We start from the raw sequence: 72,089 nt of genomic DNA on the forward strand, positions 1-72,089 counted from the left end.
TTTCTGGCAAGTTATCTGATGGTCCAGACTCCCATTGTAAGTTAATTGCCTTTTTGACTCTTTCGGAATTTGGATTTCGAGGCAAATATCTATTTTCGACCGGGGCGGACATCTATTGTAGACCACACTTGGTTTCTTACCAGAAATTTTCATTCCATCCTCGTCTTTTGTCATGGATTTCTTTTCTTTCGAAGTCTTTACTTCTTCAAATGTCTTCAAACTCTCAACAATTGGATAGATCCTGTCAACAACAAAAGTAGAACATGAGTAACTTTCTAATAAATTGTTTGACTCTCTCAGTTTCTATTCTTTGTGTTGCCAGCTTCAATTCCAGATCAGCACACTTCTTTGTGTAAAAATTGACATCATCAAGCTGTCTTATGTAAGCTCCTTTGAGTGTATTCATTGCAACAGCTTGTTCACAATTTGACTCAGTGTACTTGTTGATCTCTCTGTTCATTGTATCATATGATTCTTTCAATCTGTTAATGTTATGCAACAGTTCATTGTTTTGCTTGATTAAAGAATCACAATTCAAGCACTTTTCAGAACTTTGACTGCTTCAGTATCAACTTTGATCTCAAACTCTGGAACGTCTTTGACTGTTCTGTTTAATTGGAAAAACTCATTTCTTTTCTTTCTCTCGGCTTCAGCTTCAGCTTTTAACCTTTCTTCATCTTCTTCCTCTTCTTCAATCTTTCTCCGCTTTTCTTCTGCAACTTCCCTGACTTTTCTGCATTTTTCTGCCCATTTCAGATCATAAGCATTAGCAATAAAGGCTTTAACATTTGACGTGTCTTTGGACATTTCTTTGGCCATGAATTCTTGATCTGGGCAAAAATTGTCCCAACAGAAACCTTCAGCCAACTTTTCATCATCTTGATCTGCCAAACACACTTTGCTGTTTGTTGGAAGATATCTATCGCAGCTGAAACCACCATCCTTCCCTGATTGACTAGACATGCTCTTTTTGAATCTTCAATCACACTTCTCCCATGTGCAGTTTGTGCCTGATGCGGTGCTTGTTGTTTTGTTGATACGGCTGTGGTGTAACTTGATGATAAATCGCCTTTTTGTGGTAGTCGTTGTTTCCAAAAGGGTTTTGAGCTCCACTCACTTCTCGATTTGTGCACTCCCTCTTGAAATGCCCCTTTTCCCTGCAACGAAAACACGTAACCTTAGACTTATCAAAACCTAATGTTGACACATGAGCCTCGCGAAAAATCATCTCTGCCTGTAATTGTTTGAACTTTTCAGCCCGTCTAACACACTAGCCATGCACCATTTAATATCCATCAATTCCATTTCTTCGGCATCGATTTGATCGTAATCCTCTTTCGTGAGCATTGGATCACCGATCCTCCCTGCAACTAATCCTCCATAGGATTCAAGCACGGTCACCAACAAAGACATGTGGCTTTTAGCAACTTCCTTAGTATAGTTCTGACCATTTTCCAGCTTTAAGGCAATATTGCATTGAAGAACTTTGCCACTCTTTGAAATACAGACTGATGTCTTGTTCTCCATCGTAAGTTCTTCATCCTGGCAATCTTTCGCTACTCCATCTCTTGAGCTTCCAGGTGTTTGATGAACTCTCCCAGTGTTAGCTTTTTATATTCTTTTCTGTTGTTTCTTAACATCATCAGAAAAGTTCCCCAGATTTCGTTGTGGTAGCGCATCTGCAAGTTTTCCAATTAATTCATTAGTATCCTTTTTAATACCAAGTTTCGACATATTTCTCACCAAGTTACAATATCTTTCTATAATTTGCTTGGTGTTTTCAGATTTCAAACCACGGAATAAATCAAATTCTTTCTTCATGAGCGACATTTTGTTTTTCAGCATATCATCACTTCCTACAAATTTTGCTTCCAATTCAGTCCAGATCGAATAAGCAGTTCCATCATGTTGTAGCAATATCAAATTCCGTCCTTTAATTGCTTGGTGAAGCAGACTCACCATCAACTTCTCATCTCTATACTTATTTTTCTCATCAGCACTCATTTCTCTGATTGTTTGCTGAATACCATTCCTAGTGGGCCTAACAATGGTTCTTCAGTGTGTTCCCATGCATCCAAATGATATGCCTCAACCCAATTTCCAAAACGTTCGGACCATGCATTGTAATCGTCAATATCCAAGAGCTTAGGCGGTTTCTGTGAAGTCCCGGTTTCATTTTCAAGTAAAGCACTCTGAGTAATGTTCATTGGTCCAGCAAAGGCATTATAAAATTCGTTGTCCATTGTTCAATTGTCCAAAAGTTCACAAATTCCAAGTTTCAGGCGAAATCAGGTTTGGAGCGGAATCCCAAAGTTCAACTGGAGCGGAATTACAATTTAGACTTTACGAGCGAAATCACGCTGTATCTTGGAGCGGAATTAGATGTGATGAAGAACTGGAGCGGAATCAAGTTTTTGCTTGGAGCGGAATTAGATGATGGTCAGCTGGAGCGGAATTAGAGTGAATCTTTGGAGCGGAATCTGATTTTGGAGCGAAATCAGCGATATACTTTGGAGCGGAATTAACGGAAATGTGACTTTAGAGCGGAATTAGCTTCAAATTGGAGCGAAATCAGAAAATGATTTCGAGCGAAATCAACATGATGTCATCATCTCGAACATGATTTCGAGCGGAATCAAGTAAAAACAAGTTTTAGTTCGATTTTAGCTCTGAAACTTTCAAGGATTTATCAAAACATGATTGCAAGTGTTGTGTGTGAAATTGAGCCGATTTTACGAGAAAAATTTTCAAATTTTAAGAAAGAAGGTGTAGAAAATCAGAAAACACAGCTGAAATGGCAAGAACTCATCCTCCTGAGCTCTGATACCACTTGTAGGATCGTTTTCAGCCCTGGATGAGTCGATCAGAAGAATTCTTGTCAAAACAAGAGGCGAAAACTAATGTTTTGGTGCCAATCTCAGCCGTATTCACTTTTAACTGTGTTTTATTGGTCAATAACGCGTTTACAATCCTGACAACACTTCGGCAGCACTTCGTGGCAAACCGGAATGACAATGACCCTAGAAACTATATCTGATTTCGCTCCTAAGACATCACTATATATAGTGGTTCTAATTCCGCTCGAACGTGACACATTCAATACAAGCGGAATCACCACAACAACTATGAGTGAAATCAGCAACATAAGAAACTCTCGGGCGGAATCAGAACAATAGGGGTTTCGCTCCAAATGACATGATGTCTTTGGAGCGGAATCACATCTTAATACAGTTTTCTGGATTTCCGTGCCCTGTTCTATCTTATTCTACGCTAGACTCGATACAAGACGTAGGCGACAGACAGATGCACCAACATAACTTGGACAAGTTATGAACTTAAAATGTATTTTTGGACAAAAATACATAAATCGGGTGAAAAATACAAGATACTTATATTTATTTTGAAAAATAATATAAGTAAGATACATAGTTAAAAATATAAATTATTTTTAACACACAAAGAATACATACATAAAAGATGGTGACTTGTACTTGTGCGATACAAGTCTAGTGACTAACGTTAACAAAACACGTATAGGTCACGACGCTATATAAGCAAACCCGGTGAAGTTTACGGCGCAAGAAACGCAAAGTTGTGAGTTCATGTCCCCACTTTTAAACTTTTACTTGTTTTCTAACTTGGGGAAAATACATGTGTTATGGTATGTTGAATACAAAAACTAAGGAATGATACTTTAGATCATGTCCCGAATAGGGTACCATAACCACCATTAATCAACGTATATTTAGACCGCAGAACAAAAGGTTAGATCTAATGGGTTTCAGGCAACCCCACTCTTGGCCTTCTTCTATGTGACAACTATGCTCTAATCTCTGTACGATTTAAAACAATGTTGATTATTAATAAAACAATGTGCTTTGGTGTTATTATATGTGTTTTGGTATTATTTTTGTGTGTATTTGGTGATTTAATTCGATTCGATTCCAATTTCAAGCTCTAAATCGCTTTCTAGAAGGTTATACGCGCACTAATGCGTAAATATAACCAGTTTAATGCAACAAACACTCCGGAACAGTGAAATAGGCTTAACATACCTCAAATAACCTCCACATAACTTTGAAATAAGTTTTGGATGGTTCGGTGTGTTAAAATCAACCTTGTTCGATCACAGGGACTATTTATGTCAAATTGCGTATACCGATTTGTATAGTAACGAACACTCCGGAACTTGATCATAAGTTAAACATACCCTAAATAACCTTTACATAGCTTAGAAATATTTGAGGGGTTCGGTATACTAAAATAAACTTTATTGATCAATAGGGACTAAAAGCGTCAAAAAGTGCACAGGTTTGCATTTTCGCGCATATCTTACGTTCTGAATATATCCGAACATCCAAAAATTTATGTATGCATTAAAATATTTTATTTTAGTGTTTGGCATGATAAAATTCCATTCGTCGCTTAATTTGGATCATTTTTGCGTTCGTTACGACTTCCGTCGTAATTAACCGAACAACGCAACCGTACGACCAAACGAACCAACATCCGAGATGTTTTTGAGCATGTTTTGAGTTCCCAATACTTTAACATCATTTTAGAGCCTTGAAATGAGGTTAACGGGGCTTAAACGTGTCAAAAATGGGCCGAAATGCATGTTTTGCAAGTTCAGGGACTAAAACTGCCATTTATGAAAGTTGTGCAGATCAGACAAAGCCAGGCGGCCCGCCTGAGTTTTGTCTATATGCTGACGCGGGCCGCGTGAGTTGCCCAGTAACAGAAAACCAGTTTTTGAAATAGCAGCTGGTTTGCAGGGTTTTTGGACATGGTTTTGATCATTTTATGGGCCAATTTTGATGGTTTTTGAGAGCCCATGGTATCCTAATACCATGTGCCCACTTGTACGGATGAGATCAAAGCTCAATCTTCGAGAAATGATCCTAACGGCTCTTGAAAATCTATAAATACCCCTTGCTTTCACTTGGTTTCCTCACATTTGATCTGATTCTTGCTCTCTAAGTGGAAGTAATTGCTTCCTACCTGAGAGTGAATCGGGTCAAAGCTTGCAGGCACCTTTTGTAAGTATTCCTTCGTTCTTTTCGTTCATTTCTATCGTTAAAGTCAAACTGTGTTTGACTTTCTGCTTTGACCAGTTTATGGTCAACGCGAAGTTCGTTTGAACTTCATAACGTGAGCGTAATCACGATGGTTATAGTCCCTAGTGACTATACCTACTGATTACCACGTTATCTAGGCTCAGTGACGAGTCGTAGTTTCGGCCAAAATGCGTTTTCTCGCGTATTTTGTAACCAAACTACTCTAGGATATCAAAACCGTTTGTTTTGATATCAAAACTTGTTTTCTAACTTAACTAAACATGTTTCGACATGTTTAGCTCGTCACTTGTTAGTTTAGTGCTTGTGTAGAGTCATAAGTCAAGCGGACTAAACACCCGCTTAGACTTTCGAACACGACCCGTTTGGTCGATCATTAGGATCCGACCAAACATGTTTAGTGACCATAGTAGCATAGGGAATAACCTTTCGAGGTTATACCTTATGGTCACTTAGGTTTAATTAGTCGCATGATAGGTAGTTATATGCCTTTGGTAAATTACCAAAATACCCTTTTCATACATAATTAGTAATTAAGCATATGTAACCTAAACTTTTGACACGTAACTAATTATGTAACATAATTAAACATGTATGGGCATATAATACTTGTCATAGGGCTAGTTAGACGTCTCGAACGCGCTTTTGCGTGCACGACGCGTTAAAGTAGCGTAAGCTACCTTAATGGGTCGCGATGGTTCGAAAGCACTTAGGTTAGGTTCCGATTTAGGATGTAGGCTTTGTTAAACCATATCACATGAGTTCCAACACTCACTTGGTTTACAAGACCTCATTCTGTCCGATCTTCCGATTTAGGCGTCTATTGTTTGACTAGTGGTTCGATTACTAGGAGCTACTTGATTTCTCTGGTTTGCTCGAGTTTGTTGAAGTTCTATTTGATCGAGGATACTTTGCACTACATGTGAGTACATAGTTCCCCTATTTTACTGTTTTTAAATGTTTTGGGGTGATTCATATGTACGAAATGTTTTCAAAGTTTAAACGATGATTTCAAAAACGATTAAAACGATTTTTACTAAACTAAGAACGATTTCGATAAAGTGAACGAACTTGTTGGTTGTAGTTACATAACGAATGACATTCATTAGCATTGATCAAGCCGACCAGTATTAGGTTATGGTACCATAGGATCTGACAAATCCCGTTACTTTAACACCCATGGTTATGTGTGGGGGTTTGTGGGTAGCGACTGAATCTGATGTTTGTTAACTTACCCTTTGGTGGTTTGTTAATACGAGAACGAGTTGAACGATGGACGAGTCACAAAGGTTTGAATGTTGTTAACGAGACGGCCATGTATAAGTTTTCACAATTAAAACGATGACGATTTATACGATTTGGAAACGAGTAAACGATTGGGAACGATTGGAAACGATTTGGGAACGAGTAAACGATTTGGGAACGATTTGGAAACGATGTTAAACGATTTCGATAAACGATTGGTTTTTGGTTAAGTGTTTAGAAAACGAGACGGGGGTAATGTGGTGAAAACATGGTAGATACGCCGTTGGTACTTCTTATATATAAGTGTTTTCATCATATTACATATCGTGGCGTTACTTAGTTCACTTGGGTAAACGATTTTGAAACGATGTCACACAACGATGTTTTACTAAGAGATATAAACTATACGAGTTTTTAACGAGTTTTTACAAGATGTTTTACAAGTTGGTTTTCTAAAGCAAATGTTTTTGGGTTAAGAATCATGGCTACAAGGTTTTATAAACTATAACCCGCTTGATTTGAGTTGGTTAATTAAGTTGCAATATTATACTCTTTCAAAACAAAGTTTTTAATAAAGTATTGCAACACTTAAACTAGCCATGAATTCGACACTCTTATAAAACCTGTGTACTCGCCAGCATTTCTTTGCTGACTAAGTTTTTACATATGTTTCAGGTGTTGATGCTTGAATGACTACTAGGATGCATGCGTCACATAGGATCTGGACGAGGCCTTAGTGACATAATAATAGTGATAGACGATGTAAAACTTGTTTATTCTATGTTAAGACAATGCAATGTTTAATATTATCAATAAAACGAAACACTTTTTGTATCCATGGTTGTGAAATAATAGCTTCTGTTGCAACACTCCCCGACATTTCCGCCACGGTTTGTTGTCCTACGTGGTCGGGGTGTGACAGAAGAAAGTTGGTATCAGAGCCAATGGTTATAGGGAATTAGGTTATTAGTAATGCTTTGACCTAGACTATAACTTTAGGACCCTAACACAAGTTTACTTGTGTTTAGATTTTAAAACAATACCGTCACCTATCCTTAGGTGATAACCACAACGAGAACTCAAATCCGAATCTGCTTCGAAAATTAATCATCCGTTCTAGGATGATTGATTACTAGGTTTTGAACCCTCTGTTATATGGTTTTGAACCCTTCCAGTTGATTCATATTTGGCTTAGTGCCTTTTGAATTTTCAAAATCTCGTCAAAGTTTGGGTTTAAATAATGTGAACATGTGCAAACTGGAAGAGTGAATGCCTGTACTCTGAGTTTTCTGTCTAAGGCTAGAGTGTTCTTACAAATCCACATAATCGGACCAGTCACTCTTACCTGGGAACTCTTGGGGTGAGTGTTCACTTATAGGCGAGCATGTCTTCGCGATGCATTATTTTGATTCATTTACTTTGATTAGTCACTGCGTGTCTTTTGTTTGTTCGAGGTAACGAACAAATGATCGCCTTTCTTGTGTTTTGTCGATACATCTTTTGCTTTTCCTAATTATCAACCTTACTCGTTTCTCATATTTCCTTGTTAGACAATGCCTCCACGACGTGAAGCACAGTCTTTCACCATTGAAGAAATCGCAGCCCTGGTCTCTCATCAAGTGGCTGTTGTGCTTCCTGGTGTTGTAACTCAAGTTCACGAGATATACAACAATAACAACAATAACAACAATAACAACAACAATGCGCAGTGTAATTTCAAGAACTTTAATTCTGCTAAACCTCTAAAGTTTTCTGGGTCACAAGGAGCAACTGCGCTCCTACAGTGGTTCGAGAGTATTGAGAACACATTCAGGCATGTGCAGTGTCCGAATGCACGTAAGGTTGAATTTGCTTCAAGCGTGTTTGAGAAGCGAGCGCTTACCTGGTGGAATGGTATTATGCACGATAGGGGTGCTGAAGTGGTGTTGGCACAAACATGGGATGAGCTTTGGGCTCTCATGATGAGAGAGTTCTGTCCCCATCACGAGATTTGAACTTTGGAGCGAGAGTTTGATGATTTAAAACAAGATGGGGCTGAGCACCATGCGTACACGGATCGCTTTGAGGAACTCAGTCTATTGTGTCCCACCATGGTTACCCCACCAGACAAAGCAATCGAAAGATATATCGATGGTCTACCCGATTCTATGCTGGATATTGTGACCGCTGTTAAACCCACTACCCTTCGTCAAGCGATCGAGTTATCTGCTACCCTAACTGAATCCCAAGTCAGGAAGGGTAAACTCACCCGCAAGGGTGACAAGAAGAAATCGTTTGATTCTGCGAAAGACAAGAAGAAGGGTAAAGGTAAAGAAGGTGAGTCGTCGAAGAAATCAAGGAAGCGAAAGGGTGCACAGAACTTTGCTGTTACGACACAGACTGAACAGAACACACCAGCTCAACCTCCTGCGAAAAAGGCGTATGCCGGTACCGCACCTCATTGTGCTCGCTGCAACGGTCATCATGTTGCATAACAAGCTTGTAAGCAATGCACGACGTGTGGTAGACTTGGGCATTTAGCCAATGTTTGTCGTTCAGGACAAAATCAGGTTGCCCAGGTTCAAGCTCCGGCACAAGGGAATGCTGCTAGATTCCCACCAGGTTCATGTTTTAATTGTGGAGAGTTTGGCCACTTCCGCAACAACTGTCCGAGGCTGGCAAATGCTAATGCGAATCCGAATGCGAACGTCAACGCAAACGTGAATCCTGCTCGAGGGCGAGCATACAATTTGAATGCAAACGAAGCGAGGGCTGACAACGAGGTTGTCAATGGTACGTCTCTTGTTAACAATCGACCCGCATCTATTCTTTTTGATTCTGGTGCCGATAAAAGTTTTGTTTCGTTATCTTTTGAGCCTTTGCTTGCGATACCTAGAAATAAATTGAGGAAACCCTTGTCTGTCGAAGTTGCTACTGGTAAACCTCTTGTTCTCGATTCTGTTATCCGTGATTGTCAGTTGAACCTTGATAACCATCTTTTTCCTATTGACCTCACATCGATGCAACTTGGGAGTTTCGACATTATCGTTGGAATGGATTGGTTAACCAAACATCACGCTGAGGTGGTTTGTTTCGATAAGATTGTCTATATCCCTTTGTCTTCTGGCGATATTTTGGAAGTTCATGGCGAGAAGCCATCTGGCGGTTTGAAGCTTATGTCGTGTACAAAGGCCCAGAGTTATTTGAGAAAAGGATATGTTGCTTTTCTAGCACATGTCACCGAGGAGAAAGACAAGAGTAAGAGTATTCAGGATATTCCGATTGTTCGGGATTATCCAGAGGTGTTTCCTGATGAACTGCCTGGTTTACCTCCGGTTCGTCAAGTTGAGTTTCATATCGACCTTGTACCCAATGCCAACCCGATTGCGAAAGCACCTTATCGTCTTGCACCTTCAGAGATGCAAGAGTTATCGAAACAACTTCAAGATTTATCTGATAAAGGATTCATTCGTCCGAGCTTTTCACCTTGGGGAGCTCCAGTCCTCTTCGTGAAAAAGAAAGATGGGTCTTTCTGAATGTGGATTATCGTGAGCTTAACAAGCTTACCATCAAGAATCGATATCCCCTACCTCGAATTGATGATCTCTTTGACCAGCTGCAAGGTGCTTCATGTTTTTCTAAGATCGATTTGCGTTCTGGGTATCATCAACTTCGTGTTTTCGAAGAAGATATTCCCAAAACTGCTTTCCGCACGAGATATGGGCATTACGAGTTCACAGTCATGCCTTTTGGCTTGACAAATGCTCCAGCTATCTTTATGGACTTAATGAATAGGGTCTGTAAACCTTATTTAGACAAGTTCATTATTGTGTTCATCGACGATATTCTCATTTATTCGAAGACTCGAGCCGATCACGAGTAACACCTTCGCTTAACGTTGGAACTCCTTAAGAAAGAACAACTTTTCGCTAAATTCTCCAAGTGTGAATTCTGGCTTAAAGAAGTTCAGTTTCTGGGTCATATAGTCAACGAGCAGGGTATTCATGTGGATCCATCCAAGATTGTTGCTATTAAGGATTGGAGTACGCCAACGACGCCTACAGAGATTCGATCTTTTCTTGGTCTTGCTGGTTATTATCGTCGATTCATTTCAAACTTCTCAAAGATTGCGGTTCCACTCACCACTTTGACTCAGAAGAATAAGCCTTTTGAGTGGGGACCCAAACAAGAAGAAGCATTCCAAACACTGAAGCGGAAGTTATGTAATGCTCCTGTTCTATCTCTGCCCGAGGGAAACGATGATTTCGTTGTCTATTGCGATGCATCCAACTTAGGCCTTGGTTGCATCCTCATGCAACGAGGTAAGGTTATTGCATATGCATCTAGACAGCTGAAAATCCACGAGAAGAACTATACAACTCATGATCTTGAGTTAGGAGCTGTGGTTTTCGCACTTAAAATCTGGAGACATTACCTCTATGGCACGAAGTGTGTGGTTTTCACAGACCACAAAAGTCTCCAGCATATTCTTAATCAGAAAGAGCTGAACATGAGGCAACGACGTTGGGTTGAACTCTTGAACGATTACGATTGCGAGATTCGCTACCATCCTGGTAAGGCGAATGTCGTGGCCGATGCGCTTAGTCGAAAAGAGCGAGTCAAGCTTCATTCTGTTCAAACACTATCTGATATTCAAACTCGTGTTCTTCAAGCTCAGCAATCTTGTGTCTCACAAAATTTGATGGGTATGGAATTACCACATCAGCTTGAGCTTAAACTCGAAGCAAAAGGCGATGGTTTGCTTTATTTCAAGGATCGTTTGTGGGTCCCGAAACAAGATGATCTTCGCGCCCTAGTGATGGATGAATCTCACAAGTCTCGATATTCTATCCATCCTGGTGCTGATAAGATGTACAAGGATCTTCGTACTAAGTTCTGGTGGCCTGGTATGAAGAAAGATGTTGCCTTGTATGTAGCGAAATGCCTAACTTGTCTTAAAGTCAAGGCTGAACATCAACGACCTTCTGGTTTGCTTGTACAACCAGAGATACCGGTTTAGAAGTGGGAGAGCCTTGCGATGGATCTCATCACTAAGTTACCGCGTACATCTAAAGGTCACGATGCTATTTGGGTTGTTATCGATCGATTAACGAAGTCAGCTCATTTTCTTCCGATTCGCGAGGATCTATCTGCTGATAAACTTGCAAAGATTTATGTTGATGAGATTATATCACGACATGGTGTTCCTTTGGATATCATTTCCGATCGTGATGCTCGATTTTCATGTCATTTCTGGAAGACGATGCAATCTGCTATGGGAACCCAACTAAATCTAAGCACTGCTTATCATCCCCAAACAGATGGACAATCCGAGAGGACAATTCAAACTTTGGAGGATATGCTTAGAGCATGCGTGATAGACTTTGGTGGTAATTGGGATTCTCATCTGCCAATGATCGAGTTCTCTTACAACAATAGTTATCATGCTAGCATCAATATGGCACCATTCGAAGCTCTCTACGGTCGAAAATGTCGTTCACCTGTCTGTTGGAACGAGACCGGTGAAGCTCAGCTTACTGGACCTGAGCTCGTTCTGGAAACAACAGATAAAATCAAGAAAATCCGCGATAATCTTGTGACAGCTCGAAGCCGTCAAAAGAGTTATGCGGATATGCGACGCAAGCCCTTGGAATTTCAAGTCGGAGACCGTGTCCTACTCAAGGTTTCACCTTGGAAAGGAGTCGTGAGATTTGGAAAAAAAACTTGCACCTCGATATGTGGGACCATTTAAGATTGTGGAAAGAGTTGGGAAGGTTGCCTATCGACTAGAGCTACCTCCAGAGCTTGGAAATATTCATCCGACTTTTCACGTGTCCAATCTGCGAAAGTGTTTAGCTGACGCTGATCTTCACATACCTCTCGACGAGATCCAAATCGATGAAACAATGCACTTTGTCGAGAAACCCGTGGAGATAGTGGACCGTACATTCAAGCAGTTGAAGAACAAACGAATTCATTTGGTAAAAATTCGTTGGGAGTCCAAACGTGGCCCAGAATTTACTTGGGAACGTAAGGATCAAATGATGACCAAATATCCGCAATTGTTTTCACAAGCTTCCTCTAATTAAAATTTCAGGACGAAATTTCCTGAAGTAGGGGAGACTGTGACAACTATGCTCTGTAATCTCTGTACGGTTTAAAACAATGTTTATTATTAATAAAACAATGTGCTTTGGTGTTATTATATGTGTTTTGGTATTATTTTGTGTGTATTTGTGTTTGGTGATTTTACAATTCGATTCGATTCCAATTTCAAGCTCTAAATCGCTTTCTGGTTAATATACGCGCACTAATGCGTAAATATAACCAGTTTAATGCAACAAACACTCCGGAATAGTGAAATAGTGTAGGATCGTTCGTTGACCTGTTTGAGTCGTTCAGAGAAGTTCGTATCCGAATTAAGAGGCGGAAACTAATAATTCGGTGCAACTGAAGCTGTATTCACTCTAATAATGCTGTTGTATTGATTTTCAACTCGATTACAAGGTTTGACAGCACTTCGGCAGCACTTCGTGGCTCAACCGGAAGAATACCCTGTTACTATGTGTGTTGAATCGCTCAGCTATATATAGATATGTCTGGGTCGCTTATATGACAACCAAATAAGCGATCCTGAACTTGCCATATAAGCGATCCATCAATCATGACCTAAAAGCGATCCACACTACTACTTGACACATAAGCGATCCTAGAACTATGTACAATAAGCGATCCATATACAAACAAGCTATTCTAGGATTCCGTGCCATGTCTGATCTCCTAAATCTTCAAGACTTGATGAAAGACGTAGTCAGCAGACGTAGGTGCACTAACAAACTCCCCTCGGATGTTGACGGAGTCTTCATAGATCTTTCCAAACTGCCTTCGCACACGTCTATCTACAATCTTTATCAGTCGACAATTTGCCTCTGAAATATCTGTCATTCCAAGAATCCTCGTTCTCTATCTTCATCATCATCAAACTCTTCTTTCTTGAATGTTGACACGGTGTCTTCAGACTCCCCCTCTCACACAGCTGGGATCGTAGTCTGGAATTCAAACTTTCACTGATTCTGAGATCGCAAACAGGCTCCCATCAGGTTCTAGATCGAAACTTGGCTCTTTTACATCTGCACAATCTCTACTCAACCATAAGTTTCTACAAAGATAAAAACTTTTCAACAATTTAGAAACTATATTGAATCAAAACAATAATGATTTTGCATTCAAGAATTTATAACTGGTTCTTATCAAAATAACTTTACCATCTACACACAAACATTTCCCAAACCAGTTCTTTAAGTTTAGCACTTTGAATTTCGAAAATCAGCATCTCAACACCAGTTGTCGAAAATCTTTTTAATTTTCAAAATTTATGCTAAAACACACCAAAACTCTTTTTGGATTTTTGAATAAAAATAAATGCAGAAATGAAATATTTACAAACAATATTTTTGTGAGTTCGTGCAAGAGGATCATATCAGTTATAAAACATATCATCAACACCGTTAAGCTTGATTACATATTATGTTCTAAACAATTTACCAAGATTGTCAGTATGTTTCTCCACTTAAATTTTCACATAGATTTCAACTGATTCGAGATACGATATTAGTGTTTTAAAGACTTAAACTTAATTGTGTATCACTCCACTTGAATATACTCCCATATCCAGATCCCAAATATTCAGTCTTACAGGTGAGTATACCACAGATGATATCTGTAAAGGGGTAGATGCGAAACCGTGAGAGCTCAGGTCAGAACTTCCGTTCAGCAGAGAGATGACGGCTCGACTTTTGGTGGGTCCCCTTTAGAGGATCTTTTTTACAACAGCAAAGATTATCAATTTTATTGTTTAATCAGATTGCTGAGGGCGAGCTTATGTTTCAAAGATTTTAGCAGAAAGTATTATTCGGGGACTAGGTCAGTATTTCCATACAGCAGAAGTCCCGGAATAATACCCCAGATATCACTGAGTATGAAGACCTAGTATCTCAGAATACGGGACCTTTCAAACAAGATTTCGGGGGTTACCCATATATCCAAGAATAGTTACCCACGAATTAAGCATGTTTGATTTAGGTTTATATCTCGTTTCAAATTTACTAAATGTGCAAAAATCTACTGACATATCCGCAGTAAGATTGTTTATCACATTTTGACTTTACAATTCTTTAGCGTGTCGTGATAGTCCACTGATGTACTATCATTTCCTCTTTTATGCAACAAAAACTCATTTTTCAATTTTTTCATGTTTTTGGCTTTTTCAAATTTTCTGATGTTTTTGGATTTTCTAAAAATTCTTACTCCCCCTAAAATTAAAATACATCTAAAGAAAAATTGAAAACAAACTGTACAGAACATGACAACTGATATCGAAACACTTCAATTCTCCATCTGTTTGGCTTAAACAATCAGAACTCCCCCTCACAACAAACTATTTTCCCATAATGATTTCAAAACACTTAAGTTTGTTTTAATCAAAATGGTTTTTCCGGAAAATAAGTTTCGTTGTTTTTACCTTTTGTAAAAATTGGGGCAAAATCGTTACATTTTTTACCAGTTTCTTGAATGATAATTAAATCAAGTCCAATTCAATGACCTTGATTTAACCACTTGTAAGATCAACTCCATTCCACAACTAAAAACTTTCAAACATGTTTTTCAACCAATTACCATCGTTTGGTTGAATTTTCAAAGTGCCGATTCCTACTCCTCGCTTAGAAACCTGGGAGTTCCGGCAAGTCCTGCAACTTCTCAAAAATAGATTTAGAAAGATGCCGATTCATGATCCACAATACCATCTTGGGATCTCCGGCAAGTCAGGTTTTTATTCTTGGAAAAATATATCCACCCAAGCCTGACCTTCCTTGGGTGTAACCTCATCGTTTTCATCTTTCCTTTCAACCGACTTGTAAACCCATCCTTTGGAAGCATAAAAATCCTTAATGCTTTGGGCCTTACCACTGACCATTTTTCCAAAGATGCGTTTTACATTTCCGTTAAAAGTTTTTTCAACATCAATTTCTTCTTGTCAGAATAAAACTGATTTGATATTTCAACTTTTCCGATTTTAGATTTGTAATTTTTAGCATTTAGTGGCGGAAAATTCACATCGTCCACTTTCTGAACTTTCTTTTCAATCTTTTTCTCAACACGTGGCTCCTCTGATTTTATGGAATCAGATTCATCACCAGACTTGTTACCTGAACCTTTTACAACCCATTTCTGATTTGTGGCATTGTCTATTCTTTTGGAAGCACTCTTTGAACATTCTCCTTTTTCATAAGTTGAATTCTCAAAGCCTGTGAACTTCCGGGTTGACAGTTCAGTCTTTTCAACCACTTTTTCTTTCATTTTTCTTGAAACTTCTTGTTTTGGTCGAAATGTCTTTGGACAATCTTTCGCAACATGACCCACAACTTTACACTGAAAACAAGATCTCTTTTCAACCTTCTTTGGGTCTTCCTTCTTCTTCATGTCATCTTGCGTCTTAGCAAGGAATTCTTGATTAGTCTGATTTCTGAATGATTTTTCTTTTTCAGCTTCTGTTATTTTTCCTGCAACAAACATTTTTTTGGTTTATAAACTTTTTCATTTTTATATTTTTCTGTGGAACAAAACCAAGACCTTTCTTTTTGTAATTACGATTATGGTTTGGTTTCTTTTGGAAACTATAACCACAATTGTAACCCATTTTCTTGTTGATTCTTTGTTGATCTCTTGAAGCGTATTGTTTAGGTTTTCCATTAAGATTGAAATCTTTTATTTCAGAAATATTAATTTCTGTGATTTTGAAAACCTTTTGAATCTTTTCAATTCTGAAACTTCTTATTGGAAAACTTTCATCTGAATATAATTTGTCAGAACCTTTCAAAGTATATGCCACTTTGACTAATTCATCATTCAAATTAGATTTCGAAAGTAAAAACTCTTTATCATAAACCCGTTTGTCCTTTTTAACTGTTGGCTTTGACGCACTGGACCCAGACTTTGACTCGGGTTTTGACTTCGGTTTTGATTCCTCATTGTCATCTGTGTCTAACACCTGATCAATCATACTTTTTATCAACTTTGACTCATGATCAGTGTCGGATGACGTATATGTGACATCGATATTTTCTGGCAAGTTATCCGATGGCCCAGACTCCCATTTCAAATTGATTGCTTTATTGACTCTTTCTGAATTTGGATTTCGAGGTGAATATCCATTTTCGACCAGGGGCGGACATCTATTGTAGGATACACTCGGTTTCTTACCAGAAGTCTTCAATATTTCTTCATCTTTTGTCACGGATTTTTCTTCTTCAAATATCTTCACTTCTTCAAATGTCTTCAAATCTTTCACAACTGGATAAATCCTGTCAACAACAAAAGTAGAACATGAGTAACTGTCTAATAATTTCTTTACCTTTTCAGTTTCTATCTTTTGTGTTGCCAACTCAAGCTCGAAATCTGCACATTTCTTTATGTTATAGTTCGCCGTATCAAGCTGTCTTAGGTAAGCTATCTTCAAAGTATTCATAGCTTCAGCTTGTTCACCATCAGAATCTGTATATTTGTTGATTTCTCTGTTCATTGTATCATACGATTCCTTCAACTTGTGAATATTGTGCAACAGCTCATTGTTCTGCTTAATCAGCGAATCACAGTTCATGCATTTTTCTTGGACCATGACTGGTTCAGCATCCACTTTAATCTCAAATTCAGGAACTTCTTTCACTGTCCTGCTTGAATTTAAAAATTGAGCTCTTCTTAATTTCTCAGCTTTCGCTTCTTCCTTCAATCTCTCTTCCTCTTCTGCCTCCTCTCTGTTCTTTCTTTGTCTCTCTTCAGCAGCTTCTATGACTTTTCTGCACCTTTCTACACATTTCAAATCATAAGCATTAGCAAAGAAAGCATGAGAAGTGTTTTTAGACATCTCTTTGGCCATAAGATTTTGATCTGGACAAAAATCATCCCAGGTAAAACCTTCAGCCATTTTTTCATCATCTTGTTCAGCTAGACACACTTTGCTATCTTTTGGAAGATACTTTTCCCAGGTAAAATTATCATATTTTCCCTGACTAACAACACATGCTCTATTATCAGCCACATCTCTTCCATGAGCCGTTTGTGCCTGATGCTGCTGTGCTGGTTGAGTGATTTGATGATAAATGGCCTTCTTGTGATAATCATTGTTTCCGAAAGGATTCTGGGCACCAGTAGCTTCACGGTTTTTGCATTCCCTCTTGAAATGCCCCTTCTCCCTGCAACGAAAACATGTAACTTTAGATTTATCAAAACCTAAAGTTGAAACGTTTGCATCACGAAAATCATCACGGCCGGTAATTTGTTTAAACTTCTCAGCGCGTCTCATCACACTCGCCATACACCATTTTATATCCATCAATTCCATTTCTTCAGCATCAATTTGATCGTAATCCTCTTTCGTGAGCATTGGATTTCCGATCTTTCCTGCAACAAAACAACTATAAGACTCTAAAATCATCCCTAACAAAGACATTTGATTTTTTGCAATATCTTCAGTGTAGTCTTGATCATTTTTAAGGCTTAACACAATGTTACACTGAAGTTTTCTACCATTCTTTGTTACAGATATACTAGGATCAAAAGATGAAAATCTTGTGCTGTTGCTTGATCCCTGAGATGTCTTCTTTTCAGTAGAATCTTTAACACTGTAAGCAGTTTCAATCTTAGGAGAAAACTTTGTTGAATCAGTAGCACCATGCTTGTAGTACAGACTGATATCCTGCTCTCCATCGTAGTTCTTCATCCTAGCGATCTTTCTCTGCTCCATCTCTTGAGCTTCCAAATGCTTTATGAAGTCTCCTAGTTTCATCTTTTTATATTCCACTTTGTTGGACTTCAGCATCATCAAAAATGTTCCCCAGATTTCGTATGGAAGCGCATCTGCAAGTTTTTCAATTAATTCATCAGTATCTTTCTTAACACCTAACTTTGTCATATTTCTCACCAAGTTACAATATCTATCAATAATTTGTTTGGTGGTTTCATTTTTCAATCCCCGAAACAAGTCAAATTCTTTCTTCATGAGAGACATTTTGTTCTTTAACATATCATCACTTCCCGTAAACTTTGCTTCTAATTCTGTCCAAATCGAATATGCAGTTCCATCATGTTGAAGCAGTATCAAAATATCTTCTTTTATCGCTTGCTGAAGTAGACTCACCATCAATTTCTCATCTCGATATTTCTTTTTATCTGCAGTACTCATCTCTCTAAGCATTAGCGGAATACCATTCTCAATATTGTCCTTTGTGGGTTTAACATATGGTTCCTCAGTGTGTTCCCACGCATCAAGATGATAGGCTTCAACCCAATTTCCGAATCGTTCCGACCACACATTGTAATCATCAATATCCATGAGTTTCGGTGGTTTCTGAGACATTCCGGTTTCATTTTCGATCAAAGCACTTTGAGTAATCGAGGCCGGGGTAGCAAAAGCGTTATATAATTCAGTATCCATTTTTCAAATTGTTCACAAATTCACAATGTTTTTCAAATTTTAGCTATCTGTTCACAAAAACGGACTATTCTATACACGGTCCAATAAGATTGTCAAATAAGCGGTCCAAACACAATGTCCACTCGGGCGATCCGATCAAATAAGCGATTCAAAAACTTGACCTGATGAGCGATCCAAATACTGTCCGTTCGGGCGAACCAAAAAATGTTTGTATAAGCGGTCCAAAATAATCCCGATGAGCGATCCAGAAATCAAAATTGATACTTAGAGCGGTCCAGACAAGCAATTTGGAGCGATCCAGATGCTGACATCACCTTTTGCGCGATTCTGAAAAAGCAAATCACCTAAAAAACAACTTTCTAGGTCGATTTTAGTTCTAAAAACTTCAAGGATTTGTTAATTCATGATTCCGAGTGCACTATGTGATTTTGAGCTTGTTTTACCGTAAAAAATTTTGAAAAAGTGAAGAAAGAGTAGAAAATCAGAAGAATTGCAGCTAAAATGGCAAGAACTCCTCCTGAGCTCTGATACCACTTGTAGGATCGTTCGTTGACCTGTGAGTTGTTCAGAGAAGTTCGTATCCGAATTAGGAGGCGGAAACTAATAATTCGGTGCAACTGAAGCTGTATTCACTCTAATATTGCTGTTGTATTGATTTTCAACTCGATTACAAGGTTTGACAGCACTTCGGCAGCACTTCGTGGCTCAACCGGAAGAATACCCTGTTACTATGTGTTGTGAATCGCTCAGCTATATATAGATATGTCTGGGCCGCTTATATGACAACCAAATAAGCGATCCTGAACTTGCCATATAAGCGATCCATCAATCATGACCTAAAAGCGATCCACACTACTACTTGACACATAAGCGATCCAAGAACTATGTACAAATAAGCGATCCATATACAAACAAGCTATTCTAGGATTCCGTGCCATGTCTGATCTCCTAAATCTTCAAGACTTGATGAAAGACGTAGTCAGCAAACGTAGGTGCACTAACAAATAGGCTTAACATACCTCAAGTAACCTCCACATAACTTTGAAATAAGTTTTGGATGGTTCGGTGTGTAAAAATCAACCTTGTTCGATCACAGGGACTATTTATGTCAAATTGCGAAACTATACCGATTTGTATAGTAATGAACACTCCGGAACTTGATCATAAGTTAAACATACCCTAAATAACCTTTACATAGCTTAGAAATAGGCTTTGAGGGGTTCGGTATACTAAAATAAACTTTATTGATCAATAGGGACTAAAAGCGTCAAAAAGTGCACAAGTTTGCATTTTCGCGCATATCTTACGTTCTGAATATATCCGGACATCCAAAAATTTATGTAAGCATTAAAATATTTTATTTTAGTGTTTGGCATGATAAAATTCCATTCGTCGCTTAATTTGGATCATTTTTGTGTTCGTTACGACTTCCGTCGTAATTAACCGAACAACGCAACCGTACGACCAAACGAACCGACATCCGAGATGTTTTTGAGCATGTTTTGAGTTCCCAATACTTTAACATCATTTTAGAGCCTTGAAATGAGGTTAACGGGGCTTAAACATGTCAAAAATGGGCCAAAATGCATGTTTTGCAAGTTCAGGGACTAAAACTGCCATTTCTGAAAGTTGTGCAGATCAGACAAAGCCAGGCGGCCCGCCTGAGTTTTGTCTATATGCTGACGCGGGCCGCGTGAGTTGCCCAGTAACAGAAAACCAGTTTTTGAAATAGCAGCTGGTTTGCAGGGTTTTTGGACATGGTTTTGATCATTCTATGGGCCAATTTTGATGGTTTTTGAGAGCCCATGGTATCCTAATACCACGTGCCCACTTGTACGGATGAGATCAAAGCTCAATCTTCGAGAAACGATCCTAATGGCTCTTGAAAATCTATAAATACCCACTTGCTTTCACTTGGTTTCCTCACATTTGATCTGATTCTTGCTCTCTAAGTGGAAGTAATTGCTTCCTACCTGAGAGTGAATCGGATCAAAGCTTGCGGGGACCTTTTGTAAGTATTCCTTCGTTCTTTTCGTTCATTTCTATCGTTAAAGTCAAACTGTGTTTGACTTTCTGCTTTGACCAGTTTATGGTCAACGCGAAGTTCGTTTGAACGCTTAACTTCATACGCGAGCTAATCACGATGGTTATAGTCCCTAGTGACTATACCTACTGATTACGTGTTATCTACTCGACGAGTCGTAGTTTTCCCAAAATGCGTTTTCTCGCGTATTTTGTAACCAAACTACTCTAGGATATCAAAACCGTTTGTTTTGATATCAAAACTTGTTTTCTAACTTAACTAAACATGTTTCGACATGTTTAGTGTCACACCCTGTCTTTTGCGGAAGCGTATGATGTGTGACTAGCTTGTTATCATTGCATTCGATCATAATAAACAACTACATGATTTAAAACTATGTTCATCCATTCGGAAAATTTTGAGGATCACAAACACTTGTCATTTAAGTTTTAAAACACAACCCTTCATCTAGGTTACAATTCAAAAAAAAGTGGATGACATCTAAACTTGTAGTCTACTTCTAGTTATAACACTTGCCGCCCAAGATCCATCCTGTCACCTGAAATTACATGTAATTTTGGAAAACATCAACATAAAGTTGAGCGAGTTCTTGCGTTTTGCATACCGAGTATGAAAACATGGTATGTATCTTGTATAAATAAAGTATTTCTTGCAAAAATCAAGTTTTCTTGTGTACACCACGTACTAATTGAATGTTTGTACAAAGACATTTCGGCATGTGAGGACATATGGAGCATTAGTGTTGGCTCCTATAAGGCATGTGAGGACTTATGGAGCATTAGTATTTGGCTCCTTTAACTATGTCGATTACCCTCGACTGTGTCGATTAACCTCGACTGTGTCAATTTCCCTTGACTGTGTCGATTAACCCTCGACTGTGTCGATTTACCTCGACTGTGTCGATTTACCTCGACTGGGACACCGAAGCACTCAAGAGGTCACATAAGGACCATGAGTGGGGCTCGGCCGTACCCGTTAGATCTAACCTCGTCCCTAATTACTGAATGTTTTTAATGGCTTGGTACTAGTTTTCACCAAGACTTTATTTGGCATTTTTAGTATTAAGTCTATGCTCACATGATCTAGTAATTTCTAGGCATTTCTTAAAGCACATCATACTTGGTTCTCGTTCTCACCAAGTGTGCTTCTCGTATTTTTTGTATTCTCGATTCGTATTGCACTCGGTACTCGTTCTCACCAAGAGTGCTTCTTGTATTTTTTACTACTTGTAAAAAAATTATAATATTTGTAACATGTATTTCACCCCCGAAGTTATAAAACTGAAAACAGTTTAAGAGAAAAGGGGGAGCATGAACTCACAACTTTGCGTTCCTGCGTCGTAAACTTCACCGGAGTTGCTTATCTAGCGTCGTGACCTAAACGCGTTTTTATTAACGTTAGTCACTAGACTTGTATCGCACAAGTGCAAGTCACTATCTTTTGTATTTGTGTTCTTGTGTTAAAAATATTTATATTTTTAACTATTTGTCTTATATCATTTTCTCAAAAATAAATATACGTATCTTGTATTTTGCACCCGAATTATGTATTTTGTCCAAGTAATATATTTTCATAAATATATCCTCTTGTATGTGTCTAAGCATGTTGTATGTGTATTTTCAGGTTTATACTCCTCATGAGTATTTAGTGTATCTTTACGTCTCAATACGCTAGCACGTATAACACATACTATATACACTTAGCACAAAAGTTGGTGATAAAATAATATATATTTTTCTCTCAAAAATATACATATTTATATCCACTTTTATTTTTGAAGAAATCCTCATTTCTTATCACCAAAAATTAGGGAAACCTTGGTAATACCTTTAAATACATTTTTAGGGAATAAGTTCTTCAAAAACTTATATTTTTCTAAGTGTCAAAATTTATAAAAATTTTGACAGAGTTTCCCCTAAAAATGGAGGTTTCCCATGTTTTCAAAACATGTGTTTATTTTCTTTTAAATCGTCAACAATCATCAACAACAATTATCAACAATAATCATCAACAACAATTATCAACAATAATCATCAACAACAATTATCAACAATAATCATCAACAACAATCACTAATTTTCCCCATTTCATGAACTTGCATATTTACAAAAATGTGTAGTAATTTACTAGCACATTTAGTAAGTCTTGTTATCTTTAAAATAAGTTTAATTTCTTAAAAAAAAAAACTTTATTTTAAAGAATATGAAGTTCCACAACTTCTAGTCGGTTTTTACGAAAATTATTTCTTTGTTAAAACTTTTGTTACACTAGTGTTCGCACACTTGTTTGATCACAAAAAATCACTTTTGTTTGTGTAAGATCCGGATTAGAACATGTGATTTCTTTTGACGCTTGGTCTTTTGAAAATACCACTTGTGGACACATAGATCGGCTAGTTTTAGACACTATCTCATAAGTAAAAATACTTTTACACAAGTTCATGTTTCTTGTGTGGTAGAGTTTCACCTTTTAACCCTTGCACCATTTCAAACAAGCTTATGTCAAGATCCATGATCTTAACCAACAGGGTTATATGATGATCCGAGCTACCACAACGTAGATCGGGCCTAAATAATCACAAATTTCAATTACTACAACATTTACACAACTAGTGAGCTTTTAACCATCATTTTTCATGTTTTTAGTAGACTTTAATGCACCATTTTGTAAGATTTCGAGTTTTAATCATTACACATCACATTAACCACTTCAAAATAGCTCAAGAATGTGTTTTAAGCAACATACCACTAGCTCGAGGCTAGGGAAGTATCTAGACGCGAATGTGGTGGATAAAAGCTAGAGAAAGAGGTCCTTCGAGCTCCGAGTGCACCAAGCCTTCTTATGCGTGACACTTGACACTTGTATGATGTTGGAATGTGAAGAACAAAATCGAAAAATATGATGGATGATCAAGGGGTGTTCGGCCGAAAGTATTTGAGGGAGAGGAGAGAGTAGTTTTGTGGTGTTGGGTGGTGAATTGTCTAGTGTGTCATCTCAAGGTATTTATAGACATTCCATATGGCATATTCCTAGCATATTCCTGGCATATTCCTGGAATATTCCTAGCATATTCCTGGCATATTCCTGGAATATTCCTAGCATATTCTTGGCATATTCCTGGCATATTCCTGGAATATTCCTAGCATATTCCTAGCATATTCTTTGGAATATTCCTAGCATATTCCTAGCATATTCTTAGCATATTCCTAGCATATTCCTAGCATATTCCTGGAATATTCTTAGCATATTCCTAGCATATTCCTGGAATATTCCTAGGTTTTCTGCGTTGTCTGCGTTTTGCAGTGTAAGCACTGTGTCGCGTAGGAACACACGGTACGTGCTTAAACTTGAAAAATAACGTTTTTAAGCGTTTTAATTTATTTTTCAACACGAACCTGATTAAAATAAAATTTTAATCATAACAGAATATTTGTGGGATTAAATATTATCCGGGCGGCCATCAACGTTCGTTTCGCAGTTTTGTCGCAATTAGTTCTGCTCTTAAAGTGTGTTTCGGGTGCTTTTTAGTGCTTATTTTTGCTTTCATATAGCATATATATTAAACCCTTGTATGTACTCTTGGGTTTTAATGTATTCTTGTTATTGGACCTACACCTAGGCTCCAATTTTATTGTCTGACTGCTTTCTGCAGTTCCGTTGACACAGTGTGTCTTACCGGTGAGTTTACTAATATTTTTGACGCAACGCTCTCGTTTTTGCATAAAGCAATATTTTGTAGTATAAAACGTACATGAATTCACTTGTATGGAATTCAGAAACTTATTTCTCTTGTAAACTAGATCATGTATGTTCATTAAGGCACAGATCACTGTTCATTTAGTGTACGGAATGTACGGAAAAGTGACGGCTGTCACAGTCTCCCCCCGTTAAAAGAATTTCGTCCCGAAATTCAAGCGATGCCATCGGTCGCAGGGGAGTTGTGAAACCAATATGGTCACTTATATTTGAAACACGTCTTTGTGTTCTCATGTCATGTATTTTATCATGCTCAAGTAAATCAATCATGTCTTTTCTGCATTTTGTGGACTCTTGGTCCGAAACCTCAACAGGTTGTATAGTATATCATTGACGTGAATCTTATTTGTGGGAACTATGAATGTTCCTTGCGTCAGACTCCTCTAAAGACTAGACACATGAATGTGTCGCGATCACTACTGATCTTTTTCTGGAAGCTTCATCTTGTGAACAATGGTTCTGATCCCTACACCGGGGATTCAATCTTTTCGTTTTCCAATTCACACTACGCCCTTTCTAGGCGCGGCTCTCAATTTAGTCGTGCTTCTTGTCTCAAATTCTTACGATTTCTGCCTCTCATCGGCGTAATCTTTCTGTGTTCTGCGGGCTGTCTTGATATAATCGCATATATGAACGACCTTGCCTCTAGATTTTTCCTGGACCATCTCGGCCAGTTGATCCATTATTCCCGGTCTCCGTTCAACACAACGGGAATTGACTCATTACGTTCCATCTAAAGCTTTACACAAAGCGGTTTAGACAGCGGCGTGATAAATACTGTTGTAGGAAGACTCTACTAAGGGTAAGTGAGTGTTCCAACTTTTTATCAAAGTTTATCACACAAGCACGCATCTTGTTCATACAGTCTGCATCGTTCAACAGCTCAGTTCATATTCGAGTTCTTATGATCATCGGTGTGCTGCAATCCCTTGCGATCAGTAAAGATCGTGCAACGTTTTCTTTCAGGTAATAACGCCCAGTTTGCTGCGCGCAATGACTGTACCTATCTCAAGGGTTCTTCTCATGATTCCTTAATCAATGTGCCACGTATGTAATGTCGTGGTCTTGTTGCATCGGCATACAATCGAGACTTTGTCGAGAGGCGTCACATAATTGCAACTCTAGCTCCTTAGCTCTTGGTTGCAGGGTTGGCATGAATCTCGTTCTTATCCATCATGGATCTGAAAGTTCTCACTTCGCGAATTCGAAATCCGCTTTTCGTCATCATAGCGCTTAACTGTTCTTTCTCTAAGAGTTGCAAGGTAAATTGCAGTTGTTGCTCACGACCTTCCTTGGTCATTGGCCATATGAGAATGTAGTCAATAAGTATATGGCTTATCTAGGTATGGCTTACACGTTCGATTTCATGAGGTCCATGAATATTGTCGATGCATGTGTTAGGCCAAATGGTACGACAAGGAACTCGTAACTTCCAAAGCGAGTCCTAAAGGTCGTTTCAGGGACACTTCCTTCTGGTATACACAGTCATGGACATCCTGTCCTCAAGTTGATCCTTGGGTGGCAACTAGGATCTTATGATTTTGTCTGTTTATGTTGCCAGTCGTTGGCAAAGGATTCTGATTCTCAATTCTCAGGAATTTACGCAAAATGGAACTGCCAACTTTCTCCTCATATCCCTAACTAAAGGCGTCATGTCCTTAACTTCCTCTGTCTGGTAGCTCTTGCAGTTACGTCCGGAGCTCATGCTTTACGGACGAAGTTAGTCGGTAAGACATTATTCGACACTGGTGCTGCTCTTGGCACGTGGTTTATCCTAAACTTCTCTTGACGCTGCGAAGGGGCATTTCTGGCAAGTCTTTTGAAAAGGCTACTAGAACTTCTTCCATCGCGGGGATGTTCCCAGGTTCTGCAGTCTACTCAGAGGCATTTCTATGCCTCTTCGACCAATGAAGGATGTCGTAGATCTGCCGCCTTATGGGGTCTAGCATCCTTGCGCCTATTACAGTAAAGTTGGGTTTCATCATTCGCACGAGGGATGCGTCTGATTTTCTCGTATTGACGACTTCAGCTGCATACTTGGATTTCCGATCCATGCTGATTATTATGACCTCACGAGTCAATGGTAACAGAAGGTTACGGCCCTCTGAGTGCCTAATCACGATCCTTAATCGCTTCGACTGTTTAAGCTATCCTTCTATATGCCCATTTCTAAAGAATACGGGACGTCTATCTTACTTGAGACTAGGCCAAGAAGTTTCTTAAGTTCTAAGCATGCAAGGTTAAGGTTGATGCCAATATTAGAAATAGATGCATAAGGGTGGTTAATAGGGAACGTACCCGTAACCGCATCTGGATCCTAGCGTGGTTCACGAGTTTCGATCGTGAAAACCCTTCCTTGCTTGTTTCTTCTTTGGGCAATCTTTCCTAAAGTGCCCTGCTTCACCACATTTGTAGCAACCGGGTATTCTCTTATTTCTTCCATCTGGGTCCTTCGCCCAACAGGCGTCCCTGTTATGCCCTTCTTTTCCACACTTTCCAAACCTAGGCTTCAGACATCGACCTTTATGGTGAAAAGTGCATTCTCTGCACCTCGGCTTAGTCCCCGAGTAAACATTACCACCTGCCCTATTAATGGCTCCATCAGTGCTCCTGCCATGTGGCGAATTCACTTTCTTTCTTTTGTTTGCTTTAGAGCTTCCATAGTTGAGTTGGGTGCTCATCTTTAGGTTTGAGGACTTCCTCTTCTTGTTGCTTGACGACTCCACATGAGTCTCTTTCTTGTTATCCTCAGATTCCGAAAATTTTCCCGCACGTAGAGCCTCTTCAGTAAGGGTGACACTCATATCGATAGCCTCTGCGATGGTTGAGGGTTTTGAGGTAGTAACCATGCCCCTAATCTGGGGTGCAAGTCCCCAAATCAATCGTTCTATCCTCTTGAATTCCGGTTTGACTAGGTAGGGGACGACCCTAGACAAGTCGTGAAATCGCTGGACGTATTCAGGAATCTTCGGTCCGTCCATTTTCAAATTCCAGAACTCCACCTCAAGCTTCTGGATTTCAGTCCTAGAACAATATTTCTTTTCCATCATTTCCTTGAGCTCGTCCCAGCTCAGTGCATAAGCAGCATCTGCACCAAGGGTCTGAACCTGAAGGTTCCACCATGAGAGTGCGCCATCCAGAAATAACCCTGAGATATAGGTAACGCTTTGTTGGGGTGAACAGTTACTCATTCTTAGAACTGAGTCCGTCTTTTCTGTCCAACGAACAAATGCAACGGCACCTCCTGTGCCATCAAAATTCAAAGGCTTGCAGTCCAGGAACTGTTTATAGGTGCAGCCAGTTGGAGGGTTATTCTCAGTCGTGCCATTGATGTGCTTAGAGCGGAGGGCTTCATGTCGTGCAATTGCCTGCGAGATGCATTCTTGCAGCTCGGCTTCTGTTCTTGGTAGCGTACTGGTGTTTGTGTCTCGCCTGGGCGGCATTCCCTTCTGCCAAAACGGTATGAAGTAGGTTAGGCAACATTCCAGGTGTCTATGAGGTACATAGCACCATAAGCCATTATGTAATCACCCAATTTCACATGTATACATAAATACTCAATGTATGAGCGGGAAACAGTTACTGAGCCTTCACTTAGGCTTGCCAACTTGGCTTAAAACGAACTTGAGGTTACATTGCCTCGGTCATTTAGGTTTCAGTTATTTCCCGCTACATTGGTTTTCTTAGGTTTTTGGCTTTACTGGGGCGTACATTTTCCCTTAGAGGGGGTTGCTCGTGTATGGGTGATAGAGAGTGCAAAGTCGCTGAATCTCTTGAATGTTTCTCATCTTCACTTGCTTAAATGTCGTTTTCCTCAAACGTCTCGTACGCAGGTAGAAGTGTCAGTCACGAAGTAGGCTGAGACAGGCTTCCTACTTTCTTACGTGCTAAAGCACTGATCTATGTGATGTTCTACCAGATGAAGGTGAGGACACCTATACATTGAATTTGGTGTGGTTTTCATTAGCTCGACCCGTAGAGTCCACCAGGATTTCTGTGCACTACAAGTCGTTATTACGTGGGCCCCCGTAATAATAAATTGTCTTGCACAGTTACCCCAATTTTCTCTCGTCCAAGCAGATGATTGATCTAGGAGGGGACACTACTGTCCTTACACTCCTTGCCATGGAAAGGACCATTGCGGAGGTCCATGCGCTAACATTTGTTACTGTTATGCGCGTATAGGCACGATGATTAGATGGAATAGGAATGGAGAGAATTCCTAGTAGTTGGAGGGGCACCTTCGTGATGAATACTTCATCTTCCTTTTCTAGTCAAGTATGTTGTCAATTTTGCTTCACATAATCCGGAGGGATCTCGTCCCGTTGATTAAGAGTTCGTTCAAGGTCGCCGCCTCTGCCTCGTCATCACCACCGTAGTTTGGCATCTTCACGTTCGAGAGGGAAGATCAGCCATCTCCTACGGAAGTAAGCTCAGAGTCTTGTCTGGTAATCACTCCCAGCCACGAGCTTTGCAAAGGACGCGAGGTCGATAGCTTCATCGTGCGAGTCACGTACCGTAATAGGAGTCGGAGTCGAAAGAATTTTATTCACGTCAATAATCATTCCGTACACTTATTCGTATGCATGAATACAAATAACAAATATGCTACTTAGCATAATCAAGTAACTTAATGCATTATACCACGTATAACTCTCGTTTGGGGGGGGGGTCATTTTGTCAAGTCTAACTTTTGTAGACTATGCCTTGGTTGGCACCTTACTCTATGGGTATTCCTCACTAATGTCCTTGCCTTGTCTTTTCTTTGAAAAGTGTCTGACTCGTGGATCTTGGCGCTTTCGTGAATGCAATGAAAACCATTTTGTAAAATGTTTTTGTGAAAGCACTTTAGTGATTGTAGTCTAGACTCGAGAAGGAATCCTAGTTCACTACAATCGAAGCTCTGATACCAAACTGTCACACCCTGTCTTTTGCGGAAGCGTATGATGTGTGACTAGCTTGTTATCATTGCATTCGATCATAATAAACAACTACATGATTTAAAACGATGTTCATCCATTCGGAAAATTTTGAGGATCACAAACACTTGTCATTTAAGTTTTAAAACACAACCTTCATCTAGGTTACAATTCAAAAAAAGTGGATGACATCTAAACTTGTAGTCTACTTCTAGTTATAACACTTGCGCCCAAGATCCATCCTGTCACCTGAAATACATGTAATTTTGGAAAACATCAACATAAAGTTGAGCGAGTTCTTGCGTTTTGCATACCGAGTATGAAAACATGGTATGTATCTTGTATAAATAAAGTATTCTTGCAAAAATCAAGTTTTCTTGTGTACACCACGTACTAATTGAATGTTTGTACAAAGACATTTCGGCATGTGAGGACATATGGAGCATTAGTGTTGGCTCCTATAAGGCATGTGAGGACTTATGGAGCATTAGTGTTGGCTCCTTTAACTATGTCGATTACCCTCGACTGTGTCGATTAACCTCGACTGTGTCAATTTCCCTTGACTGTGTCGATTACCCTCGACTGTGTCGATTTACCTCGACTGTGTCGATTTACCTCGACTGGGACACCGAAGCACTCAAGAGGTCACATAAGGACCATGAGTGGGGCTCGGCCGTACCCGTTAGATCTAACCCTCGTCCCTAATTACTGAATGTTTTTAATGGCTTGGTACTAGTTTTCACCAAGACTTTATGGCATTTTTAGTATTAAGTCTATGCTCACATGATCTAGTAATTTCTAGGCATTTCTTAAAGCACATCATACTTGGTTCTCGTTCTCACCAAGTGTGCTTCTCGTATTTTTGTATTCTCGATTCGTATTGCACTCGGTACTCGTTCTCACCAAGAGTGCTTCTTGTATTTTTACTACTTGTAAAAAAATTATAATATTTGTAACATGTATTTCACCCCCGAAGTTATAAAACTGAAAACAGTTAAGAGAAAAGGGGGAGCATGAACTCACAACTTTGCGTTCCTGCGTCGTAAACTTCACCGGAGTTGCTTATCTAGCGTCGTGACCTAAACGCGTTTTATTAACGTTAGTCACTAGACTTGTATCGCACAAGTGCAAGTCACTATCTTTTGTATTTGTGTTCTTGTGTTAAAAATATTTATATTTTTAACTATTTGTCTTATATCATTTTCTCAAAAATAAATATACGTATCTTGTATTTTGCACCCGAATTATGTATTTTGTCCAAGTAATATATTTTCATAAATATATCCTCTTGTATGTGTCTAAGCATGTTGTATGTGTATTTTCAGGTTTATACTCCTCATGAGTATTTAGTGTATCTTTACGTCTCAATACGCTAGCACGTATAACACATACTATATACACTTAGCACAAAAGTTGGTGATAAAATAATATATATTTTTCTCTCAAAAATATACATATTTATATCCACTTTTATTTTTGAAGAAATCCTCATTTCTTATCACCAAAAATTAGGGAAACCTTGGTAATACCTTTAAATACATTTTAGGGAATAAGTTCTTCAAAAACTTATATTTTTCTAAGTGTCAAAATTTATAAAAATTTTGACAGAGTTTCCCCTAAAAATGGAGGTTTCCCATGTTTTCAAAACATGTGTTTATTTTCTTTTAAATCGTCAACAATCATCAACAACAATTATCAACAATAATCATCAACAACAATTATCAACAATAATCATCAACAACAATTATCAACAATAATCATCAACAACAATCACTAATTTTCCCCATTTCATGAACTTGCATATTTACAAAAATGTGTAGTAATTTACTAGCACATTTAGTAAGTCTTGTTATCTTTAAAAATAAGTTTAATTTCTTAAAAAAAAAACTTTATTTTAAAGAATATGAAGTTCCACAACTTCTAGTCGGTTTTTACGAAAATTATTTCTTTGTTAAAACTTTTGTTACACTAGTGTTCGCACACTTGTTTGATCACAAAAAATCACTTTTGTTTGTGTAAGATCCGGATTAGAACATGTGATTTCTTTTGACGCTTGGTCTTTTGAAAATACCACTTGTGGACACATAGATCGGCTAGTTTTAGACACTATCTCATAAGTAAAAATACTTTTACACAAGTTCATGTTTCTTGTGTGGTAGAGTTTCACCTTTTAACCCTTGCACCATTTCAAACAAGCTTATGTCAAGATCCATGATCTTAACCAAACAGGGTTATATGATGATCCGAGCTACCACAACGTAGATCGGGCCTAAATAATCACAAATTTCAATTACTACAACATTTACACAACTAGTGAGCTTTTAACCATCATTTTTCATGTTTTTAGTAGACTTTAATGCACCATTTTGTAAGATTTCGAGTTTTAATCATTACACATCACATTAACCACTTCAAAATAGCTCAAGAATGTGTTTTAAGCAACATACCACTAGCTCGAGGCTAGGGAAGTATCTAGACGCGAATGTGGTGGATAAAAGCTAGAGAAAGAGGTCCTTCGAGCTCCGAGTGCACCAAGCCTTCTTATGCGTGACACTTGACACTTGTATGATGTTGGAATGTGAAGAACAAAATCGAAAAATATGATGGATGATCAAGGGGTGTTCGGCCGAAAGTATTTGAGGGAGAGGAGAGAGTAGTTTTGTGGTGTTGGGTGGTGAATTGTCTAGTGTGTCATCTCAAGGTATTTATAGACATTCCATATGGCATATTCCTAGCATATTCCTGGCATATTCCTGGAATATTCCTAGCATATTCCTGGCATATTCCTGGAATATTCCTAGCATATTCTTGGCATATTCCTGGCATATTCCTGGAATATTCCTAGCATATTCCTAGCATATTCTTTGGAATATTCCTAGCATATTCCTAGCATATTCTTAGCATATTCCTAGCATATTCCTAGCATATTCCTGGAATATTCTTAGCATATTCCTAGCATATTCCTGGAATATTCCTAGGTTTTCTGCGTTGTCTGCGTTTTGCAGTGTAAGCACTGTGTCGCGTAGGAACACACGGTACGTGCTTAAACTTGAAAAATAACGTTTTTAAGCGTTTTAATTTATTTTTCAACACGAACCTGATTAAAATAAAATTTTAATCATAACAGAATATTTGTGGGATTAAATATTATCCGGGCGGCCATCAACGTTCGTTTCGCAGTTTTGTCGCAATTAGTTCTGCTCTTAAAGTGTGTTTCGGGTGCTTTTTAGTGCTTATTTTTGCTTTCATATAGCATATATATTAAACCCTTGTATGTACTCTTGGGTTTTAATGTATTCTTGTTATTGGACCTACACCTAGGCTCCAATTTTATTGTCTGACTGCTTTCTGCAGTTCCGTTGACACAGTGTGTCTTACCGGTGAGTTTACTAATATTTTTGACGCAACGCTCTCGTTTTTGCATAAAGCAATATTTTGTAGTATAAAACGTACATGAATTCACTTGTATGGAATTCAGAAACTTATTTCTCTTGTAAACTAGATCATGTATGTTCATTAAGGCACAGATCACTGTTCATTTAGTGTACGGAATGTACGGAAAAGTGACGGCTGTCACATCTACACCATCAAAAAATTATATACTTTGTATACACAATACCGTTATATTTGTATACATGTATGTATATACTTTGATGTCACAAAATTGACATCGGATATAAAAAAGACAATGACTTCAAGTCAAAAAGGTTTTGTTTTTTTCTCAACCATACATTAACCGTACTAGATTTATATTTGATATAGAAAGTTTGATTCGAGTTTACATATGATAACCAAATATTCTCTAGACTTGACTTCAAAGCAAGTTTCCCTTGTCTAAAATCCTGTCATCCGGAACATAACAAGAGTTTTCCTTGGCCCTGCGAGCAGGGGCGTAGCATAGTGGGGGAGGAAGGGGCGGCCGACCCCGAACTTTTTGCTCAGTAGTAGAGAGTATGTAGTTTTCGTACAGAAACTTTTGGGTATATACGTTTTCGACCCCTCATTTTATAGAAATTTTTGGGTATATACATTTCCAACCCCCGATCGGAAATATAAAGCTTCACCACTGCCCTGCGAGAGAAGATAGGACGATGAGCATATACATATATATTTTTATAATCGTTAAAAGTAAACATAAACGATACATGTACCTGATAATCACATTTTAGTCGCTATAATGACGTTAAGTGCACTTTTAAGACAAGGCACATGAAGAGGGAGCGGATGTTGGTGAAGTCTCTCTCTCATAAAAACAAGATAAGTTGCCTAGAGGGCAGGGTTGTACGGCACACTCCAATCCCTCCATGTTACCACTTCCCCACCATTACATCCACATCTTTGTTCCAATCTATTAGAATATAAACACTTTATTTTATAGATACACACACTTTATTGTATTGTAGTCAATAATCAATATATAAAATGTACATATTAAAAAAAAGGCAAGTTGGAAATAAATAATCATACCTAACTCAATTTGGCTGATAATAATATCAAGTCAGTTATTGGCCGATAAAATCCGAACTGGTCAAATTTTTTTGTAAAATAGTCCGCTGTTAAAATAGCTTAACGGAGTTAAGTTTTTTTCCGAATTATAAACCGATGTTTTAGGGCTTTTGATCAGAACGAGAATACAAGTTGATTGATGTAAAACTTACCTCGAAATATTGCCTCAACCCCCGAAAACGATGCTTCAATTCGGGTGTTTAAACTTTCAATTAACAAAAATCAAGCCATTTCGAGCACAAGTTCGAGGTAAGTTTTACATCAATCGACTCGAATCCTCGCTCTAATCAAAAGCCCTAAAACATCGGTTTGTAATTCAGAAAAAAAAAAAAAAAAAAACTTAACTCCGTTAAGCTATTTTAACGGCGAACTATTTTACAAAAAAAAAAAAAAAAAAAATGAACAGTTCGGATTATTATCAGCCAATAACTGACTTGGGATTATTATCGGCTAAATTGAGTTAGATGGGATTATTTATTTCCAATTCGCCTTAAAAAAACCCCGTATTTAGCTCGATAATCTTGAAATAAAGTATTTTAACAAAAACATATTGTACTTAAATTTTAGTATCAAGGGCATTTGTTTTATTAGTGTATGCGATTAAACATATAAATTTTATACGTATCTTCTATATAGCCTAGTTTTTTTCATCAATGTTTATAGTATATTATTGTTAAAGAGGTAAAAAAACGACTCGATGTCGAAATACGATCTGGATTAGTGTAAAACAAACATAAAAAAAAAAAATACAACTTTTGTTTCTTAAAAAAAAAAAAAAGACGTATTTTGCTTAAAACAACAATAATACGTTTTTTTTGCTAATAAAAACTTAAAGAATGTAAAAACCCGTTGGATACTTCCTCGTTTATTAATTTCCATGGTTGTTATCACCAATCGCCATTCCTCTGTAACCACTTGCAATCAACATTTTAGAGCATAGTTACCTAAATCGCTGGGTTTGCCACGACCCACGTATTGGATCGTGGTGTACCCAATCGCAATTCGCAGTCGTACCGGAACGATGTGGTACGGTGTTTCAGATTGAACTGGTTCGAAGTTCCAAATCGGTTGGGTACAGCGATCCGCTTCTTGTTATTTTGCGATCCGAATTGAATTGGTACCATGTTTCGATTCAACTGGTACGGTGTTCTAAATCGTTTTGGTACAACGATACATGGCTAATTTTAGGCGGGAACATGCTGAGTTAGTTTAAACAATGTGTCCAGGAAGAAGGTGAAGAAAGAAGGGGGAAGAAAGAGAGCGGCTGCGTAGCGTATGGGTGTGTTTTAGGGTTTTTTGGTTTAAATAAGTTTAGTTATTTCAACATTTAACCCCTCTATTTTTACTAGTTTACATTTAAACACTAAAACTTGTATTTTTCTACATAAAAAGTGTAAAACTAGTTTGTGTATTTAAACATTTAACCCCCTCTATCTTCACTAGTTTACATTTGGTCCTTAAACTTATAAACTTATCTATACATATACATAAAAAGTATAAATTAACATTATATATATACATAACATTTAACCAAATTACATCATCAATTTCTACTTCTATTTAATTTCCATTTTTATCTTTAACCTTCAATGTTTATATTTAAGTTTTATAATTCGAATTTTGGAATTTCTGTTTTAATTTGGGTACAACGAACCGAACTCTATGGTACGCTGTACCGGTTCGTACCGAAATGAACCTACCCCCCTTCGTACCGAAAACGTCACCACTAGCGAATCGCGTACCCGAACCACGTACCCGTACCGGAGCGAACCACGAATTAGGTAACTATGTTTTAGAGTTCGAAAGAGGGAACAAATTCTTATAATATAAGAAATGTCATACCATTTTTTTTTGTTTTCTAGACCCGATAAAAACATCATTTTCTCGATTTTGTATCATTTGTGCTTTACAGTTAACAATCTAACGATATGTTTTGGTTGTATATCCATGATATTACCAGGGATAAACCATTATTCTTGACGAGCTAGTTGTTAGTCTAGAATCTCAAAAATAGGGTCGACGTGATAGGTGTCGGTTCAAATCTAGGCAAAAGAAATAATTTACGATCCCTAATGTAAAGAAGTAACATTAGCGGTTAAAAAAAAAAAAAGTAGAAAACGAAGGATCTCAACACAGGCACACTCCCAGGAAGTAAAAGTCTCATTAAACTTTACAAGACGGATAGTATTTTGATAGGATAAAGATAATTTCTACAAACGAGTTTGGAAAACATGATGCACAACATGATAAAGTAAGAATAAAATGAAAGTAGGATATGGTTTGGTTTCATTAAAAAGAAAGAGTTAAATGCCGTTTTAGTCCCTTGGTTTTGGGTCATTTTGTAAGTTTAGTCCAAAAGTTTGAAACGTTGTCATTTTATTCCAAATAGTTTCAAGCGTTGCCATTTTAGTCTACTGGGTTAACTTCGTCCATTTTTTCTGTTAGCTAGAAGGGTAATCCGATCATTTTATATGGTCGAATTGCCCTTCTAGTTAACAGAATTACATATAAAATAATCGAAATACCCTTCTAATTAACGGAATAAAGGGATAAAGTTAACCAAATGGAGTATAGGGACTAAAATGCATGGTTGCAAAAGTCGCTAGGCGCTCCTTAGTCGGTCGACCGGGGAGTTGAGAGTACTCGGTCTACGCGGAGAGTACTCGGACATGTTAAATTATAAAGAAATTACTTTTTGGAGATTAAATATATGTCAAATAACATAAATTTACTAATATTTACAACAAAATACGTGAAAATGATATTCATTCTTTAATATGATAGGCATAAAAATAATGTTTTATTATTATTTAAGTCAAACTATGCCTGAGTTGACCTACTAGATCCAATTCTGGCCGAGGTTGACCGCGTTTGACCGACTCCGAGTAATTAAGCGGAGTCGAAGAAAATCGCCTCGGCAGCCTACCTTGTAGCGGCTACTCGGGGAGTACTCGGCCTTGAAAACCTTGTTTTACAACCATGCTAAAATGACATTTAACTAAAAAAAATGCAAACTATATTCAATCTATAAAATAAAACCATATCATACTTTAATACAAACTAGTTTTTACTATCGCCGCGTTGCGGCGAAGTGTGTTTACATGTATTTTGAAATCACTACAAGCGTGTTGCGCACGGGAACCGCTGACAAGAATAAAAAGAAAATATAGAAAAAAATTACTAAAAGATAACCAAAAGAAAATCAACCAAAAAAGTCGTACGGTAATAATGTTGTTCGTATGAAACTTGTGGTCAGAGATGAGCAAATAATACTGGGTACAGGTACCGAATTTCCCGAACCGAAAAATCTTAAGTACCAATTCGGTACGACTTTTGGCGTTCCTTGTACCGATTCGCTACCGTTTTTTACCTTCATATACAGGTACCGTAATTGGTATTTTCGGTACCAGTAACGATTCGGTATTGGTTGGCACCAAGCTCATCCCTACCCCTGAAACTAAAAAAATAAATGATTAAACGTTGAAGAAATTAAAAAAAAGTTGCACCATACCGATGTTCATACGACACCCGCGATCAGGGATAAGCGAATGGTATCGGGTAACAGTACCGAATTTCCCGAACTAAAATATTTTCAAAAACAATTCGATATCGACTATTGGTGTTTTCTGTACCAGGCTAGTGTCGGTTTTTACCTTTATGTACCAACAACCGTACTGGTATTTTCAATACCAGTACCAGTTAACAAAAACTTATCTGACTTAAAAGTAAAGAAGATAATAAAACTATTAAAAAAATCATATATATTATCATAACTTTTCCTGTTAAAAACATTGTAGTATTAATATATAAGAGAATGTAACAAACATTATATAGAAGTAAATAAAACAGTGGAAAAATGAAGCGGTGGTCACGTAAAAAAAATAGGAAAACCCGATAATTTAACACCTGTCCATCTTTTTAACTTTCTTGCAACTTTTTGTTGACTATCTTCTACCCCAAGAAAGTTGAGTACATTCTTAACTAATGAAAACTCTTGGGTTCAAAACCAAAAACAGAAAACTATACTGGCGCAAACCAACTATATGTTTTGATATATATAATAATAATAATAATAATTTACACCCTTTTTGTCTTTATATTATTACCACCCGCTCCCCCTATCCATTACATTACACTATAAATAACCAATAACCACCATCTCTCCTTCAAACCACACTTCACTTTTTCAACTATGTGTTCTTCAAACTCCAAATTCCGGCACCGGCAACTAAATGACACAACTTCCCCACCCACCCTCTTCGACATCAACGGTCGCCGCGTACTCCAACCGGCCACCTCCAACCGCAACTCCCCACTCCCCGAACCACCACGTCCCCTCAAAAAAACCCTCTCCCTACCAAAATCCATCTCCACTTCAAAACCAAATCAATCTCCAGCCTCATGCACAACCCCAAAATCCGTGATCCCGGAAAAGAAAGCCAAAAACGGTACCCTTTATGATCGTAATTCGATCGAAACAAACATTGATTCCAGCCCTCGTTCACTGCCGGGGAGTATAGCGGCCGCGAGGAGAGAACAGGTGGCCGTGATGCAGGTACAGAGGAAGATGAAGATCGCGCATTATGGTAGATCGAAATCGTATAGTTTTGATCGAAATTGTGTTACTTCAGCCGTTTTTGTACAACAGAAAAGATGTAGCTTCATTACTCCTAATTCAGGTAGGATTTATGAAAACCCTAATTTGCATGGTGGATGATTATATTATATATGACGTTATTTGATTTTGTATTAATTTTTAATTGGATAGATGCAATATATGTTGCTTACCATGATGACGAATGGGGAGTTCCTGTTCATGATGACAAGTAAGCACTCAAATTATTTTATTATTCTTTTTTTTTCATTTTTTAATCATAAAACTAGGTGTTAAAATATTGTCTAACACCGAACGAAGCATTTAAATCGAAAAAAGTCGGCTGGTTTTGTTGGTTTAAAATATGTACAGTTTGGTTCTTGTTTTTAATGGTTTGCAACTTGAAAGCGATCATGTAAAGTAAACCAAACCAGTCCTATAATATTATTTTACGAATATAAAGGTATGTATGCATATGTATGCGTATATATATATGCATATATTATATTTATGACTAATTCTTGTTAGTTTTTGAAACACAATACAAAATTATGCTTATAAGAAAATGTCTAAAATTGCGAAGCTGAACCAAAAAAAAAAAAAAAAAAAAATCAAATTATAAAAACTTAAAACCAGGCCAGTTCGGTTTATATTTTCTCAAAACCGTTATTATTTGTTTGGCCAAAAATTTTCGTCTAAAACCGGTCGAACTAGACCATGAACACCCATAGCAAAAACCGCTATTTATTAACGAAATTGGTTCTGTATGAAGGATGTTGTTCGAACTCTTGGTGCTAACGGGTGCTCAAGTTGGCTCGGATTGGACTTCGATTTTGAAGAAAAGGCAACAATTTAGGTCGGTCTTGAGTTTTCAATATTTGAACCCTAAACCTCAATCTTTAAATCTTAAAGTCAGATAGAAGTATAATCGTACTTTATAATTTGTAGGGAAGCTTTCTCAGGATTCGATGCAGATATTGTGTCAAAGTATTCGGAGAAAAGGGTACAATCGCTTAGTAGTAAATATGGCATTGAAGTTAGTTTTGTCCGAGGTGTCATTGACAACTCTAAATCGATTAGCGAGGTACGATGATGTGTTTCCTTAAACAAAGATTACTAGGTAACTTTGTCTTAATTTAATATAATAATATTATATTAACCTATGACAGATTAACAAGACGTTCGATTCATTTAACAATTACATATGGAGATTTGTGAACCATAAGCCCATCGTGTCACAATACAAGTCAAGTCACAAGATGCCCGTGAAAACATCAAAAGCCGAAGCTATAAGCAAAGACATGGTGAGAAGAGGGTTCCGCCAAGTGGGCCCGATAGTCATCTACTCTTTCATGCAGGCCGCCGGCCTCACAAACGATCATCTCATCACCTGCCCTCGACATCACCAATGTGTCACCTTAGCGTCGCCCACAACACCAACCCTTCCAAGTTCTATCAAATAAACTTCCCATTTTTAGTTAGTGCTTTATTAATTAACATGTTTATCTAATGTTTTATTAATTAACATGTTTATCTAATCTCTAACATGACACACTTGATACTAGTGTTGTTTTTCTAGGTTCATGGTTTGTATTATGTCGATGTTAATTTTTCTTAGTGTATTCTAAAAAAAAAGTGTATACTATTGTAATTACGTTAACCGTTTTGAGTTAGTTATTAACTCAAATAGAAAAAGTTGGGTTTGATTGATTGTAAAGTTGTGATTAACGTTATTTTATTGTGATTACTTTGCCCTTTTAAATTGAGCATTGTGTTATATCGATAACTTTACTCGTTTGAGTTAGTTATTAACTCAAACTTTTAAAGTTGCATTTGATTTATTGAAAAGTTGCGATTAACATACATTATCATGGTAATTTTACCCGTTAAATTAAGTATTGTTTAATACCAATAACTTTATTCGTTAGTTAGTTATTGACTCAAACTAGTAAAGTTGGGTTTGATTAATTTTAAGAGTTAAATGTCATTTTAGTCCCTGTGGTTTGGGTTATTTTGTCAGTTTAGTCCAAATGTTGCATTTTTAACCTGTGGGTCCAAATTGGTTTCACAGGTGCCATTTTAGTCCACTTGGTTAACTTCATCCATTTTTTCTGTTAACGAGAAGGCCAATTTGATCATTTTGTATGTAATTCTGTTAACTAAAAAGGCAATTCAGCCATATAAAATGACCGAATTGGCCTTCTCGTTAACAGAAAAAATATATGAAGTTAACCCAGTAGACTAAAATGGCAACTGTGAAACCTTTTTGGACCCACAGGTTAAAAATGAAACCTTTAGACTAAACTGTCAAAATGGTCCAAATCACAGGGACTAAAATGGCATTTAACTCTAATTTTAAAGTTGTGTTTAACAATATATTATCGTGATAAGTCTATATGTTCAAGTTAAGTATCGTATTATCCTGATAAATTTACTAGTTTGGGTTAGTAATTAACTCAAACGGGTAAAGCTTGATTCATTGCAAAATTGATTAAGTTGAAATAAAGAGATGTGGATCATGTGACAAAGCATGTGGGAGAATGGAATCTATGGCATGTGCTTGGTGGTCACTTGTCTGCCAGTTAATCATGTTGCTTTAATTTTACATGGCAGCCTAGCAGTTGGACCATTAAAGTCAAAATTAGGCACTAACGTGACATACAACGGTTACTTTGGTTTGGTTGGGTGTTATATAACTTAATTATAACTTGTAAATGTGTGTTATACGAGCTACAAAAAGAAAATATCTTTTATAAATTTATTGATTTTGGTAAATTATACATAGGTATAGATGCTACTATATTCACAATTGGTTTCTATATTATTATGATTATTAACATATTTTTAACACCCCCTACGCTTTAACACAAAGAGGTTTCTCATTAACAAATAAATACGAAAAACTCACAGTTATATATTATATTTTACTTTATATGATATATAATATAACTCATTTTAATTATACAAAATGATGCATCAAATATTGAAAAAGTTACATTACAATATGGAAGTACTTTTGTTGTTTACTTTTGTATGTGGGAGTTGAAGTCTTAAATCTAAGACCTTCAAATTTAAATGTATGTAAAGGTTTTTACCTTTGCTAATGGGTCACCAACCATATTGTTAATTATAATATATAAGTAACAAACATATAAGCAATCTATAGATCTCTAAATATTTCTTTGTACATTACATTTGTCGTCTTATTTCTAACATTTTTCAACTTTGTCTAATAATAGTAACTTGATTTTATGTCTTCTTTTCATTCTAATTGGTGTCACATATAACTGGTAATAAGCAAAAACTAATTCTTATAAGTATAAACCAACCTTTGATAATGGTTGTGTATTTGACTTATATTAATATTCATTTGCTAAACATCAAATTATTGTTTATTTAAAGCTATGCAAACATTTTAAATATGGAAATGATTTCCAGTTATCATTCAAGTTTCTAGTCCGCCAGGTGAAGATTCAGCTGAGGAGGTTGAGGAGAGCATTCCGGATCATGTTAGGGACCAACTCCTTGATCAGCTCGAAATTGATAAAGAGGCAAATGACACTGTTGATTTAGGGAAGGTTTTGGGAGCCGAGAATTTGGGTGAGTTTTTACCCCAGGTTCGAGACTCTATTAGAGATGAAGGATTTCAAGGAGTGGCAACATGAATGTTCTGTCACTCAATATTCACGGGATAGGAGTTCAAGGCAAAGCAAAATGGGTCCGGGATTTACGAATGCATCAAGAGGCGAATTGTGTTCTTTTGCAAGAGTCGCAGTATGGTGACACTTCGGCTTTCGATCTTGGGGAATTTTGGGGTAGAGGTAATTTTAGAGCCGAAGTGGTTGAGGCTAATGGTCGGTCAGGTGGATTGATTACTATGTGGGATCCAGGGGTGTTCTCGTTGTTAGACGTCAAGAAATCGGATCATTGCTTGTTGTTATTGGTTCGATAAAAGGAAGTGGTGTGATTACTCAAATACTGAATGTGTATGCGTCTCAGAATTCGGTGGCTAAACATCTTTTGTAGGATCGATTTCGACCTGAATGAGTCGTTCGGAAGAGCTCTAGTCCGTTTCAGAGGCGGAAACTAAGAAACGGATGTGAAAACAGCTTGAAATATACTTTAAACCTCTTGCATATTGAAATAACAGTGTTTACAATCAGAGGAAATACCGGCAGCACCTCGGTATCACTTGGCCTGTTCGTTACAAATGACATCGTTTGACAGCTATTTATACTACAAGACCCTACCGTTTGAAATCCTTCAAACGATCAACAATTTCAAACGAAAGGCCTCTCAAACGGATGTCTTTCAAACGGTCACTATCTCAAACTAAAGACAACATCTTCAAACGATCACCTCTCAAACAGACATGCATGAATTGAAAGGCAAACTTCAAACGGCCACCATACAATTACATGTTTCATGATATCACATGTGATGTCACCTAGGTGATGTCACTTGTGATGTCACCTATGTGATGTCACATGTGATGTCATGCTTGATCAGATCCGCACCGAGACCGAGACTCGACATAAGACGAAGACGACAGATGACTGCACCAACAGACTCCCCCTCAGATGTTGACGAGTCTTAAGTGTCGAGTCTTCAACGTCTTCAGTCTTTATCAGTCTGAACGCTCTCTGAAATATCTCACAGTGCAAGCATCCTCAAATCTTTATCTTCTCTTTTTATCAGCATTAACAGGCTCCACACGAACAATCTCTAATCGGATGTCTTCAGAATCCCCCTTTCGATATGCTGGGATCGCAGTCTGTCATGTTGAAATCACAAATTCTTCAGGTATCGGAACCTGGTTCTCTATCACTTAGAAACCTGCACATCCTCTACCTCACAATAAATTTCCTGATGATAACTTGTAAAAAAAATAATCTCGCCATCTAATGAATCACTTGCAGACAGTATACAATCAAAAGTAATTTTACAATGTTAATCTTTGATGAACCACTTGAAGATATATCATTATTATTTTCAAAACAACACACTCTCCCAAACCATTTGTTCATCATGTTTAGCACTCGGAATTTTGAAAATCAACTTTTCAATATCAGTTGTCGAAAATCTTTTTTGAATTTTTCAAAAATTCATGCTAAAACACACTAAAATCTTTTTGAATTTATCAATGTAAAGAAATGAAATGCAGAGAAGAAATATTTACAAACATTATTTTTGTGAGTTTGTGTAAGAGGATCATATCAGCTTATGAGACAAATCACCCACACTGTTAAGCTTGATTTTCATTTTAAGTTCTAAACAATTTACCTAGATTGTCAGTATACTGGTCCACTTAAATTTTCACACAAAGTTCAACTGATCCGAGATACGATATTAATGTTTTAAGCACTTAAACTTATCCGTGTGTCCCACTACTTGAATATACTCCCGTATCCAGATCCCAATATTCAGTCTTACAGGTGAGTATACCACAGCTGATATCTATAAGGAGTTAGGTGTGAAACCGTGAGAGCTCAGGTCAGAACTTCCGTTCAGCAGAGAGATGACGGCTCGACTTTTGGTGGGTCCCCTTTAGAGGATCTTTTTTACAACAGCAATGACTATCAATTTTATTGTTTCATCGATTTGCTGAGGGCGGCGTTTTTTCAAGCATTTGCAGAAAGTATTATCCGGGGACTAGGTCAGTACTTCCATACAGCAGAAGTCCCGGGATAATACCCCATATATCACTGAGCATAAAGACCTAGTATCTCAGAATAAGGGACCTTTCAAACAAGATTTCAGGGGTTACCTATATATCCAAGAAGTTGTTACCCACGTATTAAGCAAGTTTGAAATTTAGGTTTATATCTCGTCACAGTTTATTAAATGTGGAAAAATCTACTGACACATCCAAAGTAAGATTGTTTATCACTTTTAAACTTTCCAATTCTTTAGCATGTTGTGATAGTCCGCTGATGTACTATCATCTTCTCTTTTTCACAACAAACTCATTTTTGGATTTTATCATGTTTTTGTCTTTTTCAAATTCTCTAATGTTTTTGGATTTTCTGAAATTTTCTACTCCCCCTAAAATGCAAACACATTAACGAAAATTGAAAACAAACTGTACAGAAACATGACAACCGATATCAAATTGCATCAATTCGCCATTCACTTGGCATAAACAATCAGAACTCCCCCTATCAACAAACTATTTTCTCATTTAGATTTCAAAACACTTAAGTTTGTTTTAATCAAATGATTTTTCCGGAAAATAAGTTTGGTTGATTTTACCACTTGTAGGTATATCAATACTAAATTCGGGGATGTGGTTCATCATCTTGTCTCTCAATCACTTGTAGGAAAATGCAAGTACAAATTAATGTCCTTGATTTACCATATGCACAAGTTATGCACAATCAAATCTTCTAACCACTTGTAAACAAACACAAACAAACCTTTTTACCGTTTGCATGATTGACATTACCGTAGAAAATTCCTCAAGAAAGATGCCGATACCTGCTCCTCGCTTACCAACCTGGAAGCTCCGGCATAGTCCTTTATTCTGTAAAAATTTCAACACATTTTCAATCTAGGTTGAAGGACTATTTCACAAACACACATTTACACGAAAGATGCCGATTCCTGATCCACGATATAAACTTGGGATCTCCGGCAAGTCCGGTGTTTTACTCAAACATAATGTCCACCCAAGCCTCACCAGCCTTGGGTGACTTTGGAACACATCTGTCCCACCAACATTTTGATTTATAAAATTCTTTAGCACCCTTTACCTTCTTATCAACCATCTTTCCAAAAATATGTTTGACCTTCCCGTTGAAAGCCTTCTCAACATCAAAATCTCCTTTATCAGTGAAGAATTGATTTGAGATCTCAACCTTTCCAACTTTCTTCATCAAATTTTCCTTTGACAATGACAGAAAACTCTCATCGTTCACCACTAGAACGGAATTCACAATCTTTTTATCAACCAATGACTCCTCTGATTTTATGGAATCAGCTTCATTGTCAGAATTACCCTCAGATTTAACCACCCATTTTTGCTTGTTCATATCACCTTTTCTTTTATAAAACCTTTTTGAACTTTCTCCTTCCTCAGAAGTAGAATTTTCAAACTTTTTAACAATTTTTACAGATTGTTCTTTCTTATCAACACAAGTTTTTCTCAAAACAAAGTTAGAAGAAACTCCCTGTTTTTGGTAGTTGGTCTTGGGAAAATTCCACGCTATGTGTCCAACTTCTTGGCATTTGAAACAGGTTCTTATGTCAACTCTTTGAGCAGATTTTCTCACATTCTTCTTCACTTCAGCAAGAAACTCTTGATTCGACTGTTTCCAGAAAGGTTTCTTCTGCTCATCTTCAGAACTCCCACCTGAAACAAATTTTGTTTTTGGTTTATAAATTTTCTGATTTTTATAATTTTCTTGTGAAATAAAACCAAGACCTTTCTTTTTGAGATTACCATTATGGTTTGGTTTCTTTTGGAAACTATAACCACAACCATAACCCATTTTCTTATTTACTCTTTGTTGAATCCTTGAAGTGTAAGGTTTTGCGGAAAGATTTAAATCTTTTATTTCAGAAATATTAATTTCTGTTAATTTGAAAACCTTTTTGATCATTTCAGTTTTAACACTTCTTATTGGGAATTCTTCATCAGAATATAATTTGTCTGAATCATTCAACGTATATGCTACTTTGACTGATCCATCATTCAAATTAGATTTTGATAACAGAAATTATTTATTGTAAATCCTCTTAACCGGCGAACTCGGACTTTTCTCAGACGAACTCGAACTATCAGACTTAGACTCCGACTTTGACTCTTCATCCATATCCAACACCTGATCTACAACTCTTTTGACTAACTCAGACTCATGATCAGTGTCAGACACTGTGAATGTAACATCAATATTGTCTGGTAATTCATCAGTGATTTCAGACTTTAATTTGATGTTTAGAGCCTTGTCTACTTGTTCCTCATTTGGTTTCCTGGGGGAATAACTCTCAAAGATAGGAGGCGGACATCTGTTATACTTGACACTTGGTTTCTTACCAGTATCCTCTTCTTTTTCTTTCTTCTTGAACGCTTCAAGACCTGCAACAGTAGGATAAACCCGATCAATCAGATAATCACATGTAGTATAACTCAAAAGTAATCGGTTAATCCTTTCACTCTCAATTCTCTCAAGTTCCAACTCCTTCTTCAAGTTAGCACAGTCTTCAATATAGTCATTGATGACACTTTGCTTTGTCATTAAAGTTGCACTCATTTTGTCATTTGCTTTTTCGATTTCTGCATTTGTCCTTTTCAGACTATCAACTGTCATGTTCAGTGCATCGTATGACTCTTTAACATACTTCACATCAGACAGTAAATCTTCCTTTATTTTCTCTAACTCAGCAATCTTTTTGTCTTTCTCATCACAGTCTTTGCAAGATTCTGAACATTTCTCACAAGGCTTAGTAACTTCAACCACCTTTTCAACTATCTTTTCGACTTCGACAGTCTTTTCAACTTCTACAAGTTTCTCGACCTCAACAACTTTTTCGACAATCTTTTCGACTTCAACTATTTTCTCAACTTCCACGAGTTTCTCGACTTCGACAATTTTCTCGACTACTTTCTCTACTTCAACAATCTTCTCTATTGCAATCTCAGCAGTTGCTTCATCTTTTGTTTCTACAGCTTCAATCTTCGCCTTTTCATCAGCGAGTAGCTTTGCTACTTCTAGCTCTCTCTGCAATCGAGCAATTTTCTTCTGATTCAGCATCTCAACTTTATCTGCATAGAAAAAATTAAAACTGTCAGGATCAATGCTTTTCCTACATTTGTTAAGATACTCTTCCTCATCATCCGTATCAACATCACTTCCAAGATCTGGAAATATCGGAATCCTTTTCTTGCAATCCTCATTTTGGTCCAAAGTTCTGGTAACAAGTGCCACATCAGGACTAGTTCCACTAGGTATATACTTGTCCCAGCTAAACCCCTGTGCAACAACCTCATCACTTTGATCTATTATCCCATAATAAGCTTTCCTATTGGCTTCTTCAATCATTTTCCCATGAGCAGTTTGCGGTTCCTTTTGTTTAGGCTGTTGATCGATTTGATGAAAGATTGATTTCTGATAGTAATTGCTCTTTTCTTGACTACCAGTTGACTCTTGGTTCTTACATTCCCGTTTAAAGTGACCTTTTCCTTTACATCGGAAACAGGTAACCTTTGACTTGTCAAAACCAAGTGGAGAGGTAGCCATTCCTCGAAACTCGTCTCTGCCAGTAATCTGTTGAAATTTTTCAGCTCTCCTGCAGGCACTAGCTAAGCACCACTTCACATCCATCAGCTCAAGCTCTTCTGCATCGATTTGATCGTAATCTTCTTTTGTGAGCATCGGATTACCAATTCTTCCTGCAATCAAGCTTTCATATGACTCTAACATGGCGACAAGAGATGCCATGTGTTGCTTTGCCACCTCAGGAGAAAGATGTTTACCATTCTGAATGTTCAAGGTCACATTACACTGCAGATTTGTAGAATTTTGCTTCTGAGGGCTAGGTGTGTTGCTGTTTGGATCAAAGCTTGAGAATGATGAAGTAGATCCACCACTTTGAGTTGTAGTACTTGCATTTGGACTTGCAGAACCATCAGCACTGAATGCAGTACTAATCTTTGGACTTTGACTGGGAGTGGTCTCAAACTTGTTCCCTCGATAGTACAGACTGACGTCTTGCTTTGCATTTGGATTTGTCATGATAGCTGTCTTTTGAATATCCAGCTCCTGCTCTTCGATTTTCTGAATAAACTGAGCCAAATTCATGCTCTCGGACTTTCTCATAAGTTTCACAACCATCAAATATGTTCCCCACTTATGCTGTGGTAACACCTCAGCTAGTTTATCGACCCACTCGTCGTCCTCTTTCTTGATGTCCAACCTACCCATTTCCAATACCAGATGACAATACCTATCAATGGTCTGTTTTGTAGTTTCATGGTCGAAAGCTGTAAACATATCGAATGATTTTTTCAATAACGCCTTTTTGTTTTTGATCATATCAGCACTCCCTCTGAATTTCTTAATCAAAGCCTCCCAAATGGATCTAGCTGTTCCGTTATGTTGAAGTAACACAAAAATATCTTCTTTAACAGCTTGCTGAAGAATGCTGATCATCATTTTCTCACTTGTGTATTTCAACTTGTCAGCTTCTGTAAAATCATTAAACCCCTTCTCTAATCCACGTTCATTCTTTGGTTTCTCATAATCTTTTAGCAATGAACACCATGCATCGAATCTGTAAGCTTGAACCCAGTTCTCAAATCAGTTTTTCCAACCCTGAAAATCTTCAATGTACATGAGTTTCGGTGGTTTCTGATGAGTTCCCGTCTCATTCTCATTATACAAAGCTTCAGCAGCTGTTACAGGGGCAACCGGTGTTGCAAAAACATTGTAAAATTCTTCAGCCATGTTTCAAAACTCAGATGATACTTCGGGAAATACCTGACAACACACAAACAAAACACAATTAGTTTAAAGACTTATCAATTAGTGGAAACAAACTGGTACTCGAACTGGTGAATATTCTGTGCGGATTGAAGTTTGACAAACTATGCGGACTGATATGACCCGGATCAAAATCAAACGACTTTTTCCAATGACCTGGTTAAACCACAAGACCTTGAATTAGTTTGAATTCAAACGTACTGAACCACCTCTCTTGTGAACTGATTTAATACGATCTTTCACTTGAACTTTTGATGTGAACTGAGCAATTTTTGAGATCACACAAACTTGTTGATTGGACCAATTCTTAATGACAATAACAATTGTCAAATATGATTGAGCCAAACAATTCACGTGAACACAATCTTATTGGACCTAAATGCCGACCACTAATAATGACAAGTTCAATTTTCGAGACAGTAACCTTTTACACATATCAATTATTCCAACAAACATCACATGTATCACCTTATAATGATTGGGCCGTCCACAAAAACATATGTTGATTGGGCCGAAAACAAATGATCAATTAAAGCCCATGGATCCTTCAATGGATTGACAAAAATCACTTGTACAACTCTTATATCGATACCTGGGCTGACAAAAATTCACGTGATGTACCAAACACTTTTAAGTCAAAGCTCAATTCTATAGGACCTTCAATACTTTGAACATGGTCGATGTCACATGCATATTTTTAATGTCTGATTATCTTTCAAACACAATGTGGCCGACAATATCAACTTTTCATAAAAACTTATCAGAAAACTCGTGATATTCTCAATTCAACACATGCAGCCGACAAAAATTCAACAATTTGAGAAATCTATTGGGCCGCTAAATCCACCCAACTGACAAACACAAATGTTAATCTCTAATAGGGCTGAGACAATTTAATATCTTTTAGACTCTTAACACGATAATGTCTTTATATATGGATTCAGCACATGGATCACTTGAACAACACTATCACATGTATCGATTATGAATCACATGCTAACTGACAACATTGATAAGTTCGGTATAGTGGGCTGACACCAATTTCCAATGAACTGACAAACTTGTATAATGTTTCACACACTCGATGCACCTTCAAGCGGTTCACAATTTTCAACGTACAATTCAAACGGTGTGTCGGTTTCAAACTGTGTGCTTCAAACGGTATGGGAGTTTCAAACGATCGTTCAAACGAAATGCATGTTTTCAAACGGAAGTCATGATTTCCAAACGGAAGGGACCAGTTTTCAAACGGAACACCAGACCTCGTTCAAACGGACATAAGTTTTCAGGCCATTTTTATCACTTTTACGTCGAATAATGAACTGATATTTTCAAGGGTTTGTTATAACACAATTACGCACACATTGTGAAAGTTTCAGCCGATTGTAACCGTGAAAAATTGATCGGTTTTGAACAGAAGGTGTAGAAGATAGATTTTGAAGCTGTATATGGCAAGAACTCCTCCTCCTGAGCTCTGATACCACTTGTAGGATCGATTTCGACCTGAATGAGTCGTTCGGAAGAGCTCTAGTCCGTTTCAGAGGCGGAAACTAAGAAACGGATGTGAAAACAGCTTGAAATATACTTTAAACCTCTTGTATATTGAAATAACAGTGTTTACAATCAGGGGAAATACCGGCAGCACCTCGGTATCACTTGGCCTGTTCGGTACAAATGACATCATTTGACAGCTATTTATACTACAAGACCCTACCATTTGAAATCCTTCAAACGATCAACAATTTCAAACGAAAGGCCTCTCAAACGAATGTCTTTCAAACGGTCACTATCTCAAACTAAAGACAACATCTTCAAACGATCACCTCTCAAACGGACATGCATGAATTGAAAGGCAAACTTCAAACGGCCACCACACAATTACATGTTTCATGATATCACATGTGATGTCACCTAGGTGATGTCACCTATGTGATGTCACATGTGATGTCATGCTTGATCGGATCCGCACCGAGACCGAGACTCGACATAAGACGAAGACGACAGATGACTGCACCAACATCTTTTGTGGAGGGAGATTAAGTTGCTTATGGGATCCGCAGATGGGTTCTGGGTGGTTGCGGGCGATTTCAACTCGGTGAGAGATTGCTCGGAAAGGAGGAATTCCTATTTTAATGCGGCTGTAGCTCATGATTTTAACGACTTTATTAATAATACTAATTTACATGAGTATGCCTTGAGAGGGAGGAAATTTACGTTTGCTGCAGGTAACAAGTTAAGTCGTATTGATCGTATTTTTGTGAATTTGTATTTTTTTATGGAATAGCCTACCGCGGAGTAGAGAGCTTTGTGTCACGACCAATCCGATCACTGCCCTTTATTTTGAAGATAGTTTCCAGGAATTATAGGCCCAAACCTTTTCGTTTTTTAACTCTTGGCTGGACTGGAAAGATTTCGATGGTATGGTGTCCGGTATTTTAAATGAAGCGGTCAGTGGGGGTGTTCCGGACGTGAGACTGATGGAAAAATTTAGAATGTTGCGGCAAGGTATTAGTAAGTGGAAGGATGATTGTTTGGGCAAAGAGTTTGAGGAGAAGAAGCTTTTGGATCAAGAATTGGTTCAATTAGAGTTGGTTATGGAGGTCCGAGACTTAACAGAGGAGGAGGCGTGGGTTATGCAAGAGACCAAGTGTAGGCTTCGTGAGTTGGATAGATTGAGACAAAAGGATATTTCGCAAAAATCTAGATGTAAGTGGGCTTCGGAAGGGGATGACAACACTTGATTCTTTCATGGGGTGATTAATAAAAGAAGGGTTGCAAATAGTATTCCAGGGTTGATGGTTGGGGGTGTATGGGAAACTCGGCCTAAGATAGTTAAAAGAGAAGTCCTTCGTTTTTTCCGGAATAAGTTCGTCGAAAGGGTGAAGAGTCGGTCGAATCTTCATTCTTCCGATTTTAAAAAGCTCCCAAGTGATGTAGCGGTCGAGTTATGCAAGTAGTTTTCGGTTGTTGAAATAAAAGACGCGGTGTGGGAATGTGGAGATGATTAAGCTCTAGGGCATGACGGATTCAATTTTCGGTTCATTAAAAGGTTTTGGAGTTTCTTTGAGAACGATTTTGTTGATATTATGCAAAAGTTTTATGACACAGGGGAGTTCTCACACGGAGTTGGTTCGTCTTTTGTTACGTTGATCCCGAAGAAGGTGGAACCCACTGAACTTAGTAACTTTCGACCGATTAGTCTTATTGGAGTTATCTCTAAAGTTGTATCAAAGGTTCTCACAAATCGTATTAAAGGAGTTATGGATTTGATTGTCTCGGGATCTCAGTCGGCGTTTCTTTCGGGGAGGTACATTTTGGATGGCCCTCTTATCACTAATGAAATTTTGTCGTGGGCTAAGAAAGATGGTAGAGATTTAGTTTTATTTAAAATAGATTTCGATAAGGCCTATGATAACGTGAACTGGGAGTTTCTTTTGTCGGTTCTTGATCAGATGGGGTTTTCTTCTTTGTGGTGCAAATGGATTAGAGGGATGTTATCCGCATCGAAGGCTTCTGTTTTGGTGAATGGTTCGCCCACTTTCGAGTATGCTTGTTAGAAAGGTATTCGTCAAGGAGACCCCCTTTCCCCGTTTTTGTTCATTATAGTTATGGAAGCTTTCTTGGAGCTAGTCAAGAAAGCGAGCTCAATTGGATCCTTTGACGGTGTTCGCCTACCCAGGGAAGGCCCGGTTTTGTCTCATCTGCTGTATGCAGATGATGCTATGATGATGGGTGAATGGTCGAACTTTAATTTTATTAATATGAAGAGGATGTTGCGTATATTTTTTCTTTGCTGAGGTTTAAAGATAAACTTACACAAGTCTGTTTTGTATGGCGTCGGTGTGCGGAATGAAGATGTAGGTTTGATGGCCGAAAGGTTGGGTTGTAAATCAGGGGCACTTCCGTTTTCATACTTGGGCATTATGGTGGGGGCGAATATGAATAGGATTACTCATTGGGATCCGGTGGTGAATACGTTTAGGAATCGGTTATCTAAGTGGAAAGCTAATTCTATCTCTATCGGGGGGCGAGTGAATTTAATAAAGGCGGTGTTGGATAGCTTGCCAACTTATTATTTTTCGTTGTTTAAGGCTCCGGTGAAGGTAATTAATTGGCTTGAACAATTTATGAGGTCTTTTTTATGGGGTGGTTAGGAAGAAGTGAGGAAAATGGCTTGGGTCTCTTGGGATATAGTTACTTGGAAAAAAGAACAAGGCGGGTTGGGTTTGTCTAGTCTTGAAGATTGCAATAAAGCACTCGTTATTAAATGGTGTTGGAGATATTTCACCAAGCATCATGCTCTTTGGCGAATGGTTATTGACTCCATACACGGGTCTAATCGAAAGTGGGGTGCTCTTCCGGTTAATAGCAATGTAACCGGTGTTTGGAAGAATATTGCATCATGGTGTAGTAAGATCAAGGTGGAAAGGGAAGGGGTTATAGGTATGATAAGGGGCTGATAAGGGGCTGAGTTGGTAACGAGAGGGATATTCGTTTTTGGATTGATCTGTGGTTTTGTCAAGCACCTTTGAAAGACTGTTATCCGGATCTTTTTGCTTTGGATTCGCAGAAGCAGTGTATGGTTGTGGATCGTTGTGAACAAGCAGATGGCACGTTTTTGTTTAAGTGGAAATGGAAAAGAAGGATCGGGCAAGTACAGAGATTATTAATTGAGAAGAATTGGAAGCTAGGTTGATTGGTGCCACTTTTTCTAATCGAAGTGATGAATGGGTGTGGAACGATGCTAAAGACAATTCATTTTCGGTGGCCGAGGTTAAGAGATGGCTGCGTGGGAGAGGCAATGAGGAGAATCAGTTCGAGTTTAAATGGTGCAAGTGGCTTTCGGCAAAGTGTAATATATTTATGTGGCGTGCGGTTCTAGATCGGCTTCTAACTAAGGTCGCATTACAAAGGAGGAACATTTTTGTTCAAGATATGGATTGCGTGTTGTGTGGAGAAGGGAGCGAGACTATGGATCACATTCTTACCGGGTGTGGTGAAGCGGCGGGGGTTTGGAACGGGATTTCCACGTGGTGCCATATTCCATCTACATACGCGTTTACCACTAAAGATTTAGTGCAGGTGTTCGATGAATGTCGCTTTTCTGGAAGTATTAAGGACGTGGTTCAAGGTATTATCATCATCACGAGTTAGCGCTTATGGAAAGCTAGAAATGATAAGATTTTCTCGAACAAAGAGGCTAAAGTGGTGGACATCGTATCGGACGTCAAAGTTTTGGGTTTTCATTGGTACAGTAATAGAGTGAAAAAAGATTTGATGGAATGGGAGAAATGGTGTAATTTTGATGTAGTGTAACTGTTTTGTTCGTTTTTCGGTTTCCTATTCCATCTTGGTATAGGTTGCTGTTGTGGTTTATGAAATATGTATTTTCAAAAAAAAATATTATATTGATTTATTTTTAAAAAAGAAGGCAATTTAAACTATTACCATTCTTGAACATAACTAAAAACTTTAATTATTTTATAATTTGAATGCGTAAAATATATATTATGTTTTTTAAAAGTCAGTTATAATTTATATTTATATTAGTTACAATTGTAGATTGTATTTTAAAAGGTCATTGTATTTATTATGTGTTTTAAGACTAACAACTTAAAGATACTAAAATCAATATAGTTATAACGAAATTACATTTATAATTTATTTATAGAAACAACTTTATATAAAGGAGAGCACCATCTTGAAATTAAAGTAAAAAATCTCATAAATATAAAAAAGATTTGATTAATATTAAAATAGAATGTAACTAAAAAAGCAATGTTACATTAAAATAATTAAAAGTATTTTTAATTATTTAATTAATATTTAAATAAATAAATATGTAATCTTGAATAAACTATTGACAATTCTATGGTCAACTGAAAGAATATTATTAAATGTCAATAAATCAAAGGATATAATCAAAAGATATGTTTGAACCTTTAAAATAGCATCGAAGTTTTCATTTGAAATGTTAAGTAATTAAATACTAAAAAAATTAATGGATCAACAATACCTAATTAAAAATTTGTGTAAAATAACTAATCGCATGCTAGCTTTTGCAGGTAATTTTTCAATGAAAAAAATATGATTATAAAAGTAATCTTTAATGAAGAAAATATTGTCCAACAAGGAAAAGTGCATATATTTAAAAAAGAAGACACATTGTTATGCATATTATTTTCTTCATATTAATGATTTATAAAGGAAAGCGATAGAGCGCAAAGTTTCCAAAATCAAAACACATAACACGTAAACACATAAAATCGATAACTCGTAAAATCAGCGGCTGCGGCTCAGAATCGAAACAGAGTGTCTTGGGTGTTAGACATCGACTACCCAAAGTGATTCGATTATTCATAACGACCTCGAGTACACGCTTTGGCCTAATAGACTGTGCTCTCACCGAAATACGACGAACGACACTCATCCTTCCAGTTACTACATGACTCAAGTCGTTAGAACAATCGAGACTGTGGTGAGGGTTTTGTAAAATTAAAGTAGGGAGTGGAACTGGTCATTAAGATGCGGGTTTCACCCCTAACTTAACAACTTCGTTCCTTAGCGTGGTCAGACAACCACGAGATAAAGATGGAGATCTTTGTCGAGGTATAGATGTCACTCCTAACTCAACGGAGGTTCTCGTGCTGAGAGTAAAAATACACGTAGAGTGAGTGATCTTATCGAGAGTTATTGGGTTTTCACACCTAATCTCGACACAATCACTTGTTTGTGTTATACGAGTGTTTTCGAAAACGTGTGTATTGTGTTAGCCTTAGGAAAGGCAAATGGTATTTCAGCCTTAGGAAAGGCTTCTTCGTGCGAAGCTGTAGTATGCGGTGTTTGCACAAAGATGTGGTTTTTGCGAGTTCGAACGAGAGTATCAAGAGTGAGTTCGTGCGAAATCCCTACTGGGTTTGCATGAAGCCGTCTGTTGGTACTTAGACTATAGACTAGGTCAACTCTACACGACTCCACCTAATTCCCTATAGTTATGGCTCTGATACCAATCTGTCACATCCCAACCATAATGGCGGAATCATCGGGGCGTGGCACTGAGCGAAACAGATTGTTTAAGAGAATCCACAACAACTATTAAGCGACAATATCTTTAATGTTCATATTCCATACTACTAACAGATAAAGCAAAAAACAGTCATTACAGATATCAGTCTCATAAACAAGTTTGATGAAACAATGGTTAACCGGGCAGGGTTAACTCACTGGTCTCGTCGAGAAGGGTTAATCCCTTCCTCCCGAGGATCGCTGGCTGGATCACCGGTGGGTTGATCTCCTGCACAAGGAAATAAACCGTGACTCGTAACAAGGAGGATGGGGTGGGGGGTGCTCCTTGTTACCACTCTCCGGCGTGAGAATCAGTAATCTGCTTGGGAAGCAAAGTATGATAGTAGTAGTATTGAGAGAGTTGTGAAGAGATACCTCAAACCTGGTTTGGGGTTGGTATTTATAGCCGAGGAGTGAAGGAGGAGGATGAGGGACAGACTGACGACGTGCTGCCCCTTTGCAGGTGTGTCAGGCTTGTCGGGTGTGGAGGTTACGCCACGTTAGTCTGTCACTTACGTAGCCCTGACAGATGACTGTCATTGGCGCTACTTGCACTGGTGTGTCAGTCCCACTTGTTGGGCGTATAGGATGCGGTGCGAGCCGCATCGCTGCCTGCGGTAACATCTGATGTTATCGCGTCTCTTGCTTGTGATCAAGAAATACGCGAGATGCGGTGCTAGCCGCATCGTCGCCTGTGGTGACTGTTGCTGTTATCCAGCTTCTTTGTATTGATAGAAGTGTTCACTGGACGCGGTGCAAGGCCGCATCACTGTGAATACTTCCGGTTTTCATACACCAGATGTGATGCTATGCCGCATCACTCTACCGTTCTAATATTCCAGGTAAGTATTCCATCACTGGACAGATTGGATTCACCCACTGTGTCGATGCGTTCCCGCATGGACATAAGTAGGTTGTTAGCTAATGGGGGTTTTGATAAGGGTAATGGTCACTCGCGGTCGATACTGACGCGAGATCTGGGACCATACCCCTTCAAGTCCCCCCAATCTAGTGTTGCTGCCATATGCAAGTTCCATGTGGGAGGAGTACTGGACTATGGTGTTTAGAAGGTAGTTTGGAGTCTGGATGTGACAACCCTCACTAAACCAGGTATCCGTACGATTTAATAAATAATTAATTGCTGCTTAATTACTGTGCTTACTTGAAATTACTGGTGAACTGCTACTTGACTGTTGATACTTGAACATATCTGCATCATACTTTGATTGCTGTCACTCCATTATTTACATACAGAACTTTGGTGACAACCTTGATGCACAAAAGCACAGTAGCACAATGAACGGATAACCTATTTAACATGCTGATATAGCCAGCACCAGGCAGACACTGCCTCTAAGGCCTGTATGAGCCCGAGATAGTTTGCTACACTAGCAGAGAGTGTAGGGATAAGAGGGTTGTAGAACTGCGTCACTAGGCAATAGTTATAGTGACCGGATGTGCCAAAATATGATTTAAAAACAAAATTCTGCACTTTAACCCAAAAATTCAGCATTTTAGCTAACTAGTAAAGTGCAAAAACACGGAAAAATAATACTAGACACTTTCCAAAGTGTCGGGAACTCTTTGTGTCACTAAAAATAATAATAACGACACTTTAAACGCTTATTAAGCACTTTAACGGATCAGTATCCAACCAAACAACCGGACTTAACCCGGGACATAAAAATATTGACATCAACATTGTTTTTCTTTTTCTGAGCCAGTTAGGGTCCCCGAATACCCTAACACCCGTTATATTTTACTACACACAAATAACTAAACATAAATTCTAACTAACTAACTAACTAACTAACTAGTGTGTAACTAGCTAGTTAAGTTCTAATCACAAACACCCCTTTAGAACCGTTCGGTTCCCTCCTAGGGAACCACCATCCTTACAAGTTTAATTAATTAATTCTTATGCTTCATATCATGTTATCATATTATCTAAAGGATAATGGTTGTGATTGGTTTATAAATGGACATAGTGGATCACATCCACTTTCATTCATCACTTAAAAAAAAAAGATCACTCTCATCCATCCTCCTCTTGACTTACGGCCGAACACCAAGCCCCACTCACCACCATTTTTAGATTTCATTCAAGCCATTCCAACCATATACAAGTGTGAAGGGTCGCGTACAAGGAAGCTTGGTGCTTACGGATCGTCAAGGACCTCACCTCAACGCTTTTAACCACCCGTTTTTCGACTAGTTTCTTCCCTAGCCTTGAGCTAGTAGTAAGTGGTTCTAATCACCTTCTTGATCTATTCTAAAGTGGTTAATATGAATTTTGTCGGTTGAAAATCACTAACATACAAGATCAAAATTAAAAGTCTACTAAAGGTGATAAACTTGGTGGTTAATAGGTCAATAATAGTGTAAAACTTATAAATCTAGTTTTAATATGATTATTTATTGTTGTTGATTGCTAGTATGGGGATGGATCGTCATCGAACCACGCTAGAGCATGTTCACAAAACATGAACTAGCCTTATGTTTAGTTGTAAAGTTTCTAGATGACGAACCCTTTCCAACATAAACATGAACTTGTGTAAAAACAATTTTTCTTATGAAATAGAGTTGTAAACTAGTAGATCTACAGATCTACAAGTGGTATTTTCAAAGGACCAAATGCCAAAAGAAATCATATTTTTAAAGCCGGATCTTTCCTAAACAAAGGTGATTTCTGTAAACACACAAGTGTGTAGACACTTGTGTGACAATGAGTTTTTAACAAAGAATTGTTTTTGTAAATTTTGATGAGAAGATGTGGAAATGTATCTTCTTTAAAAACTAGACTCTCAAGAAACCGAGTTGATTTATACAAAGATCCACAAAATATAATGGGATTTACACTATAGTTTCGGAAAAACTACAAGTTCATGTAATTATGCGATTTACATACTTGTCGACTAGTTTGTTGTGTCGGAAATTGTTTGATTGACTAAAGAAGTTGTTGAAATTGATTTTGTAAAAGAAAATGATACGCTTGAAAGGGTGGCCACCTCCAGTTACAGGGGAAACTCTGGCGAAATTTTCCTAAAAACCTAACACTTAGAGTTATTTTCACTATAAGTGTTAGAAATATCTTTTGACATGATTTCAAATATATAAATTTCGCCATGACTTTATTTACTAAATATTCGGAGGTGGGATTTTCACAAAATTAAACGCGATAAATGTATATTTGGTAAATATATATTTTCACAACATTGTTTATGATTATTTTGTGAAAAATACATAAATATTATTTTTAGAGTAAAAATAATATTTACGAACGTTAACAGATCCAAAATAATACGAACGCGTATTTTATCAACGTATTATTTTTGGGGAATATTATGTGAAAAGAAAATATAATATTTTTGAGAAAAATATTTATATTTTGGAATTAGAAATAAGTATATATTAAGTGAGACTTAATGATATAACTCGAACGCACATGTATTAAATCCCCCATCCTTGGGAAGGAGATTAACTACCAAGTATATACGAAAAGTAAACACGGAATAGTTGTCTAACTATTTCCCAAAAACTTAAACTATAAAGCTAAGGCACGGCCGTCCGTCTAATAGATTTAGCACATGTAGGTCGTTGCACAGCTGCCTGATTTGGAGTACTTGGTAGAGACGCACCGACTGTGAGTTCATGTCCCCCTTTTCTCTTAACTGTTTTCTGTTTTCTAAACTGCGGGGGTGAAATACATGTTACTATGATTACGAATATTTCTTACATGGTATGGTCAGCTAAGGAAGGAACTGTTAGATTATGTGATTTGGGTAGGTGAAACCTTAAGAACATTAGTCCTCGTAGTACGATCGAGGGATACAAGTGATAGGCCTATTTGAGCATAACAAACCCCACCCATGCGCCCTAAGGTTGGACCATGTGGTGACCTTGTCTTAACACCACCCATGCGCCCGCAGGTTGGACCATGTGGTGACCTTGTCGTAACACCACCCATGCGCCCGCAGGTTGGACCATGTGGTGACCTTGTCGTAACACCACCCATGCGCCCGCAGGTTGGACCATGTGGTGACCTTGTCCTATCCCCCCCCCATGCGCCCGCAGGTTGGACCATGTGGTTACACATTAACTGATATGTTTCCTTATTTGCTTTCATACCAGAGTTTACAAAATATTCACACTTACAATGGTTATAAAGGTTTATTCGCGCGCGCATACTAAACACATGAACTCGCTCAACATTATTGTTGATTTTTCAACTTACATGTATTTCAGGGAATTAAAGGATCTGGCACGGTATGGCACATTTTCCCGCTGCACTAGTTTCCGAGGTCATCCGGGGTTTAGGGAATGTGACTCTTTCCTGGACAAGTCACAGTCCTTAAACTGTGTTTATGTTTTGTTTGTTTGTTGAACAAGATTATGGTTGTTAGGGTGTATTCCCGTTAAAATAATGGTATTGTATTTGGTTTTCAAAACTTAATGGATGATCTTGCATGTTTTTAATTCATATAGCTTTGTTATGATTAAGCTATGGTATTGAGAAGTCACACCAAATTAACCACGCTTCCGCAAAGCCAGGGTGTGACAGCTTGGTATCAGAGCTCTGATCATAGCGAACTAGGATTCTTTCTCGAGTCTAGACTATGATCACTAGGGCTCTCACGAAAACATTTTTAATGCATACCACTTAAGTCCAGATCCAAAACGTTTTTACAAACACATGTTGAGCACATTTTATTATTTTAGGCTCAGTCTTGGAGGCTGAGGCTCGGTCTTGGAGGCCGAGGCTCGATCTTAGAGATCGAGGTAGATGGCTAGTGAGACTAGGAAGAGTAGGCTCAGTCATGAAGGCTGAGGCTCGGTCATGGAGGCCGAGGCTCGATCTAGGAGGTCGAGGTAGATGATAGAGCAGCCTTGGAGGCTGGGAGGAATTTGGCTAGTGGGACTAGGAATATCAGTCTGGGAGGCTGGGAGGCTAGTGGGACTAGGAGAATTATTTGATTGCTTATTACTGACTAACATGTTTATATGTTGATGTGATTGATTGTTATACGTATATGTGTTTTTGTTACAAACGTCATGCTTTCATCATGTACAAGAAAGATGGACACTACGAATCCCATGGCCATAGCATCAGACGACATAGTTCATTGAAGCACGAGGTGCACATTTCCGATACTACCGGCACAGACAATGACGACATTCAGCCCTTTGCGCTGCCTGAAGTCGTAGCAGAGCCTACTGATGGTCATCTTGTTGGGAATTTGCCACTCGCGGTGATCCCTGCTCCTGTGCCCCTTTCCGTTTATCCCATTATTGATATGCCCCCGACATGGCCTCTGTCAACGATAACGATCTACTAGAGGAGGACCCATTCGAGGGCGAGGCCCTATTGCTGCTGGTATTAGCCTATTGCTTGCGGACGCTCCTGCGGGGGAAACTCATGCCCATTCCCCTGTCCCAGACTCATTGAGTTTCCGACATCCGCATTTTCGCATATACAGGGAGTGCAGCACCATTCACACGACGCCGACCCTGATACGGCATCATTAGCTGCACCGTTTCCCGCACACAGCTTTGAGTTGATCACAGTATTGAGGGTGATCATGTTCTTCAATATGGTTTTGATCCAGACCATGACCTTGAGTTCATACACTTAGACCAGCCCTTGGAGGATCCTGCAACCCCCCTGTGATGGTTGATCCAGCTGATTTTTGAGATGGAGTTTGTTGATCCGGAGCCAGCCGTGGCCCTGAGCCAGGCGTTGCTCTTGACCCCGCATTGGAGCATGACCCTGTTCATGCCAATGCACCTGCTATTGCTCCTTGGTTGATCATCTGCTTGGACGAGAGAAAATGTGGGGTAACTGTGCAAGATAATTTATTATTACGGGGGCCCACGTAATAACGACTTGTAGTGCACAGAAATCCCGGTGGACTCTGCGAGTCAAGCTAATGAAAACCAATGTAGCAGAAAATAACTAATGACCAAGGCGATGTAGCCTCGAGTTCATTCTAGTACAAGCATCAAGCCAAATTGGCAAGCCTATGTGAAGGCTCAGAAATTTATTTTTCCCTACCCATACATTGAGTATATTTACGTGTAAAATTGGGTGAGTACATGATGGCTTATGGTGCTATGTATCTCATAGACAATTAGGAAGTTGTCTAACCCACTTCATGCCATTTCGGCAGAAGAGAATGTCACCCAAGCGTGACGCAAACACCAGTATGTTGCCAAGGATAGAAGCCGAGCTGCAAAAACGCATCTCACAGGCAAATGCATGACATGAAGCACTCCGCACTAAGCGTAGCGATGGCACTACTGGGAGTAACCCCCCCCCCAAACTGACCGCACCTATAAGCAGTTCCTGAACTGCAAGCCTTTGAACTTCGTCGAAACAGGAAGCGCCATTGCATTTGTTGTTGGTCCGAAAAGATTGACTCCATTCTAAGAATGACTAACTGTTCACCCCAACAGAGTGTTACCTTTACCTCGGGGTCATTTCTAGATGGCACACTTTCATGATAGGATCTTCAGATTCAGACCCTTGGTACAGATGCTGCTTATGCACTGAGCTGGGACGAGCTCAAGGAAATGATTAAGGAGAAATATGGTTCTAAGATTGGAATAACAGAAGTTTGAGATGAAGTCCTGGAATTTGAAAATGGACGAACCAGAGATTCCTGAACCTGTCCAGCGATCGCACGACTTGCCTAGGGTCGTCACCTACTAAGTCATTGATGTTGTATGATACAGTTGGGTACATGTAAACCTTACTTCTGGTCTCGATTCATGGCAATGCAATCGCAGTAATCTATTGTTTATGTTCTATAACATGAGATGTTATGTGATTGATTTGTTTATAACATGGGATGTTATGTGTTGATATTGTTGTATACTTACGTACACTTAACTTACTATGACCTGACCCATACGATCATCATTTAGAAGATGCCTCCAAGACGGGATGTACGCATACCCACCAACGAGGCGGAACTTCAGGGAATCATTGCTGCAGTCATCGCACAATACGAGGCCCATCACTCCGAGCGCAACGGAGGTACCTCAGGAAATAACCCACCCAACGGCTGCACCTACAAGCAGTTCTTAGGCTGCCAGCCCTTACATTTCGACGGCACTAGGGGTGCCGTAGCCTTCGTACGCTGGATTGAGAAGATGGACACTATTTTGCGTGCGAGCAAATGCGCCCCAAGAGATCAGGTCACGTACATTTCCGGCCTGTTCCGAGATGGGGCTCTTTCATGGTGGAAACTTCAGGTTCAGACAATGGGCGAGGCTGCTGCGTATGCTCTATCATGGGACGAGCTGAAAGAGCTAATGCATAAAAAGTACTGTTCGAGAACAGAAAGCCAGAAGGTAGAAACTGAGTTCTGGAACTTGAAGATGGAAGGTCCAAAAATAGCTGAGTATGTGGAGAAGTTCCAAGTTCTATCGCGTATCGTTCCTTACATGGTAGATCCGGAGTTTAAGAGGATTGAGCGTTTCATTTGGGGATTGGCACCCCAAATCATGAGTATGGTAACGACATCAAAGCCTGCAACAATCTCTGAGGCCATCAATCTAAGTGTAGCCCTGACGGAAGAGGCAATCAGGATGAACAAATTTTCAGCCTCTGAGGAGAAGAAGGAGACTCATGTAGGGTCATCTGGGGATAACAAGAGGAAGTTGGCGAATTTCAAACAGGGTACCCAGTCGAGTAGCGACGACAAGGCCAAAAAGAGAAAAGAGTACATGGGTATCCTACCAAAGTGCGACAACTGTCGACGTCACCATAACGGGCGGTGTAGATATGGAAAATGTGGTAACTGTGGCAAGGTGGGACATGTCAAGGAAACATGTCGGCAAGGTACTAAACATGGAAATAGAGGTCAAGATGGTAACGGAAATCGCGGAGGAAATAACAACGACGACAACTATCAAGGCAGGGATGGTGACGATCAAGGCTGTGGCCAAGCATGTTTTAATTGCGGTGATGTGGGGCATTTCAGGAAGTATTGCCCTAAGAATACTCAGGCACGTGGATGAAAGCTCAACAGCGGGGATAGAATCCAAGCGTGGATATCGGTACGTCTCATAATAGTCAATGTTACGCTCTATTTGACAGTATTGTCAAATTTTAGCTCCAGAAAATATAGTTGTTTTAGTAGTAAGTAACCTAGATACCCAGTTTTCGATAGAACAAGCCTAACGGAAGCTTCGATGTGATAATTGGGATGGACTAGTTGTCGAACAACCCAGCGGAGATTGTCATCCGCACCCCGACGACGAACGGAGAAATGATTATGATTCATGGAGCAGGATACGCTCCTACGGATCATCAGGCAAAGAAGACACAAAAATTTTCGCACAAAGGATGTGTTGCATTCTTGGCTCATGTCGTGGAAAAAGAAGCCGAAGAACCAAAACCCGAAGATATCCCTGTGATTGGAGAATACCCCGAAGTCTTCCTCGAAGACTTGCCGGAATCGTCTCCTCAACGATTAGTCGAATCCCGCGTCAATTTAATTCCAGGCACTGCACCCGTAGTCAATGCATCGTAGCGGCTTACATTTTCGGAGATGCAAAGATTGACAGAGAAGTTTTAGCAATGGATAGAGAAGGAAGATAACAGACCAAAATTCCCTTTTGGGGGTAACCCCGTTACTACTCGTCAAAAAGAAGGATGATGATTTTCAAATAAACATCATCCACCGGGAGCTGAACAAGCTAACGATCAAAGAATAGATACCCTCTGCCAAGAATTGATGATCTGTTTGATCAACTGCAAGGTTCAAGCTTTTACTCAAAGATCGACTTGCGACCTAGATACCATCAGTTAAGGATACAAGAGGAGAGTATCCCAGCTTTCAGAACTCGTTATGGGCACTGCGAGTTTCTGGTTATGCCGTTTGGGTTGACAAACGCACCTGCAGTGTTCATGGATTTGATGAATCGAGTTTGTAAGCCGTACTTGGATAAGTTCGTGATTGTATTCATCGATGATATTTTGATTTATTCAAAGACGAAGGCTGAGCACGAGCAGCACTTAAGAGCCATTCTAGAGCTGCTAAAGAAAGAACAGTTGTATGCCAAGTTCTCTAAGTGCGAGTTTTGGTTATGAGAAGTGCAATTCCTTGGACACGTGGTGAATGGAGATGGAATCCACGTGGATCCCACCAAGATCGAGGCGATCAAGGATTGGGAAACGCCAAAGACGCCAACCGAGATTCGGCAATTCTTGGGTTTGGCTGGCTATTACTGAAGATTCATTGAGAATTTTTCAAAGATCGCTCGACCATTGACGCTCCTCACGCAGAAAGACAAGAAGTTTGATTGGGGAATCAAACAGGAAGAAGCATTTCAGATATTGAAAGATAAGCTTTGCAACGCGCCAATCTTAGCCCTACCGGAAGGTACAGATGATTTTGTGGTATACTGCGACGCTTCGCGTCAAGGATTGGGTTGTGTGTTGATGCAACGCCAAAAGGTTATTGCCTACGCATTGCGTCAGTTGAAAGTGCATGAAAAGAACTATACCACTCACGATTTGGAGCTTGGCGCAGTGGTTTTTGCTTTAAAGATCTGGAGGCACTACCTTTATGGTACGAAGTGTACAATCTTCACAGATCACAAGAGCCTACAGCATATATTCAACCAGAAGGAGTTGAATATGAGGCAAAGACGATGGGTTGAACTGTTGAATGATTACGACTGCAAGATAAAGTATCATCCAGGGAAGGCGAATGTGGTCGCCGATGCCCTAAGTCGAAAGAGAGAATCAAGCCAATAAGGGTTAGGGATTTGGAGATGATTATTCAGACCGATCTTTCCTTGCGCATTCGTGCCGCGCAGAAAGAAGCTCTCAAGGAGAAAAACTTTGAAGAGGAATATCTCCGTGGGATGGAGAAGTTATTGGTACCGAACAAGGAAGGAACGCTGTGTTTTGAGAAAAGGATTTGGGTTCCTTTGTTTGGAGGTCTAAGGAAGGTTATTTTCGATGAAGCTCACAAGTCGCGGTACTCTATCCACCCTGGAGCGGATAAGATGTACCAGGATCTGAAAGATTATTATTGGTGGCCTAAGATGAAAGGCGATGTGGCAGTTTATGTGAGCAAATGTTTAACTTGCGCTAAGGTTAAAGCAGAATACCAGAAGCCTTCAGGACTTCTGCAACAACCGGAAATTCCCAAGTGGAAGTGGGAACAAATCTCCATGGATTTTGTTACGAAGTTGCCAAGAACGCCAAAAGGCCATGACACTATTTGGGCAATAGTGGATCGATTAACGAAGTCAGCACACTTCTTACCTATCCGAGAAAAGGATAATACGAGCAAATTGGCCGAAATTTACATGAGAGAAATTGTTACACGCTATGGAGTACCTTTCTCGATCATCTCCGATAGGGACGGAAGGTTCGTATCAAGGATATGGCAATCCGTCCAAGAAGCTTTTGGCTCGAAGTTGAATATGAGCACCGCGTTTCACCCGCAGACCGACGGTCAAAGCGAGCGGACGATTCAGACGTTGGAGGACATGCTGAGAGCGTGTGTTATGGATTTGGGCGGTAGCTGGGATAAGCATTTGCCTCTGGTTGAGTTTTCATACAACAACAGCTACCACACCTGTATTGGTACCGCGCCATTCGAAGCTTTATATGGGCGCAAGTGCAGATCACCGCTCTGTTGGTCTGACGCCGGTGATAGACAGTTGGTTGGTCCTGAAGTAGTCCAGGAAACCACCGACAAGATTGCACAGATCCGAGATCGCATCAGTGCGGCTCGTGACCGGCAGAAAGCCTACGCGGATCGAAGCAGGAAACCTCTAGAGTTTGAGGTAAGCGATATGGTTTTGCTAAAGGTATCACCCTGGAAGGGTGTGGCACGCTTTGGGAAGCGTGGGAAGTTAAATCCGCGATATATTGGACCGTTCAGGATTCTGGAAAGAATCGGGTCCGTAGCATACAAGCTGGACTTACCTGCTGAACTCCATTTGGTTCACGATACATTTCATGTATCCAATCTGAAGAAGAGTCCAACACAAGATACCGTTGTCATTCCTACCGACGAGATTCATGTCGACGACACGCTCCACTTCGTTGAAGAACCTGTTGAGGTCACGGATTGGAAAGTGAACAAGACCCGCCGGAGCAGTGTCAAGCTCGTAAAAGTTCGTTGGAATGCCCGCCATGGTCCTGAATACACCTGGGAGCGTGAAGACCGAATGAAAGAGAAATACCCCCATCTATTTCCCAAGAACCCTGCTTCTACAAGCAGAACTTAAATTTCGGGAAGAAATTTTTCTAACGGGGGGAGAATGTGACAACCCTCACTAAACCAGGTATCCGTACGATTTAATTAATAATTAATTGCTGCTTAATTACTGTGCTTACTTGAAATTACTGGTGAACTGCTACTTGACTGTTGATACTTGAACATATCTGCATCATACTTTGATTGCTGTCACTCCATTATTTACATACAGAACTTTGGTGACAACCTTGATGCACAAAAGCACAGTAGCACAATGAACGGATAACCTATTTAACATGCTGATATAGCCAGCACCAGGCAGACACTGCCTCTAAGGCCTGTATGATCCCGAGATAGTTTGCTACACTAGCAGAGAGTGTAGGGATAAGAGGGTTGTAGAACTGCGTCACTAGGCAATAGTTATAGTGACCGGATGTGCCAAAATATGATTTAAAAACAAAATTCTGCACTTTAACCCAAAAATTCAGCATTTTAGCTAACTAGTAAAGTGCAAAAACGCGGAAAAATAATACTAGACACTTTCCAAAGTGTCGGGAACTCTTTGTGTCACTAAAAATAATAATAACGACACTTTAAACGCTTATTAAGCACTTTAACGGATCAGTATCCAACCAAACAACCGGACTTAACCCGGGACATAAAAATATTGACATCAACATTGTTTTTCTTTTTCTGAGCCAGTTAGGGTCCCCGAATACCCTAACACCCGTTATATTTTACTACACACAAATAACTAAACATAAATTCTAACTAACTAACTAACTAGTGTGTAACTAGCTAGTTAAGTTCTAATCACAAACACCCCTTTAGAACCGTTCGGTTCCCTCCTAGGGAACCACCATCCTTACAAGTTTAATTAATTAATTCTTATGCTTCATATCATGTTAGCATATTATCTAAAGGATAATGGTTGTGATTGGTTTATAAATGGACATAGTGGATCACATCCACTTTCATTCATCACTTAAAAAAAAGATCACTCTCATCCATCCTCCTCTTGACTTACGGCCGAACACCAAGCCCCACTCACCACCATTTTTAGATTTCATTCAAGCCATTCCAACCATATACAAGTGTGAAGGGTCGCGTACAAGGAAGCTTGGTGCTTACGGATCGTCAAGGACCTCACCTCAACGCTTTTAACCACCCGTTTTTCGACTAGTTTCTTCCCTAGCCTTGAGCTAGTAGTAAGTGGTTCTAATCACCTTCTTGATCTATTCTAAAGTGGTTAATATGAATTTTGTCGGTTGAAAATCACTAACATAGAAGATCAAAATTAAAAGTCTACTAAAGGTGATAAACTTGGTGGTTAATAGGTCAATAATAGTGTAAAACTTATAAATCTAGTTTTAATATGATTATTTATTGTTGTTGATTGCTAGTATGGGGATGGATCGTCATCGAACCACGCTAGAGCATGTTCACAAAACATGAACTAGCCTTATGTTTAGTTGTAAAGTTTCTAGATGACGAACCCTTTCCAACATAAACATGAACTTGTGTAAAAACAATTTTTCTTATGAAATAGAGTTGTAAACTAGTAGATCTACAGATCTACAAGTGGTATTTTCAAAGGACCAAGTGCCAAAAGAAATCATATTTTTAAAGCCGGATCTTTCCTAAACAAAGGTGATTTCTGTAAACACACAAGTGTGTAGACACTTGTGTGACAATGAGTTTTTAACAAAGAATTGTTTTTGTAAATTTTGACGAGAAGATGTGGAAATGTATCTTCTTTAAAAACTAGACTCTCAAGAAACCGAGTTGATTTATACAAAGATCCACAAAATATAATGGGATTTACACTATAGTTTCGGAAAAACTACAAGTTCATGTAATTATGCGATTTACATACTTGTCGACTAGTTTGTTGTGTCGGAAATTGTTTGATTGACTAAAGAAGTTGTTGAAATTGATTTTGTAAAAGAAAATGATACGCTTGAAAGGGTGGCCACCTCCAGTTACAGGGGAAACTCTGGCGAAATTTTCCTAAAAACCTAACACTTAGAGTTATTTTCACTATAAGTGTTAGAAATATCTTTTGACATGATTTCAATTATATAAATTTCGCCATGACTTTATTTACTAAATATTCGGAGGTGGGATTTTCACAAAATTAAACGTGATAAATGTATATTTGGTAAATATATATTTTCACAACATTGTTTATGATTATTTTGTGAAAAATACATAAATATTATTTTTAGAGTAAAAATAATATTTACGAACGTTAACAGATCCAAAATAATACTAACGCGTATTTTATCAACGTATTATTTTTGGGGAATATTATGTGAAAAGAAAATATAATATTTTTGAGAAAAATATTTATATTTTGGAATTAGAAATAAGTATATATTAAGTGAGACTTAATGATATAACTCGAACGCACATGTATTAAATCCCCCATCCTTGGGAAGGAGATTAACTACCAAGTATATACGAAAAGTAAACACGGAATAGTTGTCTAACTATTTCCCAAAAACTTAAACTATAAAGCTAAGGCACGACCGTCCGTCTAATAGATTTAGCACATGTAGGTCGTTGCACAGCTGCCTGATTTGGAGTACTTGGTAGAGACGCACCGACTGTGAGTTCATGTCCCCCTTTTCTCTTAACTGTTTTCTGTTTTCTAAACTGCGGGGGTGAAATACATGTTACTATGATTACGAATATTTCTTACATGGTATGGTCAGCTAAGGAAGGAACTGTTAGATTATGTGATTTGGGTAGGTGAAACCTTAAGAACATTAGTCCTCGTAGTACGATCGAGGGATACAAGTGATAGGCCTATTTGAGCATAACAAACCCCACCCATGCGCCCTAAGGTTGGACCATGTGGTGACCTTGTCTTAACACCACCCATGCGCCCGCAGGTTGGACCATGTGGTGACCTTGTCGTAACACCACCCATGCGCCCGCAGGTTGGACCATGTGGTGACCTTGTCGTAACACCACCCATGCGCCCGCAGGTTGGACCATGTGGTGACCTTGTCCTATCCCCCCCCATGCGCCCGCAGGTTGGACCATGTGGTTACACATTAACTGATATGTTTCCTTATTTGCTTTAATACCAGAGTTTACAAAATATTCACACTTACAATGGTTATAAAGGTTTATTCGCGCGCGCATACTAAACACATGAACTCGCTCAAAATTATTGTTGATTTTTCAACTTACATGTATTTCAGGGAATTAAAGGATCTGGCACGGTATGGCACATTTTCCCGCTGCACTAGTTTCCGAGGTCATCCGGGGTTTAGGGAATGTGACTCTTTCCTGGACAAGTCACAGTCCTTAAACTGTGTTTATGTTTTGTTTGTTTGTTGAACAAGATTATGGTTGTTAGGGTGTATTCCCGTTAAAACAATGGTATTGTATTTGGTTTTCAAAACTTAATGGATGATCTTGCATGTTTTTAATTCATATAGCTTTGTTATGATTAAGCTATGGTATTGAGAAGTCACACCAAATTAACCACGCTTCCGCAAAGCCAGGGTGTGACACTGGAAAAGATCCTAGACCATGTGGATGGTCTTTGCTTTTTGTAAATCAAGCTGGAGGTCTGGAAGGGTCATTTGATGCCTCTTCCGTACCGGTGAGAATGTTTCGTCTGATGCGAAATTCTCAGCCTCGGGTTGGGTGCCACCTGTTGGTGTGTCGAACCAACCTTGAGACCTTGCTGGGCGTATGCACAAACTTCGAACCAATCTCTGAGATGGTGGTTGAAGGTGTGCACAAACTTCGAACCAACCTTTGAGGTGGTACACGAAGAAGAGAGTTTTCTGATGTCATGATTGGACATCAAATGATGATCCCTTTTGTGGGGTGTTCATGTCCTTCCAATTAGCTCTCTAGTAACCGCACGTCCTTTGCGGTTACCTCGTTGCTTGACATTGTTGGCCACGATTGTGGGAACAACGTTGAGTACTTGCGTCATTGTTGGCCATGTTTGGTCGAACAATGTGTATCTGGATAACGGTCAAATAAACATGGTCATAGGCATGGAATGCCCACCATTGTTTATCTATCCATTCTACAAGTAGGGTAACAAAGTCATAAGCAGACTTGTTACCGCTTGTTCGATCGCTTGTTGTTCGACAAGGTCTCGTATGATCATTGGGGATCTCGTCCGCATCTCTTCCTTAGGCACCTTCCTTCACGCTCCAATACCGAGGAGTTTTCCTTGTAGTTTCGTTCCTCGATATGAAGTTAGTTGTGGCTCTTCCGTAGCAACCGTTTGCGGAAGCTATGGTTGTGTCCGCAGTGACTTATGAGTGTCTGCGGTTTTGTCACCCCATATTCGCTTGAAACGGGTGTGTTGCTCGGATGTGGCTCTTGAAGGATCAGGAGTCAGGGTTGCTGATGTGCGTGCGCGTACATTCCCTTCCTTCTTCTTGTTAAAGTTGTTGTTTATGCACCCTCTGTGGTTGTGAACCGGACAGGAGGGAGTTGAAGCTTGAAGAGAATGAAGGCAATGCGGTTTACCTGTTTCTGAGATGCGGTTCAGTCCAAAGAACAACACTGGTTCTGAGTATCTGACACACCTGAACGGGCTCGTGTGTGTCATTTCCGCATATTCCACGTGTGCTCGTGGGTAGTGCGGACAGGTATTATACCCCCTTATAGTATGGAGATATATATTTTTGCCTATTTTTAGTGGTATGTAAAAAAACGACATGCGGTATG

The 72,089-nt window shown here is 38.7% G+C and overlaps 1 protein-coding gene and 1 long non-coding RNA gene across 2 annotated transcripts; one reads left to right on the forward strand and one right to left on the reverse strand.

The window, feature by feature from the left end:
* Positions 1–33,236: 33,236 nt before the first annotated feature.
* LOC110866379 lies at positions 33,237–35,366 on the reverse strand. The gene is made up of 3 exons (XR_002551384.2): positions 34,959–35,366; positions 33,660–33,856; positions 33,237–33,579 (listed from the first exon to the last, which is right to left on the reverse strand). It is a non-coding gene; the product is annotated as an uncharacterized LOC110866379 (long non-coding RNA).
* Positions 35,367–38,168: 2,802 nt separating this feature from the next.
* Positions 38,169–40,370, forward strand: LOC110868183 (DNA-3-methyladenine glycosylase 1). Its single transcript, XM_022117291.2, has 5 exons — positions 38,169–38,693; positions 38,783–38,840; positions 39,381–39,464; positions 39,557–39,692; positions 39,778–40,370. The coding sequence occupies exons 1-5, from the start codon at positions 38,207–38,209 to the stop codon at positions 40,069–40,071; spliced, it is 1,059 nt and encodes a 352-aa protein (XP_021972983.2). The 5' UTR covers positions 38,169–38,206; the 3' UTR covers positions 40,072–40,370.
* The last annotated feature ends 31,719 nt before the right edge of the window (positions 40,371–72,089 follow it).

Source organism: Helianthus annuus, chromosome 7, assembly GCF_002127325.2.
Source record: "Helianthus annuus cultivar XRQ/B chromosome 7, HanXRQr2.0-SUNRISE, whole genome shotgun sequence".
Classification (NCBI taxonomy): domain Eukaryota; kingdom Viridiplantae; phylum Streptophyta; class Magnoliopsida; order Asterales; family Asteraceae; genus Helianthus; species Helianthus annuus.

Coding starts and splice junctions, on each gene's coding strand:
- LOC110868183 (XM_022117291.2), top strand. CDS start 38,207: ATGTGTTCTTCAAACTCCAAATTCCGGCACCGGCAACTAAATGACACA. Junction 38,694..38,782: donor CTTCATTACTCCTAATTCAG/GTAGGATTTATG, acceptor TTAATTGGATAG/ATGCAATATATGTTGCTTAC. Junction 39,465..39,556: donor AAGAAAAGGCAACAATTTAG/GTCGGTCTTGAG, acceptor TATAATTTGTAG/GGAAGCTTTCTCAGGATTCG.